This window comes from Puma concolor, chromosome D1 (assembly GCF_028749965.1).
Source record: "Puma concolor isolate L17-30 chromosome D1, mPumCon1.1.hap2, whole genome shotgun sequence".
NCBI classification, from domain to species: domain Eukaryota; kingdom Metazoa; phylum Chordata; class Mammalia; order Carnivora; family Felidae; genus Puma; species Puma concolor.
The window spans coordinates 51,943,595-52,015,683 of NC_141676.1; the positions used below are offsets into that span (position 1 = coordinate 51,943,595).

Below are 72,089 nucleotides of genomic sequence, written 5' to 3' on the forward strand. Positions count from 1 at the left end.
CATAAAGCGAGTAAAAATACAAAAACCAATAGTTTCCTGAGCTCTTGCTATAATCAGAAAATATAATGGGTGGAAAAAATATGGCTTGTAGTAACACTAAAATTTCTTTCTAAAAAAGAACAAATAATGCAATGAAAACAATGAAGAAAATAAAAGAATAGAGAAGTCTTATGATTTTTTTTTAAGAGGAAATGTTCTTAAATTAATCTATAGCTTTATTGCAAATTTCACCAAAATCCCAATGAGATTTGAAATTTAAAAAAATCTAGTCTTTTAAGAAAAACAGACATTGGAGAAGAGCAAAGATAATTTAAGATTAATGAGATTTCCCTAAAATATATTGAAGTTAAAATAATGGAGAATTTTATTGTATACTTGAAAAAAAATGTTCAGAGTGCTGTCAGTAAATCACTTAGAAACAGAGAAGTATATGGATTACATATGTATATGTAACATATTTAGTATATATGCATATATACTTTACGTATATATTATAAAGATCTATGAATAGGAGAAGGATTATTCAGTAAAGGGCGCTGAGAAAATTATTTAACTCTTTGGTGAAAAATAAAATTAGGCTTTCATCTCATGACCTACATCGTATATATATTAATCTAATATATATTAAAGCACAAATTTTCAGGCTGGATTCCACGAACCTCCATGTGGTTTCACGAAAGCTGGTTTATCAGAAACGAACTACAAATTCAACCCCATCTTTATCTGATTCATATTCAAGATTAGCGTTTCTTTTTAAAGAGGATTGTACTGCTTTAAAATAAAATGTTTAAAATTCACCAAAGTGGGTTTTTTTTATGGTTGAAAACATGCACAACACATACGTATTTTCTGAGAATTAGAAAATATACCTAGGAATTTGGCCACAAAAGTTTTTAAACTGTAGGTGAAAAACACTGAAATCAGAAAGTAGGAAAAATATTTTTCATGATTAAGACAGTTAAGAACTTTTATAAACTAATAAGGAAGATAGATACCTATCTACTAAAGATTGGCAAAGGACATCAGATTAAAGCAATGAAATGCCACTTTTATTAACAATTATAATAGCTATTTTCAGTGAGAGTACAGAGTGATGGATACTTACTACTTACGACGAAGGTAAATTGATAGACTTTGGAAAAGCTATTTGGCTAATCATAAGCCTTAAAATTGTTGATATCCTTTCCTTCAGTGATTTCATGTCTAGGCATATATTTTTTGGAAATAGATTACATATTATTAAAGCATTTCTATTTCCAAAGAAGAGACCCACTTCATTTATCTAATTCAAAAAAATAGAGCTATAGAACAAACATGTTTTAAAATCTCACAGAAAAAAATCCAAGGACATAAGCTTTCATATGGGAATTTGCTCTAGAATTAGTGGCCATTAGACAAAGCCACTGTTTCAAAACCGTGTTTCTCTTTGGGTAGCCTCTCTACTGTCTACACACTGACCTACTCTTTGCAGGTCTATAATTGCCACCACATCCATGAATATGTATTTTTTAATTCCATTGCCAACCACTAACTTGTAAACTTCCTTCTGGGTCTCCCCATTCAGATTTCTGAGTGGGAGAAGTTGACTGGCTCACTTTACTACCTCTACACAAGCCTTTGCGGCAGGCTAAACCATAGACTACTGGAAAGGCTTTGGATTGGCTAGCTTTGTTGTCAGATGTTCACTCTGGTCCCTTCAGACATGCCCAGGGATGGATAATAAGGCATAAAACATGGCCTTGAAGGGCTGATGTTCCAAAAGGTTTCCCCAGAAAGTGGTGGGTCTGAGCCAAGCATTCTGAATTACATTAGAACACAAAGATATTTATTGTTCAAGATATTTATTGCAGTATTTTTTGTTGCCCTCCCCCCCAAAATAGGGGAAAAGTTGAATAAATTATGATGCATCTATATGTGTAATGTTATGCAGCCAGTAAAACTTATATTTTCCAAGAATCTTGTAATGATGATATACTTATGGTGTTAATTGAAAGTATAAGATATAGAACTATATATGGGGTAAGATTCTATCTATCTATCTATCTATCTATCTATCTATCTATCTATCTATGTTTATACACATATTCCCATGGGGAAAAATTGGATATATACCAAAATGTTATAGTGGATAGGATGGATTGTGGCTATCTTTATGTTCTTCATACTTTTCTGTATTTTTTAAATATTTTTATTGGTGTCTTCGTAAATAAAAATGGCATTTTTACATATAACATTTAAAATGTTAATGGTTACATGATATTCCATTGTATTACTGTATCATAATGCTCAATTATATTATCAGGGATTTGGAATTTTTTTTTAAAGATTCCATTTTTAAGTAATCTCTACACCCAGTGTGGGGCTCAAACCCACAACCCCAAGATCAAGAACCATGTGCTCCACCAACTGAACCAGCTAGGTGCCCCTGGACTTTTCATTTTTATATCATGAATTTAACTGCCATAAATGTCATCATGTATGAAGTTTTTGATTATTTTTGTCAATTTTTATAATAATTTTCTATATTCAATTATTGGATTAAAATATAGGTCACAGAAGTATAATTTGTGCAAAGAAATGAAATAATTAAATTACATGATGTAGACAGTCAGCTACAAGTAGCCTAACACTGTTGGTGTATAAAGTGTAAAAGTGAAAGGAGAGGTTAGAGAATGGCCAGATCATGAAGGACTTCCTGTGTCAAGCTAAAAAAATTTCTGTTGGTCATGAAGAGATACTAAAGAATCTTTTTAAAAAAAAATGTTTATTTATTTATTTCGAGAGAAAGTGAACAGAGGAGGGGCAGAGAGAGAGGGAGAGAGAAGATCCCAAGAAGGCTTCACACTCAGCATGGAGCCAAATGCAGGGCTTGATCCCATGACCATGAGATCATGACCTAAGCCAAAACCAATGCTCAACTGAGCAACCTAGGCACCCCAGAAACATTACAGAATTTTTTTTTTTATTTATATATGAAATTTATTGTCAAATTGGTTTCCATACAACACCCAGTGCTCATCCCAAAAGGTGCCCTCCTCAGTACCCATCACCCACCCTCTCCTCCCTCCCACCCCCCATCGACCCTTAGTTTGTTCTCAGTTCTCAACAGTCTCTTATGCTTTGGCTCTCTCCCACTCTAACCTCTTTTTTTTTTTTTTTTTTTGTTCCCCTCCCCCATGGGTTTTTCTTAAGTTTCTCAGGATCCACATAAGAGTGAAACCATATGGTATCTGTCTTTCTCTGTATGGCTTATTTCACTTAGCATCACACTCTCCAGTTCCATCCACGTTGCTACAAAAGGCCATATTTCATTTTTTCTCATTGCCACGTAGTACTCCATTGTGTATATAAACCACAATTTCTTTATCCATTCATCAGTTGATGGACATTTAGGCTCTTTCCATAATTTGGCTATTGTTGAGAGTGCTGCTATGAACATTGGGGTACAAGTGCCCCTATGCATCAGTACTCCTGTGTCCCTTGGATAAATTCCTAGCAGTGCTATTGCTGGGTCATAGGGTAGGTCTATTTTTAATTTTCTGAGGAACCTCCACACTGCTTTCCAGAGCGGCTGCACCAATTTGCATTCCCACCAACAGTGCAAGAGGGTTCCCGTTTCTCCACATCCTCTCCAGCATCTATAGTCTCCTGATTTGTTCATTTTGGCCACTCTGACTGGCGTGAGGTGATATCTGAGTGTGGTTTTGATTTGTGTTTCCCTGATAAGGAGCGACGCTGAACATCTTTTCATGTGCCTGTTGGCCATCCGGATGTCTTCTTTAGAGAAGTGTCTATTCATGTTTTCTGCCCATTTCTTCACTGGGTTATTTGCTTTTCGGGTGTGGAGTTTGGTGAGCTCTTTATAGATTTTGGATACTAGCCCTTTGTCCGATATGTCATTTGCAAATATCTTTTCCCATTCCGTTGGTTGCCTTTTAGTTTTGTTGGTTGTTTCCTTTGCTGTGCAGAAGCTTTTTATCTTCATAAGGTCCCAGTAATTCACTTTTGCTTTTAATTCCCTTGCCTTTGGGGATGTGTCGAGTAAGAGATTGCTACGGCTGAGGTCAGAGAGGTCTTTTCCTGCTTTCTCCTCTAAGGTTTTGATGGTTTCCTGTCTCACATTCAGGTCCTTTATCCATTTTGAGTTTATTTTTGTGAATGGTGTGAGAAAGTGGTCTAGTTTCAACCTTCTGCATGTTGCTGTCCAGTTCTCCCAGCACCATTTGTTGAAGAGACTGTCTTTTTTCCATTGGATGTTCTTTCCTGCTTTGTCAAAGATGAGTTGGCCGTACGTTTGTGGGTCTAGTTCCGGGGTTTCTATTCTATTCCATTGGTCTATGTGTCTGTTTTGGTGCCAATACCATGCTGTCTTGATGATGACAGCTTTGTAGTAGAGGCTAAAGTCTGGGATTGTGATGCCTCCTGCTTTGGTCTTCTTCTTCAAAATTACTTTGGCTATTCGGGGCCTTTTGTGGTTCCATATGAATTTTAGGATTGCTTGTTCTAGTTTCGAGAAGAATGCTGGTGCAATTTTGATTGGGATTGCATTGAATGTGTAGATAGCTTTGGGTAGTATTGACATTTTGACAATATTTATTCTTCCAATCCATGAGCAGGGAATGTCTTTCCATTTCTTTAAATCTTCTTCAATTACCTTCATAAGCTTTCTATAGTTTTCAGCATACAGATGCTTTACATCTTTGGTTAGATTTATCCCTAGGTATTTTATGCTTCTTGGTGCAATTGTGAATGGGATCAGTTTCTTTATTTGTCTTTCTGTTGCTTCATTGTTAGTGTATAAGAATGCAACTGATTTCTGTACATTGATTTTGTATCCTGCAACTTTGCTGAATTCATGTATCAGTTCTAGCAGACTTTTGGTGGAGTCTATCGGATTTTCCATGTATAATATCATGTCATCTGCAAAGAGCGAAAGCTTGACTTCATCTTTGCCAATTTTGACGCCTTTGATTTCCTTTTGTTGTCTGATTGCTGATGCTAGAACTTCCAGCACTATGTTAAACAACAGCGGTGAGAGTGGGCATCCCTGTCGTGTTCCTGATCTCAGGGAAAAAGCTCTCAGTTTTTCCCCGTTGAGGATGATGTTAGCTGTGGGCTTTTCATAAATGGCTTTTATGATCTTTAAGTATGTTCCTTCTATCCCGACTTTCTCAAGAGTTTTTATTAAGAAAGGGTGCTGGATTTTGTCAAAGGCCTTTTCTGCATCGATTGACAGGATCATATGGTTCTTCTCTTTTTTTTTGTTAATGTGATGTATCACGTTGATTGATTTGCGAATGTTGAACCAGCCCTGCATCCCAGGAATGAATCCCACTTGATCATGGTGAATAATTCTTTTTATATGCCGTTGAATTCGATTTGCTAGTATCTTATTGAGAATTTTTGCATCCATATTCATCAGGGATATTGGCCGGTAGTTCTCTTTTTTTACTGGGTCTCTGTCTGGTTTAGGAATCAAAGTAATACTGGCTTCATAGAATGAGTCTGGAAGTTTTCCTTCCCTTTCTATTTCTTGGAATAGCTTGAGAAGGATAGGTATTATCTCTGCTTTAAACGTCTGGTAGAACTCCCCTGGGAAGCCATCTGGTCCTGGACTCTTATTTGTTGGGAGATTTTTGATAACCGATTCAATTTCTTCGCTGGTGATGGGTCTGTTCAAGCTTTCTATTTCCTCCTGATTGAGTTTTGGAAGAGTGTGGGTGTTCAGGAATTTGTCCATTTCTTCTAGGTTGTCCAATTTGTTGGCATATAATTTTTCATAGTATTCCCTGATAATTGTTTGTATCTCTGAGGGATTGGTTGTCATAATTCCATTTTCATTCATGATTTTATCTATTTGGGTCATCTCCCTTTTCTTTTTGAGAAGCCTGGCTAGAGGTTTGTCAATTTTGTTTATTTTTTCAAAAAACCAACTCTTGGTTTCATTGATCTGCTCTACAGTTTTTTTAGATTCTATATTGTTTATTTCTGCTCTGATCTTTATTATTTCTCTTCTTCTGCTGGGTTTAGGCTGCCTTTGCTGTTCTGCTTCTAGTTCCTTTAGGTGTGCTGTTAGATTTTGTATTTGGGATTTTTCTTGTTTCTTGAGATAGGCCTGGATTGCAATGTATTTTCCTCTCAGGACTGCCTTCGCTGCGTCCCAAAGCGTTTGGATTGTTGTATTTTCATTTTCGTTGGTTTCCATATATTTTTTAATTTCTTCTCTAATTGCCTGGTTGACCCACTCATTCGTTAGTAGGGTGTTCTTTAACCTCCATGCTTTTGGAGGTTTTCCAGACTTTTTTCTGTGGTTGATTTCAAGCTTCATAGCGTTGTGGTCTGAAAGTATGCATGGTATGATTTCAATTCTTGTAAACTTATGAAGGGCTGTTTTGTGACCCAGTATATGATCTATCTTGGAGAATGTTCCATGTGCACTTGAGAAGAAAGTATATTCTGTTGCTTTGGGATGCAGAGTTCTAAATATATCTGTCAAGTCCATCTGATCCAATGTCTCATTCAGGGCCCTTGTTTCTTTATTGATCGTGTGTCTAGATGATCTATCCATTTCTGTAAGTGGGGTGTTAAAGTCCCCTGCAATTACCACATTCTTATCAATAAGGTTGCTTGTGTTTATGAGTAATTGTTTTATATATTTGGGCGCTCCGGTATTCGGCGCATAGACATTTATAATTGTTAGCTCTTCCTGATGGATAGACCCTGTCACTATTATATAATGTCCTTCTTCATCTCTTGTTACAGCCTTTAATTTAAAGTCTAGTTTGTCTGATATAAGTATGGCTACTCCAGCTTTCTTTTGGCTTCCAGTAGCATGATAAATAGTTCTCCATCCCCTCACTCTCAATCTAAAGGTGTCCTCAGGTCTACAATGAGTCTCTTGTAGACAGCAAATAGATGGGTCTTGTTTTTTTATCCATTCTGATACCCTATGTCTTTTGGTTGGCGCATTTAGTCCATTTACATTCAGTGTTATTATAGAAAGATATGGGTTTAGAGTCATTGTGATGTCTGTATGTTTTATGCTTGTAGTGATGTCTCTGGTACTTTGTCTCACAGGGTCCCCCTTAGGATCTCTTGTAGGGCTGGTTTAGTGGTGACAAATTCCTTCAGTTTTTGTTTGTTTGGGAAGACCTTTATCTCTCCTTCTATTCTAAATGACAGACTTGCTGGATAAAGGATTCTCGGCTGCATATTTTTTCTGTCTAGCACACTGAAAATCTCGTGCCAATTCTTTCTGGCCTGCCAAGTTTCAAAAGAGAGATCAGTCACGAGTCTTATAGGTCTCCCTTTATATGTGAGGGCACGTTTACCCCTTGCTGCTTTCAGAATTTTCTCTTTATCCTTGTATTTTGCCAGTTTCACTATGATATGTCGTGCAGAAGATCGATTCAAGTTACGTCTGAAGGGAGTTCTCTGTGCCTCTTGGATTTCAATGCCTTTTTCCTTCCCCAGTTCAGGGAAGTTCTCAGCTATTATTTCTTCAAGTACCCCTTCAGCACCTTTCCCTCTGTCTTCCTCCTCTGGGATACCAATGATGCGTATATTATTTCTTTTTAGTGTATCACTTAGTTCTCTAATTTTCCCCTCATATTCCTGGATTTTTTTATCCCTCTTTTTCTCAGCTTCCTCTTTTTCCATAACTTTATCTTCTAGTTCACCTATTCTCTCCTCTGCCTCTTCAATCCGAGCCGTGGTGGTTTCCATTTTGTTATGCATTTCGTTTAAAGCGTTTTTCAGCTCCTCGTGACTGTTCCTTAGTCCCTTGATCTCTGTAGCAAGAGATTCTCTGCTGTCAGCTATACTGTTTTCAAGCCCAGCGATTAATTTTATGACTATTATTCTAAATTCACTTTCTGTTATATTATTTAAATCCTTTTTGATCAGCTCATTAGCTGTTGTTATTTCCTGGAGATTCTTCTGAGGGGAATTCTTCCGCTTGGTCATTTTGGATAGTCCCTGGCGTGGTGAGGACCTGCAGGGCACTTCCCCTGTGCTGTGGTGTATAACTGGAGTTGGTGGGCGGAGCCGCAGTCAGACCTGATGTCTGCCCCCAGCCCACCGCTGGGGCCACAGTCAGACTGGTGCGTGCCTTCTCTTCCCCTCTCCTAGGGGCGGGATTCACTGTGGGGTGGGGTGGTCTGTCTGGGCTACTTGCACACTGCCAGGCTTGTGATGCTGGGGATCTGGCGTCTTAGCTGGGGTGGGTAGGCAAGGTGCACAGGGGCAGGAGGGGCAGGCTTAGCTTGCTTCTCCTTAGGTGATCCACTTCAGGAGGGGCCCTGTGGCAGCAAGAGGGAGTCAGATCCGCTGCCGGAGGTTTGGCTCCGCAGAAGCACAGAGTTGGGTGTTTGCGCGGAGCGAGCAAGTTCCCTGGCAGGAACTGGTTCTCTTTGGGATTTTGGCTGGGGGATGGGCGGGGAAGATGGCGCTGGCGAGCGCCTTTGTTCCCCACCAAACTGAGCTCTGTCGTCCGGGGGCTCAGCAGCTCTCCTTCCCTTTGTCCTCCAGTCTTCCCGCTTTCTGAGCAGAGCTGTTAACTTATGACTTCCCAGACGCTAAGTCGCGCTTGCTGTCGGAACACAGTCCGTCAGGCCCCTCCGCTTTTTGCAAGCCAGACTCTGGGGCTCTGCTTGGCCGGCGAGCCGCCCCTCCGCCCCGGCTCCCTCCCACCAGTCCGTGGAGCGCGCACCGCCTCGCCGCCCTTCCTACCCTCTTCCGTGGGCCTCTCGTCTGTGCTTGGCTCCGGCGACTCCGTTCTGCTAATCCTCTGGTGGTTTTCTGGGTTATTTAGGCAGGTGTAGGTGGAATCTAAGTGATCAGCAGGACGCGCGGTGAGCCCAGCGTCCTCCTACGCCGCCATCTTCCTCAAGGTCCTCAACATTACAGAATCTTAAACAAAGGTGCAACACTATCATTTTGAAAAGATGACTTTAACAACAGTGTGGAGATTGGCTATGTTGTTAGAGTAAGAAGAGAATGAGTAAGAACGGAGGTCACAAGACCATTTAGTCAATGAGTTTTGACAGTAGGAAGCAGTTTTTTATTTTATATAAGTTTTATTTATTTTGAGAAAGAGAGACCCCACGAGCGGGGAAGGGGCAGAGAGAGAGAGAATCCCAGGCAGGCTCTGTGTCACTCACACAGAGCCCGAGGCAGGGCTCAAACCCACAAAACTTTGAGATCACGACTCAAGCCAAAACTGAGTCCAACACTTCACTGACTGAACCACCCAGGCACTCCCTTTTATGTTTTTTAAATTTATTTTCAGAGAGAGAGCATGCACGAGCACATGAGAGGGGGAGGGCAGAGGGAGAGGGAGAAGGAGAGAGAGAGAATCCCAAACAGGCTTCACGCTGGCAGCGCAGAGCCCAGATGTGTGGCTCTAAATCACAGTGAGATCATGACCTGAGCTGAAACCGAGTCTGATGCTTAACTAACTGAGCCACCCAGGCGCCCCAAGCCAATTTTCTTTGTTAATTGTTTTCATTTTTCCCTTAGTGTGCTCACCAGAGTAAATCTGGAAAACATACTCATTAAAAAAATAAGGCTAAAGATAGTGTGAAAAGCCACTGGAGGGTTTTACAGGACATGATTTAACTTTACATTTTAACAGGGTCACTCTGAAGGTTCTAAGAATTGACTGAAGGGAGGCACTGGAGCCAAAGCAAGGATTCCAAGGAGGTACTGCAGTAATGTCTACAAGAGAGAAGTGTTAACCCAGTGTTAACAGAAGTGAGAGATATAAATTTTGGATATAATTTGAATATGATGAATATGTCAGAAAGTAGTTTCAAAATTGGGGTTTAGATAGCATTTTAATACGTAAAAAGCAGGCCAAAATAGTTTACAGACAGGAGGAATTGGTTGTAAAAACTTGTAGTTGAGCACAGTGTTTTAGAAGAGTGAAATTATTCTGTCTAGATAAATGATTTCATGTTGGAGTTTGAGCTACTCCTCAAGATATAGGGTTTTTTTCATCTGGATAATATAAAGCTCAAATTGTGCCATGGGACTAGTCAAACCCAACCTTGGGGAGGAGTTAGGGTGTGATTCTAATCTTAGATTGAATAAATTGAAATAACCTGGGGAGGAGGAGTTAGGGGAAGGGAGTTGGGTAAGTGTTTCAAGCGGAGTGAGCAAAATATGGACTCTTAGGAATTAGTACAGCCTGGTGGTTAAGAGCTCGGTTGCCTGAGCTCACATCAGTTACTATGAAAACAAGATATATTTCTACCTAATTCCAAATTTATAATCATTGGATCAGTGTGAACTGGGAGTCATGCAGACTATCAACAGGCCAACTATCAGAGTCAGGCAGATCTGCTAGAAATGCCTACCAAATTAATTAAATCTTAATACCTACTGAATATTGTACTAGGCTATGCACATGGCTGAAAAAATATGCAATCCACTCCAAATGGTAATGTGCTTTGTTCATCTTCGCATGTTCTAGAACTTAGAATACAGACCACTATGAGTCAAGTGTACAGGTGTCTTCCACTAAACATTAAATTCCAAATGAATTAGAACTTTAACATTTTTTTTTGAAAAAAGCACAGTGGCTGAAAGACCTGAAGGACTCTGTGTTTAACCTAGGGTCTTTTATTGATGGCATGGCATTCAGATAATCATTTGTTTTCTCTGGGTTTAAGTATCCTTAGCTGTAAATTACAGAGATCGAAGTAGGAGTCTTAAAGCCGCCTAATGAACTTTTATCTCTAGAATAGTGCATACCATATAATAAAGTATAACTTTCACAGCACACTCATTCTGTGAAATCTTAACAGTTTGATATCATTTCAAGAAGGTCCTATTAAGTGCACACTATAGTCAAGGGAATTCCTGGCTCTAAAATGTCCATCCCAAGTGGAGAGGTCCAGCTGGAAACCTCACAAAATCTTCAGACATCAAATGACAACGGTTTTCATGGCACTGCGGACTAGAGGTCATGGTACACTTCTAATTACAAGTGTAAGAGAAGAGAAGCCCAAAAGTCAGAAGGGTTACCCAATTTTCCGAGGAAAGCTTGTGGTTTCCAGGACCACAAAGCCAACTTGGATGCAGAGGAAAAAACGACCTAGTGGGCAGAATCCCACTGCGCTCAAGCAAGAGGATGGATGAGTCTACACTTCTGGTCTCCCTGCCCCGCCAAGGCCCCACGGGGGCAGTGACTTCCGGCTGGGATAAAACCTCAAGGCTATCTTCATTTAAGAGTGCCTTAGAGGGGCGCCTGGGTGGCTCAGTCGGTTAAGTGTCTGACTTTGGCTCAGGTCATGACCTTGTGGTTCAGGAGTTCAAGCCCCGTGTCGGGCTCTGTGCTGACAGCTCAGAGCCTGGAGCCTGTTTCCAATTCTCCCTCGCTCTCTGCCCCTCCCCCACTCATGCTCGCTCTCTCTCAAAGATAAATAAACATTAAAAATTAAAAAAAAAAAAAAAAAAGAGTGCCTTAGGGATAGAGTCCAGTACTGTTTCTATAGTGGGCTGGCCCTTGGAGCCTCCCAGCCTGCCTTGCCCTCTCACACTGGAGGTGCTTCCAGGGCAAGCCTCAGAGGTTTAGGCTTGATTTCTTGTTTTTGTTGATAGGCTGAAGCTATGAATTGTAGACACACTTACTACACATTAGGTCTCAGTCAGAACTTCCAACGTGAGCTCAGAACAAATTCTGGGAATGATGGACAGGTTTGGAATCCATCTATCCCCTCAAAGGGGTGGGAGTTCAGACCACTTTATAGTGTCTCTCCTAGAGAAGTGATCTCTCAAGACTACAAATGGGGCTGTCCCTACATTCTCCTCCCTCTGCTCCCCCTCTTACACATTTTCATTCAGAAGTCAAACCCGCTGAGATGTTACCATTTTGCCTCAATGAAGATATAAAGGAAGATTCTGTAATCTCTTATGATTTTCCTTACTTGCTAGGGTGGCACATAATGTCTATGGCAATTGTGGATCTTTCTTTTAAGTTTCAGCCATTACAACATCAAAATGAAGTAATGAGAGCAAGAGAAAACAACTTGGATATCAAGTACTTGGTGAATATTGATAGAGCAGAACTAGTACTGGTAAATTACTAAATTCAAAGCTCACATCTATGAAGATGATAGCAAATAGAGCCCAGTAAAGGCCTCTAATCAAATTCAATCATAGTTCAGGGTGAACAATAGAAGTATTTTTTTTATTAAAAGAAATACAGAAACTTGAAAAAAGTACTGATGTTATAGTGGGATCCTTAGTATTCATTTAAAAGCGTCTTCAGGGGCGCCTGGGTGGCGCAGTCGGTTAAGCGTCCGACTTCAGCCAGGTCACGATCTCGCGGTCCGTGAGTTCGAGCCCCGCGTCAGGCTCTGGGCTGATGGCTCAGAGCCTGGAGCCTGTTTCCGATTCTGTGTCTCCCTCTCTCTCTGCCCCTCCCCCGTTCATGCTCTGTCTCTCTCTGTCCCAAAAATAAATAAAACGTTGAAAAAAAATTTAAAAGCGTCTTCATCATTTTACAATGAGATGTAAAAAATAAGTGGTCAGGTCTATTTCCTACTTACTCGGTACTACTATTTGTTGCTGGCAAGTATAATACTTTTTATGGAATACTTGCCTCCCTCCAAACCACACTAAGTAGTAAGGGGTACAGTCTAAAATAATTGTGAGAGGATTACTGTAATGCTATAGACGTGTAAGTATGTTGAATTTAGCACATAGATTTTCAAGTCTTCTCAGTCTTGTCAGAGGTGGCTTTCTAGAGGAAGAAACCTCTTTAGTTGAACCTGAAGGAGTGAAAAATAGCTGGATAAAGAGGTCTCCATGAATAGGAAATATCATATGGAAAATACTAGAGCTAAACATATGCAGTAGATGGGAAGCTGAAAGCTATTGCATGACTGACACATGGAGTGCAAAGGGTGCAGTGCAAGAACATTAGAACGTGAAAGGCAAGATAAGTCATTTCAGAGTTTAGATTTCACCTAAAAGTTCATGGGGAGTCTTTGAAAGGTTTAAGCATTTATGTGCAATAATCAAAATTTGTATTTCAGAAAGCTCCTCTGCCTGCATTTTACAAATTTTCAAGGCAGAAGCACAGTTGATGTAAGGGAGAGGACAGTAACCATAAATAGAAATATAGTACCAGTGTGTGTGTGTGTGTGTGTGTGTGTGTGTGTGTGTGTGTGTGTGTGTGTGTATGCAGATAGGTACAAGGAAGAGTCTAAAAGATTTAGTGAGTATATTCACTAAGGTACAGGGCAACCTGTGGTGCAAAAGAAACTAACAAACCAAAACCAGTAGCTTATATATGACTGAAGTTTATTTCTAACAATCTGGAGGGAAATGGGTGGGCCAGGATTCCATTGTCAACACTGGTTTCCACTTGTAGTCCAGTGTAGTTACTACGGTTTTCCTTGTTTCCAGCCAGCAGGGAGAGGGAAAGGATTCAGAATAGAATGATGCCTAGCTGTTTGAACGCAAGACCTGGAAGTGACACACATCACTTCTGTTCATAAATAAATACATAAAAAGTTAGGTGGCTGTGTGTCCAGCTAAAATTCTGTAGCAGTGAAAGTGGAGTGAATAAATATATTGGATAACAACTAGCAGAATGCCTTAGTTATTCATGGGTTATGGAGTATGGGCCCAGGGAGAGGAGGCAGGTTTTTGAGTCTGGACAACTGGTCCATTCTCTGCCCTGAGGCTGAATGGCCTATGGGCCATCCCTATGGAGATGTCTTATAGGTCTAGAACCTGGGGAAGATATTTTGGCTTGAGATCCCCCATGAAGAGATAATAATTGAAGACAAGAACCCTGAAGAGCAACACCACATGGACAGATTGTCAGATACCAAGGAGGAACTACTGTCAAAGATGTGAAAGGAAAATTAGGATACTGTAATGACATAAAAACCAAGGGAAGGAAATACCTCAAGAAAAAGGGAGCCATTAATAGAGTTAAACACCATACGGAGATGAAAGTGAGGGAAGATAAAGGCTGAAAAGTATGCTTTGTTCCAAAAAAGAAGCAGTTGATTACTTTGTTAGCACTCTTTCATTAAAGGTAAGAGGACTATGACCAGATTGCAGGTTGTTGAGGAGTCAGTGGGCAGTGAACCAGTATGGACAAAACTTCCTAGAAGTGTGGCTGGCATGGAGATGAAAGAGAACTGTAATTGCTATGGGTAGTGGAGCAGAGAGGTTTTTGTTTTGCTATGTTCCTTTTCTAATTCTTCAAGGTAGAGGTGATTTAAGCATTTGTATATCTTTTTTTTTTAATGTTTATTTTTGAGAGAGAGACAGAATGTGAGCGGGGGAGGGGCAAAGAGAGAGGGAGACATAGAATCTGAAGCAGGCTCCAGGTTCTGAGCTGTCAGCTCGACGTGGGGCTCGAACTCATGGGCTGAGAGATCATGACCTGAGCCAAAGCTGCACACTCAACTGACTGAGCCACCCAGGCACGCCGATTTAAGCATTTTTAAATACTGATGAGAAGATGCCAAATATAGAAGCTGAATTTAAAGACCTAAAAGGAGAGGTGATTGTGGGAGTGATTATTCTAAGAAAGTGAAAAAGGCAGGATTTAGAGGACATGGTATGGAAGGACAGTTCTTCCATGGTTACGGAGAACTGCATTCTGAAGGCTTGATGGCAGGATGTGGAGATGGTTTTGTCTGATGGTACCCAACTTCTTTAATGGAAGCAAGCTGATCGTAGGGGAGCTGGGTGTGCTGATTTAAGAAGGTGAGGAGAGCAGGAAGGGTCTAAAATAGGGTGGGAAATGGAAAGGACGGCAGTTGGGGGAAGCAGAAGGATTTCTGGTAAGCATCAATGCCCAGTAAAGAGCTGGATGACTACTTCAGACTGCGCACATGGTGAGGTACATGGTGCCAGAAATGTGTTCACTGTAAAAGCTGAAAGAAGAGTCCTATGTTTGTCTTCTACGAATTCCCTGGGCACACGGCACAGATTTCTCTCACAGCAGTGATACAAGTCTATGGCACAACATGAGCTGTTAGTCCTATCCTTACCATCTAATGTAGCTCAGTATTTTTCCCTGAGGACAGTTTACACATTTACACTTAAAAAAAAAATCAGTTGCCTTCTATACACTATCAGAAAAAGAAATTAAGACAAAAATCTCATTTCAAGGGCACTGGGTGGTTCAGTGGGTTAAGCATCTGAAATCAGAAGATTTCAGATCAGGTCATGATCTCATGGTTCTTGGGTTCAAGTCCCATGTCAGGTTCCCCGATGAGCATGAAGCCTGCTTGGGATTCTCTCACTCTCCCTCTCTCTCTCTGCCCCTCTCCGTACACATACTCTCTCTCAAAATAAACAAATAAATAAAACAAAATCCCATTTACAACTTCATGAAAAGGATAAAATACCTGTGGATAAGTTTAACCAAGGAGATGAAAGATCTATACGCTCAAAACTATCATTCATTGATTAAAGAAACTGAAGAAGGCACAAAGATCTTCCATGCTCATTGACTGAATTATTGTTAAAATTAATATTGTTAAAATTACCCAAAGAATATAAAGATTCAATGGAACCCCTCTCAAAATTCCAATGGCATTTTTCACAGAAAAAGAAAAAAATCCTAAAATTTGTATGGAACTACAAAAGATCCTGAATAGTCAAGGCAAACTTGAGAAAGAACAAAGCTGGAGGCATCACACTTCCTAATTTCAAACTATATTATGAAGCTATAGTAACCAAAACAGTATGGTACTGGCATAAACACAGACACACAGATCAATGGAAGAGAACAGCGTGCCCAGAAATAAACCCACACATGTGTATGGTCAATTAATTTACCACAAAGGAACCAAGAATATACAATGGGGAAAGGACAGTCTCTTCAATAACCAGTATTAGGAAAACTGGACAGCCACATGCAAAAAAGAAAATGGACCACTATCTTAAACCATACACATACACAAATAAAAAATGGATTGAAGACCTGAAACCATAAAACAAATGAACACAGACTAATTTCCACCTTAACTCATCATAAGTGTTCACACTCCAGTATACCTTTTCTGTTTTTGAATAAGATAGGAGTTTTACAAGCCACCATTCATTCACTGGGAATGTCTCCAATATGAACATTTTGAGGCAGATTAAGATAAGCCTCCTGGCTGAACACTGTTTGGGATCCTGAAGTAGCTTACAGAAGAAAGAGGAAGTTCTAGTATCCAGAGTATTATTTAATACAGAGCATTAACACACTTTACTGACCTCTTAATGTTTGGAATAAATGATAGACCCAAGGCTATGGATGTCTCTCTAGGCTGTATCCCAAAGAGTACTTTTAAAAATGCAGACTTGAAGACTACATGTAGATTTGTTACTCTACTTCCCATTGCAGTTGATAACCCTCCACCAATTCTAGGTCCCACTCAGCACCAGGACAGCCAAGGATATTATCAAGGATGGAGTAATTTGCTGTCACTGTGGTCTCTGTCATTAATTCAGAGTTCAGTTCTTCGTCAGTAGTCTTCCTATATTCTTGTGAGCTCGTGGTTTCTCATGACCTTCTCATAAGGACTGAAAGTTTGAGTTTTATTAAATATCAACTCTAAGGGTACTGCTTGGCTCCTCCCTACTTCAATAAATTAGGTGAATATATGGAAGCCATAGGTCCCATTTATGAAATAGAAATGATGATGGCCATGATATCAAAATCATGATAGGCAAAGACTTCATGGTGATATATATAAACTCCATACCCTTGTGGCTTCCTTTGGGAGACTGGGAAAGCTCAGACAGATATATGCCCAATAAAATATTTCCCTCTAATATAGTTCTGTCATATCAATTAAAGAATAATCCCTGACAAACGTTTTCTTGCATTTACTACATTCACAGGATTCCCTCCAGTATAAATTCATTGATGTAGGTAATCCTGGGTTTCTTCCTTCTCTTGAGTATGAAGTTTTTGGTGTTTTTTAAGGTTTGAACTCCTATTGAAGGTCTTCTCACATTCTTTACATTTGAATGGTTTCTCTCCTGTATGAATCATTTGATGTCGAATAAGGGAGGAGCTCCGGCTGAAGGATTTTCCACAGTTAACACATTCGTAGGGATTATCTCCAGAATAAAGTCTTGAATTTTTATTACTATTTTTACTCTCACTGAAAGCTTTTCCACATTTATTGCCTTCACAGACCTTTGCTTCAGTATGAATTTTTTGATGCTTAGTAAGATTTGTACGTCTGTTAAAGAATCTCCCACACTCACTACATTTATAGGGTTTCTCTCCTGTGTGAATGATCTGATGTCGAATGACGGATGAACTCCGGCTGAAGGCTTTCCCACATTGATAGCATTCATAGGAATTCACTAAGGTATGACTTTCTGGGTGCTGAATGTCTATACTCAGGCTCAAGGCATTTCCACATTTATTATATTCTAAATGTTGCCTACCTACTGAATCTAAATTAAATTTGAAGTTAGTTTTAAACTTATCACATTTTGAGAACCCCTTTTTCATAGGAATTCCCTGTTGTATATCAAAAATTGAATTAACTGACTCAACATCTAAGCTTTTCTTATTCTCACTACCTTCAAAGTTTCCCTCCTCAGTGTAGACTGTCTTGTGAACAAAAGCTTCTTCTGGCAAATTTATGTCCCAGTGTTCCTGGTTCCTGTATAGCCAATCATCACTCATCCAAGCATCTGAAGAAGGGGGTCCACTTTTGGTCAGTCTTCTCATAATTTCTCCATGAGACGATGATTCTCCAGAAATTCTCTCCTTTGTAACTGAATCTTGGTTTTCTGAAATTACCTCTCTGTCTAAAAAGAAATTAAAAATTCTATGAGCTAGCAGAAGGGAAATTGTTTAATTAGGAAAGGGATGCTAAACCACATAAGGAAATATGCAGATTTTATGGGTCTTAAATACAGAATGGAAATGTGAGGTGAGATTAGAAAAGGAGCAATATAGAAGAAATAAAAGGGACAAAAGTATTAAAAAGGAGGTTAGAAGATCATAAAATATGAGAACAGCTATTCAAGTATATTAATGAGAATACATAGAGCTTGGGTAAAATATCAGCATATGAACTGGGATAGGGTGGCATTTCATAGTTCGCATTGTTACTGGTTCATAACTAGTATGTGTGGATTACACATAGTCTTCCTTTCTCTAGCATCTTGTCTTTGTCTCTTTTAACCCATGCTGTTCATCAATAATAAATACACCCTTCTGAAACACCAATTTAATCATATCTTTAAAAACACATCTACATTGGGGCGCCTGGGTGGCGCAGTCGGTTAAGCGTCCAACTTCAGCCAGGTCACGATCTCGCGGTCCGTGAGTTCCAGCCCCGCGTCAGGCTCTGGGCTGATGGCTCAGAGCCTGGAGCCTGTTTCCGATTCTGTGTCTCCCTCTCTCTCTGCCCCTCCCCCGTTCATGCTCTGTCTCTGTCCCAAAAATAAATAAAAAACGTTGAAAAAAAAAATTAAAAAAAAAAACACATCTACATTTACAGGCTCCACACCTTAACCAGCTAAAACAAACTTGCAATCAGTGTCTCTATTTCCATACAAGCTGCAGTTATTCCCCATATTTAACAAAGGCAGGAAAAAAAAAAACAAACTATAATCAAAGGTAGCAGAGAAACCACCCTTTTTCTGGGCTCAAAATCACTCCTGATTCTAATAGTGCTATGATATTTCTCTAGGTATTTCCTAGAATGCAAAACTTCACCTGTTCTAGTTAAGATTTAATTCTCTTGTTTTCACCTGTCTTCAGTTTGTTTCATTTAATAATGTCCCACTTCCCTTCTCAAAATTGCTTTCTCACTTAGCTTCTGTATAAATACTTACATTCTAGCAACTTTTTTTTTTTTAATTTTTTTTTTTTTTCAACGTTTATTTATTTTTGGGACAGAGAGAGACAGAGCATGAACGGGGGAGGGGCAGAGAGAGAGAGGGAGACACAGAATCGGAAACAGGCTCCAGGCTCCGAGCCATCAGCCCAGAGCCTGACGCGGGGCTCGAACTCACGGACCGCGAGATCGTGACCTGGCTGAAGTCGGACGCCCAACCGACTGCCCCACCCAGGCGCCCCTCTAGCAACTTTTTAAAAACTAAATTTCACTGACTTCCCTTTATCCTCTCACATATAACTTCAGGTTTATCTAATGCATTTACTTCCATACTTCATTGGTAGCCAAAACACATCTTCCATTTGGTAGTCTCACATATATTATCGACCCCTGTTTTTATCCATCTCCAAGACAATGCCACTCAACTATCCTACTGCTCTCTTCCAACTTAACAAATGAGCCTGAGAATTTCATCTTTCATGTGGAAAGAACTTCCCTCAATGTCCTCACTTGTTTAGTGAGTCACTGTCCTTCTAATATTTACACTAGAGTCCACGAAGAGATCTTGAATAACCATTGCTCTTTAGCTTTCATATCTAATCTGCCATGAGGTACTATTTTTTTATGAAATGATGTTTACCTCAAAGCAGCTCCACTGATATATCCAACTTTGTCAAATACCTATTAATTCTGCCTGGTTTAGTCTAATTTCTAGCAGAAATTATGTCTGTGTAATACAGTGGAAACTAGACCATTAAGTCAGAATCTCCTGGGGTGGAGCCTAGGAATATAACAAGGGTATCAACTGTAGTTTCGCTGTTTCTGCATCACCAGCATAAACTGGGTATGTGGGCAGATAACCTATAGGTCTTCAGTGAGAGAGGAATCTCTTCCAAACCTGGACCTAATTTAGATGGTGAGATCCTGGACTTCAAGCTTGATGCCATAATGAGGTCTTAGGAGAGAATAAATATATTTAATAATGGGGAAAAAAATAATTTGTGGCCAGAGGACAGATTATAGAACAAAATGGCTGCACATTCATAAAAAACTCACAGCTAACATCATACTCAAAGGGCGAAAACTTAGAAGCTTTCTCCTAAGGTCAGGAACAAGACAAGGATGTCCACTCTCACCACTTTCATTCAAAATAGTACTGGAAGTCCTAGCTGCAGCAATCAGACAAGAAAGAGAAATAAGAGGCATTCATACTAGTAAATAAGAAGTAAAACTCTATTTGCAGATGACATGATACTGTACATAAAAAACCCTAAAGACTCTATCAAAAAACTACCAGAACTGATAAATTTAGTGCAGTTGCTGGATGCAAAATTAATATACAGAAATCTGCTGCATTTCTATACCTTAAAACAAAGTAGTAGAGAAATTAAGGAAACAATCCCATTTACAACTGCACTAAAAATAAAATATGTAGGAATAAATTTAACCAAAAGGGTGAAAAACCTGTACTCTGAAACCTATTAAACACTGATGAAAGAAATTGAAGTTGACACAAAATTCCATGCTCATGAACTGGGAGAACCAATATTGTTAAAAATGCCCATATTATACAAAACAATTTATAGATGTAATGCAAGCCCTATCAAAATATCAATAGCATTTTTCACAACACTAGAACAGATACCATATGTTTTCACTCTTATGTGGATCCTGAGAAACTTAACAGAAACCCATGGGGGAGGGGAAGGAAAAAAAAGAAAAAAAGAGCTTAGAGTGGGACAGAGAGCCAAAGCATAAGAGACTCTTAAAAACTGAGAACTGAGGGTTGATTTGGGGTGGGAGGGAGAGGAGGGTAGGTGATGGGCATTAAAGAGGGCATCTTTTGGGATGAGCACTGGGTGTTGTATGGAAACTAATGTGACAATAAATTTCATAAAAAAAAAAAAAAAAAAAAAGAGAGAATCCTAAAATTTGTATGGAACCATGAAAGACCCTGAATAGCCAAATCAATCTTGAAACAGAAGAACAAAACTGGAGTATCATAATCTCAGATTTCAAGATATACTACACAAAGCTGTAGTAATAAAAACAGAATGGTACTGGCATAAAAAATAGACATATAGATCAATGGAACAGAATAGAGAGCCAGAAATAAATCCATGATTTTATGATCGATTAATCTACGACAAAGAAGGCAAGAATATCCAACAGGAAAAAGACAGTCTCTTCAACAAATGGTGCTGGGAAAACTGGACAGCTACATGCAAAAGAATGAAACTGGACCATTTTCTTATTCTACACAAAAATAAACTAAAAAACGGATTAAAGGGGTGCCTGGGTGGCTCAGTCAGTTAAGCGTCTGACTTCAGGTCATGATCTCACAGTTCATGAGTTCGAGCCCTGCATCAGGCTCTGTGCTGACAGCTTGGAGCCTGGAGCCTGCTTCAGATTCTGTGTCTCCCTCTCTCTCTGCCCCTCCCCCACTTGCACTCTGTCTCTGTCTCTCTCTTTCTCCCTCTCTCTCAAAAATAAATTTAAAAAGGGATTAAAGACCTAAATGTGAGACCTGAAACCATAAAATTCCTAGAACAAAATATAGGCAGTAATTTCTCTTACATTGGCCGTAGCAACATTTTTCTAGGTAGGTCTCCTTTGGCAAGGAAAACAAAAGCAAAATTAAACTCTTGAGACTATACCAAAGAATCTTTTGCACAGTAAGGGAAACCATCAACAAAACTAAAGGATAGCCTACTGAATGGGAGAAGATATTTTCAAATAGTATATTCAATAAAGGGTTAGTATCCAAATATATATGGAAGAACTTGTACAACTCAACACTAAAAAAACAAATAATCCAATAAAAAAATGCACAGAGAACCTGAATAGACATTTTTCCAAAGCAGTCATTAGATGGCCAACAGACACATGAAATGATGTTCAATGTCACTCATCATCAGAGAAATGTAAATCAAAACTACAATGAGACATCAGCTCGCACCAGGCAGAATGGTTAAAATCAGAAACACAGAAAATAACAGTGTTGGCAAGGATGTGGAGAAAAAGGAGCACATTTTGGGGGAATACAAGCTGGTGTAGCCACTGTGGAAAACAGGATGGAGGTTCCTCAAAAAATTAAAAATAGAAATACCATATGATCCAATAATTCCACTACTGGTTATTTAGCTTAAGAAAATGAAAGCACTAATTCAGAAAGATGTATGCACCCTATGTTTACTACAGGATTATTGATAATAGCCAAGATATAGAGGCAACCAAAATGTCCATTCATAGAGGAATGGATAAAAAAGATGTGGTATGTATATATAATTGAATACCACTCAGTTATAAAAAAGAATGAAATCTTGCCATTTGCAACAACATGAATGGATCTAACAGGTATCATGGTAAGTAAAATAAGTCAAAGAAAGGCAAATACCTTTATGATTTCACTTATATGTGGGATTTAAGAAACAAAGGAAAACAGAAAAACAAACAAACAACAACAAAAAAAAGAGTCTTAAATATAATGAACTGATGGTTACCAGAAGGGAGGTGTGTGAGGGAATGGGTGAAACAGTTAAGGGGATTAAGAGTATATTATCATGACGAGCGATGAGTAATGGAAAGAATGAATGAATCATTATGTTATGCACCTACAACATAACACCATATTTTAACTATACCTCAAAAAAAAAAAAAAAAAATGGATGCACATTCTTTTACACTCTCCTATAGAGCAATGGAGTTAATTTTTCTTCCCCTTGAAAATGGGCTCCTTCTGTGACTGCTTAGCCTACAGAATGTGGTAAAAGTGATACTATGCCACTTCTGGGCCTAGCCTTTAGGAGACTGACAATTTCCAATTCCTCTCAGGATACTCCCTCTCAGAACCTGGCTGGCATGCTATGAGAAGCCCATGCCTCAAGAAGAGGCCACATGGAGGTACTCTGGTCCATGGGGCCAGCTAAGTTCTCTGTGACAACCAGCCTCAACTTCCAGCCCTGTGATGAGCCATTTTGATCATTCCATCCCAGCAGAACACTGTATCTTCAGCCAATATCGTATAGATCCTGAGAACTCCTAAGTCAACTCACAAAACTGTGAGGATTAATAAAATGATTGCTGTTTAAAGTCAGTAAGTTTGGAGGTAAGTTTTTAGAAACAATAGGTAACTGAAACAGTTAACTGTTCCAGTAGCATTTACTGAATGGCAAAATTCCTAAATGTATTTCTCTAAGCAAGTTTGTGATGTTCGCCTCATATTTCTATAACTCATTTTTCATATAACTCTATTATTCCCATTTTTAAAATAACTTTCATGTATTTTGTTATTTTCAAATCACTTAGTTCTAACACAGGAAAATTACCAATATTTTTATTTTACATCTAGCCACCTTATAAAACTCTTAACAGATATAGTAGTTTTGATAATGAGTTTCTTGGATTTCTAGGTAGAAAGTTACCATTTACAAATAATAGCATTTTTTCCCTCTTTTCTACTAATTAAATTTCTCGTTTTTTGGTCTTTTTGTTCATTAGTTACATATTTCAGGTCAACATTCAACAGGTTGAAGCAGTGGCTGCTAACTTCCAAGAGAAAGAAGTGGAGTCCTATTACAGGCTAGACCCATAACTGGCAATGTCACTTCTGCAGCATTTTATTGATTAAATAGCTCAGTGCCAGCTGAGATTCAAAGGGAAGAGAAACAGTCTGCATTTTCTTTTTTTTTTTTGGTTTAACTGAAGTATAGGTGACACACAATGTTACATTAGTTTCAGGTGTACAAAGTCTACATCTTGATGAAGAGAGTGACAAAGATTCCGTAGCCACCTTTAAGTCACTATAATCCATTAACGGTTTTGGAAAATAAATGACATTTACAGAGGCAAATTCCAGATTGACTGAAGTATTATATTTAAATGATGAAATAGATGAAGTCAGAATAAAATCAGGAAATATGTTTCTAATTTGGGGATGGAAAAATTCTAATGCATAAAACTAACAGATATAAAGCACTGGGGGAACGATATGTGATAACATAAATTTTAAAAATATGTATGGCAGACACCATAAATAAAATAATAAAAAACCTGCAAGATCTCATTTGTCGTAACTATGATCAATAGTGAGAATTTACATAAATTTTATTATATATTCTTAAAAACCTCTAAATTCTTAATAGATAATGGACATAAAACCATTTGCTGAATCACAAGTGACCAAAACAAAATAATTTTCAGCTTTTTCATAATCCAATATACATCTATCTATCCATTTTTTTCCCCTTTGGTCCTATATATGTGCAAAAGCTTGATATAAAGGTAGGGCAAAAAGGGACATGGTCCCTACCCTCAAGGAACATAAAGCCTAATGTGGGAGACAATGACCTATACAGATACAAGTAAAATATAATTGTGACAAATGATAATAAGAGAAGATTATGGTGCTATGGGAGTATATAACAGAAAAAACTAACTAGTAGGAAATGTGAAACTATCTGAGATCTGAGAGAAGACTAGGAATCAACTAGGCAAAGAACAGGGGAATGAGATGAGAGATGATGATGGACTACATGGACTACAGTAGTGGCATTACGTATGGAGAGAAGTGGAGACATTCAAGGGACATTTAGAAAGATAAACACACACACACACACACACACACACACACACACACACACACACACACCCCAAGTACTAGAGAGGTGAAGGAAGGAGAAGTTGTGTCAAGGATAATACTCTATACTTGTGTAACAGGATGAATGGCAGTGCTGTTTACTCAGGGAATAGAAAAAGATTGGAAAGGAAAAGTTATGACTTTGGTTTTATGGAACTGAAGTTATCTTTACGACAGCCGAGAGAAATGTCATGTCCTTCAGAAAAGAAGCCTGGGCTGGGGATACAAATTTGTAAGTCACCTATACACGTGTGGTAAGAGAAGGTGCAGTTGTGGATGTGATAACCTCAGGAAGAAAATACAGAGTAAGAAAACAAGACAAAATGAGACCAAATCTTGAGAAACGCTGGAATTTATTAGAGAGCTAGAGAAAGATTAATCTGCAATAGGCAGAGAGAGAATAACCAGAAAGAGAGGAGGAAAATCAGAAGTATTCCAAGAACCTACGAGTGTTTTAAGAAAGAAGAGCAGATAATACTGTCACTTGCTTTGGAGAAGTCAGTGAAACAAAGAACGAAACATATCCACTGGATTTAGCTACAAGAAAGTCATCTATGACCTCAGTAAGAACTGTTTCAGATGGATATTTGGAATAAGAGACAAGTGAAATGGACCAAGGACTAAAAGGTGAGGAAATGAGAAAAGTATAAAATATCTTGAGAAGTTTGGCTATAAAGAGGTGAGTGATAGAGAGGTTGAAAGAACAATTTTTTTAGATCAGTAATGACCTAAAAATGTTAAAAAGCTAAATGGAGAGGGGTGCCTGGGTGGCTCAGTCGGTGAGCATGTGACTCTTGATTTCACCTCAGGTCATAATCCCAAGGTCTTGAGATATCCCAAGATATCCACGTTACCCCTGTGCTGAGCATGGAGCCTGCCTAAGATTCTTTCTCTCCCCAACTCCTGTGTGCTCTCTAAAATAAAAATTTTTTAAGTTAAAAAAAACAAACATAAAAATAAATTTAAAAAAAGCTAATAGGAGGACTAGCTAATGAGAGGCAGAAATGGTGAAAATATAAGTGAAAGAAGACAGGGAGAAATGGGGTCCAAAGGAAAATGGCAGGGGGGATGGGCAAGGGAATTTACCTTAGAAAGGACGAAATTGAGTAATCTGCGTATCAAATTAATATAGATTTCAGGTAAACAATAGCGTGCTAGGGTGCTAATAGATAATTAGTGAGTATGATTGGTATAACCTTTCTGTAGACAATATGGCACAAAGTAACAAGACTTTTAAACATATTCATGTCCTTTGATGCTGAAGTTTCTCTTCTAATAAGGCATATCCTATGGAACTTATCAGACACGCTTGAAAACTGGGCAACAACCTGAATGTCCAATGGCTGGGGGGAATGGTTAAATATGTTATGATACTTGTATATGATGGACCATTACATGTGAAGCCCCATTTCCACAGACTAGTGATAACATGTAATTGCCCTTGGTATCATATTAGGTGAGAAGAACAGAATAGAAAACAACATATTCCTGATGATCCCATTTTGGGAAAAAAGAAATCTTCATAAGCCACAGAGACACGTCATTGCAAAGAAAAAAACCTAATAAATAAAAAAAAAAAATGTTAATATTGCATAGCTTGGGGTAATGAGGTCATGGGTGAGTTCTATTCTTCATACTTTTCTATATATACTAAAATTTATCATAAGCACACAATAATTGATAATCTCCCACAAATAAAATGTTAATAAGAATAAAGAGATTATGATGAAGGTAGAAAGGGCACAAGAAGTTCTATAGTAAAAGAAGGAAAACTGGAAGATTACTAAAGTCACTCTTGCATAAAGCAGAGCTTTTTGTTTTCTTTGAAAGAATACTACTTAATGTTAGGTTGTCTAATGTTTGTTTACCTAGCACTTCCCATGCTCCAGGCACTGCTCTAAGTGTGCCACACATATCAACTCATGTAGTCCTCACAGGAACGTGGAGATAAATACTGTTATTAACTCAGTGTTACAGATGAGGAAACTGGCAGATGGGTTGCTCCAGGCCACAGAGCGTTAAGTGTCTGCGTTCCTCACCTGCAACATTCCTCCAATTACCCACTTAAGAAATCGAATCTGTGAATGAAAAGCAATGATGACTTTTTTCCTTCAAAGCTTCTGCTGTTTTATCATCACCTCCCCAACTCTTAACTCAAAGGCTCTTAACCTCACTGTGTGTTTAACAAACAGAAGATTCTTACAAATGCCTCATATCTGCCTGGTTCTCACCAAAAAAAGATGTGTTTGGGATTTCTTGCTCTATTATCCATCTTCTGTCCTTTCCAACATGAAAAAACCACAAACAAACAAACAAACATGACACTTCAGACATTTTTATAGGGAAGAGAATTCCATCCCTATGTAGTAGTCTAAGAGCTGCTGAAAGATAAGGCCAGGGGTCACCACAGACTTGTGTATTTCTAGCTCTATATTAGAAAAGACTCTCCCTCAGATACAGCAGGAAAATCTCCTATTGTGCCCATAGGACATTAGGAAACCTGAACCCAAACCCAAGTGTCCCTACCTACTGTAGTAGTCCTATAGCTTTTTAGCAGCAGATAAAGAAACTACTGATGGGCAGCACAGGTAAATACATAGAAGTCACCTTGATGCAATGAATTCAGGTTCCTATAGTTCTCCAGCATCACGTCCCTGTACAGGTTCTTTACAGCAGGGTCCAGTTGTCCCCACTCTTCCTTGCTGAATTCCACAATCACATCTTTGAATGATACTGGTTCCTAAAATATTAAGTTTCTTTTTAATCAAAGGTCAGCCCCAAAAATATTACTAGACAAGAAATGAATTTGGAAAGAATAGTGTAGGTGCCTAGAATATGTAAGAAATTGATGAAAATGTTTGGGGTTCTAAGTTTTGACAAACAGGTTACATTAGAGGCCTATCAACTTGGTACTTGCAAAAGGAAAATCAAGAGCAGTTTTAACCTGAAATTAACTTTCATTTTGGTTGAGGAGAAAAAGACAGTTGGAATAACTATGGAACAAAAAAATTACTAAAGAGTAAAAATACTTGACATAAAAGGAATTCAGAAGAGAAAGAAAGAGTTTCAGATAGATTGACAGGAATTGTAATGAAGACGGAGGCTCTGCTAGCAGAAAAGTTAGGGCATTTCCTCTCAAGAAATATAGCCTGCTAACTCCTTACCATTCAGGTCTCCCAGTCCAGCCCTTTCCTGATTACCCAAAGTAGCCACCCTCCTAGTCAGTGTCTACTGCATTATGCTTCTTTCTTTTCTTTGTAATTATTACTATCTGCAATTATCTGATTTGCTTGTGTTTGCCTGTCTACCGCTACTGTCATTTCTGCAAAGGCAGGGATCTCCTTTCGTTTACCATCACATAACCAGCCCTTGGACAAGTGGCATGTTAGGCACTGTGTCAATATTTGTTACAAGGGCCTTCACACCATCAACTGCTGCATTTCCCTCTCCAGCATTCTCAACCTTGTCATGATGGGCACATTTAATCACAATGAGATACACAAATCTTTTCCCTTCCTCTACCTCAAAGCCAGATGTCTCTAAGATATCAGAAGACCTTGTGAGTAAATTATCTAGGTTAGTTTTGCCTACTTCCTCACCTTCTTTCCTCAACCCTCCGCAACCTGGTTTCTATTCCCATGCCTGGTACCTCCGTGATGGTAAGTGAACGGGCACTACTCAAGCTGAATTTTCCCGAAATTTTAAAGGATTTATCCTTGAAATTTTCTCATCCTTGGCTTTCACTGACATCATATCTTCTTGGTTTTTCTCTACCACTCTGGTTCTTTCATTTCAGCATCGTTTGAGGTTTCTTCTGCTCCTGCCTATTAAATGACATTACTCAGCATTCTGCCCTTGGCTCCCTTCACTTTCAATTCTAAACATTCTATGGGTAGGCTCTATTTCTCTGGTTTAAATTATCATCTACAATCCTGAGGGAACACATGCACAGAAAAATACAAAGATTCAATATTTTCCAAAGAGTGTATCACCAACGGAAATAAAATAGATCCAATGTCCTATGGAAGAAGTAATAGTCTTATGTCCTTAGATGGACCTATGTTTGGCAAAAGTTCAAAAACCAAAAAGAAAATGCAGGTCATTTCAGTAGAGAGCAGAATTCTAATTCACCTGGGAATTGCTAGTCAGTGAGTCAGCTTCCATTTTCTCCTTGATGCTCCCCTTCTGGAGCGGGACAGAATCCTTGCAGGGTGTCTCTGAGGAAGATGAAGGAAAACATTATGGAGACAGATTTCCCCCGGAGAAACATTTATTGATTTACAGTAGTAGTTTTAACATGCTATTCATAAAAATCATTTTTAAAACTTTGGAAAAATAATGACATCAGGCACTATAAGCAATCAGAATCTCTAAAGGTAAGAGCTCAGGTGTTATATTTTTTATTTTTTTATTTAAAAAAATTTTTTTAACGTTTGTTTTGAGATTGAGTGCTAGTTGGGGAGGGGCAGAGAGAGAGGGAGACTGTAGAATTCAAAGCAGGCTCTATGCTGTCAGCGCAAAGCCCGACATGGGGCACGAACCCATGAACTGCAAGATCCTGACCTGAGCCAAAGTCAGATGTTCAACCAACTGAGCCACCCAGGTGCCCCTATTTTTTATTTTTTTTATTTTTATTTTTTAAATTTTTTTTTTTCAACGTTTTTATTTTTGGGACAGAGAGAGACAGAGCATGAACGGGGGAGGGGCAGAGAGAGAGGGAAACACAGAATCGGAAACAGGCTCCAGGCTCCGAGCCATCAGCCCAGAGCCTGACGCGGGGCTCGAACTCACGGACCGTGAGATCGTGACCTGGCTGAAGTCGGACGCTTAACTGACTGCGCCACCCAGGCGCCCCTATTTTTTATTTTTTAAATGTATTTTATTTTTTTAAGTTTATTTACTTTTTTAAGAGAGATAGAGAATGAGCAGGGAGGGGCAGAAAGTAAGCGAGAAAGAGAATCCCAAGCAGGATCTGTACTGTCAGCGTGGAGCCTAATGCAGGGCTTAATTTCACAAACTGTGAGATCATGATCTGAGCCAAAATAAAAAAACAGCTGCTTAACTGACTGAGCCACCCAGGCACCCCTAAAATTATTTTTTAATGAAAAAATTTGACAGGTAATCCAGTCCTGGGGATCCCAAGGGCTGCTGACAGGCTCTGAAGACATCTCTGGGTACTTGGAGGATAGTAGGTGTGACCTCTGAACTATCTGTCTTCCATTTGACCTGTGGAGACTAGTGTGGACAGTTGTAAATAAATGCCTTATGGCGTTAGCTGTGAAATCTTAAAAAAAAAAAGTCACATATAAGTAGACTCGTGCAGTTCAAACCTGTGCTGTTCAAGGGTCAACTGCATAAGAACAGATCAACTGACAGTAAAGATAGTTTTACTTCTTTTCCAATTAGGATGCCTTTTATTCCTTTTTCTTGTTTAGTTGCACTGGCTAGTACCTCCAGTATAATGTTGAAAAGAACTGGCAAGAGTGGGCATCCTTGTCTTGTTCCTTATCCCAGGGCAAAGCTTTAAGTCTTTAACCATTAAGTGTGATGTTTGCTGTAGTTTTCCACAGATGTCCTTTATCAGGTAGAAGGAATTCCCTTCTATTCCGAGTCTGTTGAATACTTTTATCATGAAAAGGCATTGGATTTTGTCAAATGCTTTTTCTGTGTCGAGATGATCTTGTGAGTTTTCCTCTTAATTCTATTGTTTTTTGTTGTTGTTGTTTCAGAATTTAAAGATTCATCAGTTACATATAACACCCAGTGCTCATCACAAGTGCCCGCCTTAATGCCCATCACCCATTTAGCCCATCCCTCCACCCACTGCCCCTCCAGCAGCTCTCAGTTTGTTCTCTATAGTTAAGATCTCTTATGGTTTACCTCCCTCTGTTTTTACCTTGTTTTCCTTCCCTTCCCTTATGTTCATCTGTTTTGTTTCTTAAATTCCATGAGTGACATTATATGGTATTTGTCTTTCTCTGACTTATTTCACTTAGCACAATACACTCTATTTCCATTCACATCGTTGCAAATGGCAAGATTTCATTCTTTTTGATAGCCAAGTAATACTGTATTGTGTATATAGGTGTGTGTATGTATGTATTTATAGAAGTAATGTATAAATATATATGTATATAAATATATACACACAATACATATACCACCTCTTCTTTAGCCATTCATCAGTCCATGGACATTTGGGCTCTTTCCACTTGTCTATTGCTGATTGTGCTGCTATAAACATTGGGCTGCATGTGCACCTTCGAATCAGCATTTTTATATCCTTTGGATAAATACTTAATGGTGCAATTGCTTCCCCTTAATTCTGTATGGTGTATAATGTTGATTTTCATATGTTGAACCATCCTATATTCCTGGGATAAATACCACTTGGTCATGGTGTATAATCTTCTTAATATGATGCTGGGTTTCTTTTGCTAGTTTTGTGATAGCTTTGTCTTTGGCATCAAGTTAAACTCATCATAGAATAAGGTAGGAAATATTCCTTCCTCCCCTATTTTTTTAAAAAGTGTGAGAAACGGGTTCTGTGCTGACAGGTCAGAGCCTGGAGCCTGCTTCAGATTCATTCTCTCTCTCCCCCTCTCTCTGTCTGTCTCTCTGTCTCTCTCTCTCTCTCTGCCCCGCCCCCACTTGCACTCATTCTCTGTCTCAAAAATAAACATTAAAAAAAAATTTTTTTTAAGTGTGAGAAAGATTGGTGTTAATTCCTTAAATTTTTGATAGAATTCACCAGTGAAGCCATCTAGTCCTTGGGTTTTGTTGAAATTTTTTTGATTACTGATTCTATCTTTTCTGTTGTTAAAGAGGAGTTCAGATTTTCTATTTCTTCTTGAATCAGTTTTGGCAGTTTGTGTGTTTTTGGAATTTTTCTACTTAATCTAAATTAATTTTTTGGTATATAATTGTTCATAGTATTCTCTTATAATCCTTTTGATTTATGCAAGGTCAGTGGAGATGTGCCTACTTTTATTCCTGATTTTAGTTATCTCATTCTTCATACTTTTCTTGTGTAGCTAAGCCTTTGTCAATTTTGCTATTCTTTTCAAATGACCCACTTATGGTTTCATTGGTTCTATCGTTTTTCTGTTCTCTAGTTCATTTATCTCTTTTTAATCTTTCTTATTTTAATTTCTACATACTTGTGAATTTTCCAGATATCCTTCTGTTATTGATTTCTAATTCCATCCTACTGTGGTCAGAAAAGATACTTTTTAGGATTTAAATGTTTCTATTAATTGTGACTTGTTTTGACCTAACATGTGGTCTATCTTGGAGAATGTTCCATGTGGACTTGAGAAGAATGTACATACTGCCACTATTAGGTAGAGTGCTACTTTAGTTTATAGCATTGTTCAAGTCTTCTATTTCCTTTTTTGTCTTTTTTCTAGTTGTTCTATCCACTAATGAAAGTGGGGTGCTAAAGTCTCCAACTAGTATTCTTGATCTCTTTCTCCCTTCCTTTCTGTCAGTTTTTGCTTCATATATTTGGGGGCCTGATTGTTGCAGTTCTTGCTCACTTAATTACTTTTTTGAACTGATTTGTAAAGTCTATATTCTTTGTTGTGTGTGCCCACTTAAGTCTGTTCCCTTAGCTTAGTGGTCAGCTAGTGATTCCACATAGATTTCCTTAAATACCTGGAACCAAACCAAACAAAAACCCATTTCCTAGTCTTTGCAGATGTGCTGCATATGTTGAGGCATGCCTTCACCACTTAGCCAGATAATTTTTTTCAACTTTACCTTCACCTTTAGTTCCTGCTTATGCAAAGCCTGAAGGCCAGTCAGAGGTGAGAGTTAAGGCCATATCAGGTGTTTCTGATCATGTGCCCAGCCTTCTAAATCTCTAGGGATACACAGAAACTTTTCAAATCCTTTATTCCCCAAAGCATCTCATACCCCAGCTTTCCCATTAAATGCTTTGACAAATGACCCCTAGGTGGCCACCTCAGCCCCGGGACAGTTCTGAGTCAGATAAAATAAGGGCAATAAAATAAGGGCAATTGGGTGGCTTCTTCAGAGAGCCAAGACAGAAACTAAAAACCTTTCTCAGTCCTCTATTACCCAGCAACCTCTCCTTTCCTTCTCAATTAAACTTCAAGAATTTTCTAGGGGCACCTGGGTGGCTCAGTTGGTTGAGCAATTGACCAGCTCAGGTCACGATCTTGTGGTTTGTGAGTTCAAGCCCTAAACTGGGCTCTGTGCTGAAACCCTTGAGCCTGCTTTGGATTCTGTGTCTCTGTCTCTCTCTGCCCCTTCCATACTCATGCTCTGTCTCTCTCTCTCTCAAAAATAAATGAACATTAAAAAAGATTTAAAAAGAAAGAATTGCCTACAGTCATTTTGACATTCATACCTCATCCATCCATTCTTTTTTTTTTTTTTTTTGGTGGGGGTTGGGGGGGCATGTGATAGGGAGAATAACAGACGCCAGAGATACCTACATCCCTAATCCTTGAATACACTGGCAAAAGGGACTCAGCAGATATGATCAAAGTTAAGGACCCTGAGATGAGGAATCATCCTGGATTATTTGGGTGATCATAATCTAATCACATGAATCCTAAAAAACAGAGAAGAGAAGGTTTCCCAGCTATGGTCAGTGAAAATGGGAGAGAGTGCAAACATGCATAATCAAGCAAGTGCACATACTGTGACAACAGAATGGAGGGTAAGAGAAGGCAGTTGGAAAGGACATGGCTCAGGGGAGCCTGAGTGGCTCCGTCCGTTGAGCATCTGACTTCAGCCCGGGTCATGGTTTTGCGGTTCGTGCGTTTGAGCCCTGTGTTGGGCTTTGTGCTGACAGTGTGAAGCCTGCTTTGGATTCTCTGCCTCCCTTTCTCTCTGACCCTCCCTTGCTTATGCACACTCTGTCTCAAAAATAAATATTTAAAAAAATTAAAAATAAAAAAAGGGACATGACTCTCCACTGACAGCTTTCAAGATGGGGGTAGAAAATCACGAGGCCCAGAAAGGAATGCAGTCCTACCAATGCCTTGATTTTAACCCAGGGAGACCCATGTTATTAGACTACTCATCTATAGACCTGTAGGATAATACATTTTGCATTGTTTTAAGTCACTAAGTTTGTGGTCATTTGTTATGGCAGTAGTAGAAAACTAATAAAACTAACTACAAATAAGTACCACCTCAACTCCTTCTCTGAAACTGTTCTAAAGCTTAACAATAACTTCATAATCAACAATTTCAGTAAATTACTTTCAACACTCACTTAAAAAAATTTTTTTAATGTTTATTTTTATTTTTGAGGGACAGAGAGAGACAGCATGAGTGGCAGAGGGGCAGAGGAGAGAGACCCAGAATATGAAGTAGGCTCCAGGCTCTGAGCTGTCAGCACAGAGCCTGACGCGGGGCTCAAACTCACGAGCTGTGAGATCATGGTCTGAGCTGAAGTCAGACGCTCAACTGACTGAGCCACCCAGGTGCCCCTCAAAACTCATCTTAATAGGACTTTTTTGCTGCACCATTATTAACACTCACTTCCTGAAGATTTCTCCTTTCTTAGCTCAAGATACTAATATTTCCTGGGTCTCTGATGTCCTAGATTACTGTTTTCTAGCCTGCTTACCTGGCTTTTCTTCTTCTGTTTAATCCGTTATTTCTTTTTCAAATAAGGACTACTGGATACCAACAATAATGATATCATCACTGTCCCCACTCAATAATTCTTTATCAAATATCTAATCAATTACCTCATGACTTATAAGGTCCACACATTCATATGACTGGTTATACATCTTTTACATTTCTTTTAATTTCTAAATCCCTCTTCCATACCCCTACTTCTCCCTTAAAATTATTTTGTACTAGAAACTAGATTGCCTTGTAGTTTCTCAGAGTTTAGATTTTACTAATGGCATTCCCCTGGTATAATTTAAAATGTTCCCCTCTCCTTTGTATTTCCTGTAATGGGTAGTTAGATCTATGGTAACTATTAAATATTGATGTTCCCCAAGGAAATGTATTTCTCCTACTTCAATTCATACCTGTAAGTTTCCAAATCTTCTCTTTCTGAACACCAAAGCCACACTGTTAACTATGTATTCGTTTATTCATTGTGTATGGCCCATAGAGACCTCAAATTCAACATGCCACATAATTACTGTATAAATCCCCTCCCATAAAATCTGCTACTTATGCTCCATTCATGTAAGGCTGAGCACGGACATTTACATCAAATCTTATCTCATTCACCCCTTATATTCAGCCCATAATTCCTTTAGGTTCAAACTCCTGTTTTCCCAATGCTCCCTCATTCTTTTCTTTTTTTTTTTTTAATGTTTATTTATTTTTGAGAGAGAAAGAGCGTGAGTGAGGGAGGGGCACAGAGCGAGGGAGACACAGAATCTGAAGCAGGATCCAGGCCCCGAGCTGTCAGCACAGAGCCTGATGAGGGGCTTGAACTCACGAACCATGAGGTCATGACCTGAGCCGAAGTCAGACGCTTAACCAACTGAGCCACCCAGGTGCCCCTCAATGCTCCCTCATTCTTTAACACTTCATCTATCTTAACAGATTTTCCAGTTTTCAGAGCCCTCATGTCCTTTACAGAAAAAGTTTATCAACATCTTGTTTAAAGAGCCAGATAGTAAATATTTTGGGTTTTGCAGGCAATAGTTTCTCTGCTATACCTAATCAACCCTGGTCATAGTATGAAAACAACTGTGGCCAAAATGTAAATAAGTGGGCGTGGCTGTGTTCCAAAAAAACTGCCTCCAAAAATATTGGCCTTTGGGCCATAGTTTGCCAACCACTCCCTCAATACTGATATCAAAATTTTTAAGTTTATTTATTTTGAGAGAGAGAGAGAGAGAGGAAATTCCAAGCAGGCTCTATACTCTCAATGTGAAGCCTGACGCTGAGCTTGATCCCACAAACAGTGAGATCATAACCTGAGCCGAAATCAAGAGCTGGATGCTTAAACAACTGAGCCACCCAGGCGCCTGGATATCAAAATATTTTAAAAGGCAAATCGAATCGATTTCCCTACCCAATCTGTGAGATCTCATTCTCTAAAAGCCACGTAAGCAGGCTAGAAAGCTTTCTATTTCCTACAGAATAAAATCCATGCCTCCGGATAAAGTCCTTCATGATCTGGCCCTTGATACCCTCTAGCTTCAGAAAAAAGGAATTTCTTTTCAAATGGAAAGACTCCATTACTTTTCTTTTTAAGGTTCATTTTTTTTTCTTTTTAATTGAGGTATAATTGACACATAATGTCATACAGTTGACCCTTGAACAACACAGGCACCAACCTCCTGAGCAGTTGGAAATCTGTGTATAACTTTTAATTCTCCCAAATTTTAACTACTAACAGCTTACCACTGACAGAGCCATAACAATAAGCCCTGTAACGCATATTTTATGAATGTATTACATTCTGTATTCTTATAATAAAGTAAGCTAGAGAAAAAAAGTTCAAAAAAATCATAAGAAAAATACATTTACAATACTGTCTGTATTTATTAAAAAAAAATCCATGTATAATTGGACCCACACAGTTCAAACCCATGTTGTTCAAGGGTCAACTGTATTAGCTTCAGGTATACAACATCATGATTCAATTATATATATCGCAAAATGATGATAAGAAGTCAGGTCAACATCAGTCACCATATATAAATTTTTTTTCTTATAATGAGAACTCTTAAGATCTAATCTCTTAACAACTTCCAAATATGCAATACAGTATTATCAACTAGTCACTATGCTGTACATTATATCCCCATGACTTATTTATTTTGTACTTGGGAGTTATATTTTATACCTTGTGACCCTCCACCCACTTGGCCCATACCCCACCTCTGGCAACCACCAATCTGTTCTCTGTATCTATGAGCTAATTTTCCTTTTTTTTTTAGATTCCAAGTAAGGGTCAACTATTCTACCACCAACTCTTTACATTCTTACCTTCATCTTTAAGCATTCCAATCACATCCTCTATGAGGGTCACCACTTCCTTGCTGTTCTTTGGATGTTGTAAATTCACCCAAGTCCTAATGTCTTCAGGGAGAATTGTCAGAAATTGTTCCAGCACCAACAGCTCTAGGATTTGTTGCTTTGTATGAACTTCTGGTTTCAGCCACTGAAGACAGAGCTTCCAGAGTTGGCACAGGGCTTCATGAGGCCCAGACACATCCAAATACTGGAAATGTCTGAACTTTTGACGAGAGGCCTCAGAGTCACATGTTTCCATGACTGGGATGGATTCCTGCTGCCAAGACACATGTGCTTTCAGGGCCTCACTTTGTTCATGTAGAGTCAGGCTTTGAGGTTTTGCCATAGCCATCAACTTGTTCAGAGGCTGCATCTTCCCAGACAGAACTCCCACTATAGTTCCAATTTGTTTTACTAGAGGATTCTAATAATTCTTGGGTGAAGCACATGTGTACTATATTTATGCAATGTTTTGAACCAAGTTCTATCTCAATAAGAGAAAAGTTCCAGGAGCTTCAGATACAAAGCCAACATTCTGGTACCTGAGGAAATGAAAAAAAGATACCAATATGACCTATATTTAACGAACATGTTTTAGCATATTGCCAAAAGATAAAATACAAGTAATATTCTTATAATTGTCCAATAAGATAAATATTATGGATTATACTTCCATTCTTGTTTCTTTCTTATAACGAGAAAATATACTGTCCCTTCCCAATCACCCACCAAAAAGAACATAAACACAGACATCACACAAAAAGTGATAAATGAGACAGTCCTTAAAAAAAAAAAAAAAACCTCACAATTTAATTGCAATTAGGTTTCTCCTGTATCAGGTGACAACACATTTTTGCTTTAAAATTAAGCAAAACAAATATTCAGAAGGATATTTAGGTTATTAAGGCTTTATACTAGAAAAGCCTAAAAAATCTCTTTCTAAATTCTCAATAAATATCAGTAAGGTTATATAAAATGAGTAGAACAGAACACACCACTAGAACTTAAGAAACAATTATTTAAAAAATAAGAGAATAGGGGCGCCTGGGTGGCTCAGTTGGTTAAGAGTCCGACTTCGGCTCAGGTCATGATCTCATGGTTTGTGGGTTCGAGCCCCACATCAGGCTCCGTGCTGACAGCTCAAAGCCCGGAGCCTACTTCAGATTCTGCGTCTCCTTCTCTCTGCCCCTCCCCCACTCCTGCTCTCTCTCAATCTTTCAAAAAAAAAATTAATTAATTTTAAAAAAAGGAGAATAAATAGGAGTCATTCATTGTTGGGGGTAAGTCAAAAAGTACATTCCAATAATACAAATACAGACACACAGATCAATGGATAGAGAGCCAAGGAACAAATCTACACCTCTATGTTCAATTCACCTATGAGAAAGCAGGCAAGAATACACAATGGGGAAAGGATAGTCTTTTCAATAAGTGGTGTTGGAAAACTGGACAGCTACATGCAAAAGAATGAAACTGGACAACTTTCTTACATCATATAAAAAAATAAACTCAACATGGATTAAAGATCTAAATATGAGACCTGAAGCCATAAAACTCCCAAAAGAAACATAGGTAGTTAATCTTTTGGACATCAGTGTTAGCAATGTATTTATGAATATGTCTCCTTAGGCAAGAGAAACAAAAACAAAAATAAGCTACTGGGACTATAACAAAATAAAAAAGCTTTTGTACAGTAAAGGAAACCATCAACAAAATAAAAAAGCAACCTACTGAATGAGAGAACATATTTGAAAATGACATCACTGATAAAGGGTTAATATCCAAAATATATAAAGAAATTATACAATTCAACATACACATATACACACAAACACACAAATAATTCAATTAAAAAATAGGCAGAGAACCTAAACAGACATTTTCCCAGAAAAGATACACAGATGGCCAACAGGTACATGAAAAGATGCTCATCAGGAAATGCAAATTAAAACCACAAGGGGGTATCATTTCACACCTGTCAGAAAATGGCTAATATCAAAAAAACAAGAAATAACAAGTGTTGGTATGAATGTAGAGAAAAGGGAACCTTATGCACTGCTGGTGGGAATGTCAATTGGTGCAATCACTGTGGAAAACAGTAAGGAGGTTCCTCAAAAAATTAAAAATAGAAATACCATATGATCCAGTAATTTCACTACTGGGTATTTAGCCAAAGAAAATGAAAACACTAATTTGAAAAGATATATGCACCCCTATGTTTACCGAATTATTTACAATAGCCAAGATATGGAAGCAACCCAAGTGTCCATCCATAGATGAATGGATAAAGAAGATGTAGTGTGTGTGTACATATGTGTGTATGTGTCTATATATGTATATACACATACACATATATATAAATGGAATATTACTTAGCCATAAAAGGAGGTGATTTTGCTATTTGCAACAACATGGATGGATCTAGAGGGTATTATGCTAAGTGAAATAAGTCAAACAAAAATGAATTCCTTATGACTTCACTTATATGTGGAATCTAAAAACCAAAACAAATGAACAAATAAACAAATCAAACAGACTCTTAAATATAGAGAACTGGTGGTTGCCAGAGTGGAGGTGGGTGGTGGGGGGGGGGGGGGGATCAGCAAAATAAAGGGGATTAGGAAGTACAAACTTCCATTTTGAAATAAATAAGTCACGGAGATGAAAAGTACAGCACAGGGAATATAGGCAATAATATTGTAATAATGTATGGTGACAAACAGTGACTACACTTATTGTAGTGAGCATTTTAAGTACTATATGGAACTGTGGAATCAATATGTTATCCACCTGAAACTAATACAACATTGTAGGCCAATTTTACTTCAATTAAAAAAAGAGTGCATTCCCAGACTAAAATGATTAGAAGTTTTCACTTGTTAGGACTCATTATCGGCCAGTCTGCAATGTCCACCAGGGAAGTAATAGGCTCAGCTAAATATTTAGACTCACATGACTACCGTGGGCCATATTTGGCACTAGTTGTTCAGAAGGTCTCTGGACAGAAAACACAGCTTGCTAGCCGAGTAACTGGCATTGTTCTTCAGTGGGAGTCCTCACAGAGTATAGCTCAAGTCAAGAGATCTACATAGGTTGTGCAGAAAGCACATTGACTTAAAGCCTTCCCACAAGAGCCAGAGTCTTTTGTAACAACTCTATGAGCACAGCACTCAGGGTTCCCCAAAGAACTTCCCCCATTATGAGAATCATCACATTCAGGGAAGTTCAGATACAGCTTTCTACCTGATTTACAATTCTCCCAGTCTGAATGCAATTGAACTTTCAGGGTTCATTTTTTTTTTAATATAATTTATTGTCAAATTGGTTTCCATACAACACCCAGTGCTCATCCCAACAAGTGCCCTCCTCCATGTCAGGGTTCATTTTTTACTATATACCTCTAAGCCAGTGGTTTTCAGGGGCAATTTGGTACCAGGGGAAATCTGACAATTCTGGAGACAGTTTTGGTTATCACAATTGGGGGCTCTTACTGGCATCGGGTCAGAGAAGCCCAGGGATCCTGCTAAACATCCTACAATGCGTAAGATGGTGCTCAATAACAAAGAATTATCCAGCCTAAAAGGTCACTAATTCCAAGGTAAAGAAATCCCTGCTATAGAAAATATATAGTGACAAAGAGTACATACTTTGGAGTCATACTGACAGGAGGTTAAATAGCAGCTGTACTAGTAACTACACGTATTAAGCAAATTAGTTAACCAAAACCTGAATTTTCTCAATTGTAACATGGATATAATAATATCTATCTGACTGAATTACAGTGATTAAAAGAACTCTCATCCACTTCTTGGAAGATAATAAACACTCGATACCCATTTTGTTGAGAGTTTTTATCATAAATGGATGTTGAATTTTGTCAAATGCTTTTTCTGCATCCACTGAAATCATATGATTTTTATTATTCATTTTCTCAATGTGATGTATCACACTGACTGATTTGCAGACATTGCAAATCATTTATCTGGTAAGAGATTAATATCCAAAGTATATCAGGAATTCATACAACTTTATAACAAAAGAAAATTAGACTTGAAAATAGGCAGAAGATTTGAACATTTTTCCAGAGAAGACACTTGAACATTTTTCCAAAGAAGACATACAGATGGCCAGCAGATACATGAAAAACGCTCAGCAGCATTAATCATCAGGTAAATGCAAATCAAAAGCACACTGAAGTATCACCCCACACATTTTGAAGGATTATTTCCAAAAAGAGAAGACATACCAAGTGTTAGTGAGGATGTGAAGAAAAGGAAACCCTTGTTCATTGTTGGTGGCAGTGTCAATCAGTGAATCCACTGTGGAAAACAGTATGGACATTCCTTAAAAAGTTAAAATAGAACTATTGTATGATCCAGCAATTCCATTTCTGGATATTTATCCAATAAAAATGAAAACACTAACTGGGAAAGATATATGCACCCTCATATTCATTGCAGTACTGTTTACAATAGCCAGGACATGAAAATTACCTAAGTGTCCATCAACAGATCAATGGATAATGAAATTGTGTGCATGCATGGGCATGTGTGTGTATATACATATAGGAATATTATTCAGCCATAAAAAGAATTAAAATCTTACCATTTGAAACAAATGGATGTACCTTGAGGGCAATATGCTAAGTGAAATAAAGTCAGACAAAATACCGTATGATCTCTCTCATGTGTGTAACCTTAAAAACAACAACAAAAAACAAAATTGGTAGTTGCCAGAGGAGAAGGGTGGTAGGTGGGAGAAATGGGTATAAGGGGCCAAAGATTAAATTTAAAAAAGCCTGAAGCAATGGGCAAAATATCAATGTTCAATACTTTCCATTGTGTTTTTAAAAAAAATATTTAGAGAAAGAGAGTGCGCGCACACACGCAACCCCAGGAGTAGCAGAGAGAGGAGGACAGAAGATCCAAAGCGGACTCCATGCTGACAGCAGCCAGCTGCGAGCCCAATGTGGGGCTTGAACTCATGAACCACAAGATCATGACCTGAGCTGAAGTTGCACACTCAACCAACTGAGCCACGCAGGCGCCCCTCCATGTGTCTTATTGCAACCATATAATAACCACTTAAAAAAAAAACAAAACACAACACTCAGTAGATTTTCATATATACGTGTGTACGTCTGCTTGTTAGCAGATCTTACAGACTGGCCAAAAGTTAGTTCACAAAAGTATTTCCTGACCTCATCTATTGGCAATGTCTACCTGAAAGATTATTCAACATTCAAATAAAGATTAGTATATGGAGCAAAAGAACAATATAGAGAGGCCTATGAAAAGAGAGTGCAGAAGGAAAAATGCACAATGCTCAAAAAAGTCAAGGCAAGAAAACATTTTAGAACACGTACTGACTTTCTGAAGAAAAAAAACAAGTTTGGAAATGAGTGGAATCTGTAAGACTGAAGGCAAAAGAAAATACACAATAGCACTGTACTCTAGTTGATAAAGTTCTTTCCTATGGAGATATACATTAACAATTCTGATACATTATGCATGTATATCGGAATTGAACAATAAGTACATGCACTGCAGATTGTGAGAAGCAGCTTTCTTAATGTTTGAGTAGGAGTTTTCAGATGATCAAAGGAAAGAAGCTAGAATGGCTCAAGTGGTAATGAATTAGAGTTGGAGATATCAATATGAACTTCTATGTAGCTTAATATAAAGGTGGTTACATGCAGAAATATTTATAGATATTTGTATATACAGGGATTAGTATGCATGCATATATTTCCTAGCTCTGTCAGCTGAGTTGGCCTAGAAGCAAGGACATCCCAGGACCAACAATAACACTTAGCTCCCAGGTCTCAGTTTCTAATACCATACTTCAATAAAAGGAACCAGGGCTCCACGGAAAAATGGCTGATTTTAAAACTGGAGAAAAAAAATATACAAGAGGTGGAGCATCTTGAAGTACGAGAAACTAAACAAAAGCTCAAAAACAAAAACACATTTACTGGGGCACATCAAAAGCACACTGGAGCCAAGCGAAAGAGCTCCCAATGGCCAAAGCTGGAACAATATTAGTAATAAATAATCTAACTATAAAATTAATGCCCATAGGCTATATTAATACAGATGACTGACTCAATCAATAAATGGGGTAGAACAGACAAATCTCCCAAATAATTTGTGTAGATATTCAGCCCTCTAGGAGGTACAGAACTCTCTATCCCTGGAGTTTGGACTCTGCATAGTGAATTTCTCACAAAAAAGTATATATAGGAAAAAGGAAAAAGAGTAAATTTATAATGGAGAAACCTAAAATATATACCTAAACAAGTGACCTAAGTTAACACCAATAATGACAGGTCATGTTGACAGTATGTACCTTTGAGATGATGTGGTAGAAATAGCACTTTGTCTCTGATTTTCCTTCTCTAAACCCATAACACCAGTCTAATCATGAGAAGGATTCTAACAGACAAATTCTACTAGATGGTCTTCCTATAAAATACCTGACCAGTACTCCTCAAATCTGTAAAGGTCATTAAAAACAAATCTCAGAAACTGTCCCAGCCAAGAGGAGCCTCAGGAGATATGATGACTAAATGTACTGTGGCATCCCAGATGGGATCCTGATCAGAAGGACATTAGGTAAAAATTAAAGAAGTATGAATAAAGTATGGACTTCAGTTAACATATATATTTCACTGACTGTAACAAATGTACCATATTAATTTGTTACTAATAGGGGATATGGGTATGGGGTGTATGGGAACTCTCTGTACTATATTCTCAAATTCAGTTAAGTAAGGTTTTACTTTGAAAAGTCAACACCCACATTAAAAGCCTTAGTTCTCCTCAGACGGTTTATTCAATTTATTTAGGAAAGAACTTTTTGTGGGAGGAAGGCACTGAAGCTGAACTGCCTCTTTATATAAGTGGGAAGGGAAATGGGAAGTTAGGGAGATGACTGAAATAGATGTTACACTTGATTCCTATGTTCTATTTGATTCTCACTCCCACACTGTTGGAACTGCTTATGAAACAAATAGGCAGTTTCCACCTCCACTGTGGTTACCTCATAGTACATTCTAAGTTGTGGCCTTTTCTACATTGTTTCTTAAAACTATGTTTCTCTCCACTCCCCATCTTGTAAATTTTTTTTTTTTTACATTTTTATTTATTTTTGAGACACAGAGCACAAGTGGGGGAGGGGCAGAGAGAGAATGAGACACAGAATACGAAGCAGGCTCCAGGCTCTGAGCTGTCAGCACAGAGCCCGATGTGGGGCTTGAACTCACAAACTGTGAGATCGTGACCTGAGCCGAAGTCGAACGCTTAACCGACTGAGCCACCCAGAACCCCCTCCACTCTCCACCTGGTAAGGATGTACTGACACCATTTATATGCTCCTTAGTACCCCTTTCCATGTCTGCCAGACACAGGGCAAAGTGGATCAACTGAAGGAAGAATATTTGAGACCCAACACAAACCTTCTCTAAAGCTTAAGGAAAGCACAGGTTCATTAAAAAACAAAAGAAAGTTTCAAAGTGCTTAAGAGGTATCACGGAGTCCCAGCAAAAGACTAAACTATATGCCCAGATACTTTTTTAATTAACATAAAGGGAGAAAGCAAGGGTGAGGGTTGGAGGTGAGGGAGGTGAGCAGTTCACAGGCAAAATGTTAAAAAATAAAACGAAACACCAAGGAAGCACTAAATTAAAAAATTAAAGGTGGAAAGAATGACAAGGATATCCACTATAATGGTAAATGTACTGGGTAAAAATTTTCACTATATAAACACTCAAGAGACATGGAAAACAAAAGAACTGCAAAGTTACAAATAAAGGGATTAAAAACCTAACAAGCAAATGTAAACAGTACACAGGGATAAAATGAATTAAAAAGCCCACAGGGCACCTGGATGGCTCAGTTGGTTAAGCCTCTGACTCGGTTCCAGCTCAGATCATGATCTCACAGTTCGTGAGTTCAATCCCTGCATCAGGGACCACACCCATGGTGCGGGGCCTGCTTGGGATTTTCTGTCTCTCTCCCTCTCTGCCCCTCCATGGAGCACTCCCATGTGTGTCCTCTCACTCTCTCTCAAAATAAATAATTAAAAACTTAAAAAAAAAAAGCACAAGTGTATTAAAGTAGACAAAAAGGAAACTTTAAATGAAGGTACAACTTATAATGAAATACGACTTATTAAATGTACCAAATAATGTAACTGGAATATGTTTATGGCAAAATCCTCAGAAAACAAAAGATGAAATCAACAAGGACACAACAAATAAATCCTTAGCAAATAAGCTATATCCTTAACAGATAAACTAAACCCTTAATCCTTAACTAAAATTAAGTAATAATATAGTAGATATGAAAAATGTGCTTAGTGTGATGTAATGTAGTTTCTATTCAAGCACTTATGAAAATGTTTACAAAAGCTACTATGTATGAGGCTACAAAAAAACTCAAATAAAAAGTATCTACCAGTGAACAGACTACATTTATCATCAGAATGAAAACTACAATTTGACACAAAAAACATTCTCAACTAATTTGAAATTTAAACTTTGTTTCTAAAATACACCTCAAAAGACAAAAACAATGGACATCAAAATCTATAGAGCACGGGTTCAAGCTCCACTGTTAGGCAATGTCAAAGACTTACATATGTAATTAAACAATAATGAGATAAACATTCAACTCTGAGAAAAAGCAACAAAATATACTGGGAATTTATAGGTTAAGTATATAAATTAATAAATTACTCGGTATCAATAATTATAGAGCTAGAAGGACAGAGATGTTCAGGACGACATGCTTGCATTTAAGATTTCAAAAAGGGAACAGTTTGGGTGACAGAACGTCCAAGGTATGACTGTGACTGCGAGAAGCTTAAGTGGTCTGTAAGCGATGAACACGGGAATAAACAAAGTCAAGAACTGAAGTTTAAGCTCTAGTACTAACAGACGTCTTTCAGGACGATGGTGGCAGTCAGAATGAAGCGTTAACTGTGAGCCACTACCACTGGAAGGGAGGGCTCAATAAGGCGCAGGTGACAGGAATCTGGGGCGTTAAACAAGCAGGTGACACAGGTTCAAAGGATTTTATAGCATTGAGGAAAAATGGAACAGGGGCCAATTATGTGGGCAAGGTAGCATCTGTCGGTGAAGAGGGTTGTTTTAAACCTCATAGGTAGAGCAGAAGCTTGAGTTGAAAACAGCCTTGGAGATTAGCGCAGGTAGAGGAGCAGAAAGCAGTTTGCAAATGAAGCGTCTGAAATTTGAAAGACGCCTTGAAGTTTAACTGTTTGGAGGAGTAACAAGGAATGACTGGGAAAAAAGGCAAGTTGCAATGAATGTTTCCCTATTTTCTTTTCCAGCTGATGGATCCAGTCACACTTGGTATTTCCACGAGGAATCAATACCAGTCATTCCCGAACCCACTAATGAAGATACTTTCCCCAGGTCAAGTGCCTGCAGATTGCCCCCGTTACAGAGTGGAAGAGAGGGCTGCACTAAACGCTGCTCAGGCTTGCTCTCCCACGCACCGATTTCCTTCCGCAGCCCGCGCCTTCCCCGCCACTGGTGACCCCTCCAGGTGGTCCCGCAGAGACTGCGGGGCGCGGCGCCGGAATCCTCTTAACTGCGCACAAGCCGACGCCCTCCAGCGGGATTCCCAATTCCGCGCACCCGCGTCCTCGTCGCCCGCTGACCCCGGCGATACCTGCGGGCACACCTCCCAGCCGGCACTCTGTTCACTCACACCCAGGCGCCAGTTCCGACAGGAGCCACGGAGGTCTCTGGCCTCGCGGGCGGAAAGAGGCGGTGTGGGTAATCACGCCGGAACTAAGAAGCCGTGACCACACCCGCCTATTAAACGCCAACGCCGCCGCCCCTCTGGGTCTCCTAAAGGCCAAGGCGAGCCTCGGGCGCACGCACGCGCACAGGCCCTAGGAGGAGCCCCCAGCGGCCCCTGCGTCCTCAGTCTGCGGAGTAGACTGGGGGCTTCTCCCAGTCCCGCCCCCTTCCTCAGCCCCGCCCCCTCAGTAGACTTTCGTCCAACCCCAGGGCCACGAACGAATGGATGCGGGCTTCCGGTAGGGTGGAGGCGAGGGTAAGGCGCAGGGAGAATGGCATCTCAAACATTCTTTGCTTCCCCCATCCCATCCCGGAAAAGTGTCCAAAATCTTCCTCACCTTTTCCGTGCCCCCCCCCACCCCACTTGAGTGGAACCAAAAAATGTGACAGAATTTTGAAAGGATACCAATTTGTATATAACATGATTTTCACTGATTTTATTGATTCACTCATTCATTCATTCTGTTTTGCAACCAAGTAAAAAGTCTCGTGGAAGATCATGAGTTCAGTTTTGGCTGAGTTGAGTTTGAGATACTTTGTGACATCCAAGAAGCAATGTCAAATAGGCATACGGATCAAGGAGTCTGGAGACCTTAGAGGTGTCTGGGGCCAGCGGTGTAAAATTTGTGTCAATTCTGGGTAGATGATAGTTGATACTATGAGTGAGGATGACATTGTAGAAAGAACAAAAAAGAGAAAATACTAAAATGAAAGGGCCCAGGATTGAGCCCCAAAGGAAGAACTCAAAATAGTAAATCAGGGAGAGCCTCCCAGAAAAGGAGCTTTACATCTAGAGCACGAATTGACCAAAATAAAACAAAAGGGGAATTAGATATTTTTTTTGCCAACCTCCTCTGTGCTCACTACTATCATAAGCAAATTATAAATATCATCTCACTCATCACCATGACACTATAAGGTAGACATTATCATTCCCCAATCTGTTGAAACTAAAATCTGGCAAAGCTAAGCTCCAAGCTCAGAACACTTCATATTTGCATCACTGCTATTCACTCAATGTTTCAATACTTAGAGAGCCATTAGTAAGTTTTGACAGAATTGTGGAATGACATTTTCCAAGATTGGGGGTATGGTGTGTGTTATGAATTGTTTGCAATGAGGCTGATCTTTATGAAAGTCACATTAAATTAGCTAGGCAAAATCAAAATTTTAACTTGTAAGTGTTGCCAGTAAATAGGCTCGAATATGATCTATAGCTGATTAAAGAGCAGAGAAATGGAAAAAGCACAAAGTAGGAAGAAGAAGGACCAGCCTTTCTCCTCTCATACCTTTCATAGATATGAGGTTTCTGGCCACTTACCTTCAGAGGTCCACAGAAACACTGACACTGCTCTCTAATTGAATAGGGTAATTTTCAGGTTGCAGTCACCTCACTAAAGGTTTTTTTTTAGTTTATTTTTTAAAGTTTATTTATTTTGAGAGAGAGAGAGACGGGGGGGGGGTGGAGGGGGAGGGGTAGAGATGGAGAGGGAGAGAGAATCCCAAGCAGGCTCTGCATTGCCAGTGCAGAGTCTGACACGGCTCGAGCCCACCAACAGTGAGATCATGACCTGAGCCAAAATCAAGAGTTGGTTGCTTAACTGACTGAGCCACCCAGGTGCCCCAGGTCCAGATATTTTTTAATGGAACAATCTTATGATTGTTCTTGCAATATATGACTTTTATTGTGAAGGTAAAACTAACTGGGACTTGATCCTTAAGATTCATACAGTTGTCTGCTACAGACTCCATTTCCTTCTAGCATCATGAAATCTAGGTCTTCTGAATTAGAACCTAATTCAGCATACAGAGAAAACTTAAATCAACACTTTTCCTAGGCCACACATTCATTCAGCAAATTTTTATTGAGAATATGTGACTAGTACAGACATTGTACTAGCAGTAGGGAACACATTAGTAAACACAATCAGGGGTGCCTGGGTGCCTCAGTCAGTTAAGCGCCTGACTTCAGCTCAGGTCATGATCTCACAATTCGTGGGTTCAGGCCCCTCGTCAGGCTCTGTGCTGACAGCTCGAAGCCTGGATCCTGCTTCAGATTCTGTGTCTCCCTCTCTCTCTGTCCCTCCCCCACTCACGCCCTGTCTCTCAAAAATGAATACACATTAAAAAAAATTTTTAAACACAATCAGATTAGGACTGTCTTAATGCCCAACAGAAGCATTCCCTATGCTAAGCTCACTCAAGTCTTCTGTGTTCTTCACTCAACATTCTGTATTCTACATATTCTCATAATGTTGTGTTATGTACATTATGAGTTATACTGGTCAGTTTGGAATGTATAGGTTGTCAAGACATTAGTGGGGGTGATTTGGTTTCATAGGCCATGGGTAATGGACATTTGTCAATTTTTGGCTTCTGATCATTTGAGTACCTTTTCCATATTTATGGCCTTCTGTGAATCATGGGCTAGTAACAGCCTATCTGCCTCCACAGAAGCTGAATACACCTGAAATTCACTTTCTTTGCCTTCATTGCAGCTATTGTATAGCATGTAACTTGGACTCAATCAATTAGATACACTCAGTCTAGACTGAATTAAGAGCTAGTGACATGAAAAAGCAAGGACAGCAAACCATTTCTTTTCTTTTTTTAGAAATAGACTTTACTTTTCAAATCAGTTTTAGACTTGCAGAAAAACTGAGAAGTACCCTTAGTTCCTATATACCCACTTATCTTCCATTATTATTGTGGTATCTTTGTTGCAATTAAGAAAATCAACATTGATATCTTATTAACAAAAATTCATACTTCATTTGGATTTTCTTTGTTGTTCTTTTCTTTCCCCTTATATCCTTTTTCTGATTCAGGATCTCATCCAGGATGCCACATTACATTTAGTTGTCATGTCTCCTTAAGGCTTCCTTGGCTGTGACAGTTTCTCGGACTTGTTTTTGATGACCTTCACAGTTTTGAGGACTACTGGCCATATATTTTATAGGAAGCTCATGTATTAGAATTTGTCTGATGTTTTTCTCATGATTAGACTGAAGTTATGGGTTTAGGGAAGGACAATCACAAAGATAAAGCGCTATTTCCATCACATCATCTCAAGGGTATATATATATCAACGTGACTTATCACCATTGCTGTTAACCTTGATCACCTGACTGATGTAGTGCTTGTCAGCAGATAACTTCTTTTTTCTTTTTCTGTCAGTGGCAGAGGAAGCACCAACGTCCCAATTTCCAGCCTCAGCGAATCAGCAGCTTCCTCTGCAGGGCCTGGGCTGATGGTGTTGGCAGAGTAAAGTGCGCCATCTAGTGCTAAACGGCAGTGATGTTCTCATGACACCCATTCTGTGACAGGATTTTGGCCTGTAGTTCTGGCTGCAGGACCAGAATTACCATTGTTTCAGTATTTTTCCTTTTAGCTTAAATCACACATAGTCAGTCTCTATTACTTACAACTAAGAACCCTAATCATATATTATCCTTATTATTATTTTGGGGTGTATGCACTAAATTTTTTTCTTTAGAAGCATTCTGACAATTTATTCCCTCTCACTATAGCAGGAGATATATCATATTTTTTGTTGGTTTGTTCGTTGTGAGAGAGAAAGAGAGAGGGAAGCTTCTATTAGTAATGTGAAAAATTCCCACTGGCATCTATTTTGATGGAATGAATGGGAGCATAATTCTCTCAGCATTTGAGTTATCCATTCCTGTGTAACAAACCATCTCAAAACTTAGTGCCTTAAAACAGTAACCATTTTATTTTGCTCAGGAGTCTGTGGTTTCAGAATTTGGAGTGGGAATGGAAAGTGTTGGTAATGGCAATATTAAAGATATGACCATGGAGTGAATGGCTGAGATCATTGGAGGAATGAAGATCAGGGAATTCTGAGAATACAGATATTTGAATATTTGATTTTATGGGAAAATTAGATAACTAAGATCTATAACAGGAGTAGTGTCTTGGGAAAGTGACAGTGATCCAGAGCTTAAAGTCTTCAAGGAAAAGGGGAAAGTGACTTAGGAATCTAAAATAAAGTAAAAATCTCACAATCCCACTTTCTCAGCCACCCCTATTTCTTCCTTCTTCCCCATGGTGAGACTTCTCCAAATTAGTGTTCATATATTCTGTTCACATTGTCTTACTTTTCCTCCTGTTACTGATTTCATTTAGATCATCACAGGCAGCCAAGTCACCAACTTCACATATTAGTGTTTTGTCCTTGTCTATATCACTTCAACTAGCACATTCTGTTTGAATGAGTTTCCTCTGATCCTCACGCCCAGATTGGCATTTGTCTATTGTAGTGCACCTCCAGTAATTTTAAAAGAATAGTAACAAATGCAAAAATGTGTATTAAAACACATTATGTGTCAGTCATTGTTCTGGATGTATTGGATCCAATCAGAGTTGGATATGATAAAATAAGAGCTCAATAAGTTATTTTAAAATGAATGCATGGATGCGTGAATGAAAGAAATAAGAAATATAGCTACTAGATTTTATTACTTCACTGGGGAGGTCTTCTACTGAAGAGTCAGTAGTTCCTGACTCATATCCATGGTAACTGTAGAATGGTTATCATGGAATCCCCTCTAGACATGTGATTGGCTAAAAGTTGGGGAAAAATATGCAAAGGGCTGTCAGCCAGATTGTTTGGACTAAGGGTTTATTAAACCTGAAGTAGACCCCAGAATTGACCATTGTAGAGAAGTTGAGACACAGTCAGATGTGGTTATAGGCATCTAAGCCTATGAAGGGGTCAGCCTAGGATTAGTAAACTCCAATTCCTCAAATTCTAATTTCTCTTTTGCTTTTGGAAGAGATATTCATTGGGTAAATAGGGCCCTTTCAAAAGAGGCTGACCAGAATGGTTAGAGGGTGCCAAAGCACATTACATGAAGGAAATTTAAAGAAACAACTGGGTGTTTGGCTGTGAGGATTGAATTTGGGCAAGTATAGAAACTGACTTCAGTGAATTGTGGTATAGTATAATGAAAGTTGTTCTAGGACTAAAACTAAGGAAAGTGGGTTCAACATAAAGGAAAATTGATTTTGACTTACCATAAGGAAGATCTTTGTAATAGCTAAGAACTATCTATAACTGACCCTTGAACAACACAGGTTTGAATTGCATGGGTCCACTTATATATGGAGTTTTTTCAATACAGTACAGTGATGTAAAGGTATTTTCTCTTATGCTCTTCTTAATATTTTCTTTTCTCTAGCTTACTTTTTGTAAGAATAGAGTATGTAATAAATATAACATAGAAAATATGTGTTGATTGACTGTTTATGTTATTAGTAAGACTTCCAGTCAATAGTGGGCTATTAGAAGTTAAGTTTTGGGGGAGTCAAAAAGTTACATGCAGATTTTCAAATATGTGAGGGTTGGCACAATCTAGTTCAAGGGTAGCTGTATAAATGAAAGAGAATAATCCAAGAGAGTAGGGAGCTATATATTCTTGTTTCGGCAAATGCTGGACAGTTACTCAATAGAAATATTATAAACTAGTTTAAGTCTCAGGCCTATGTTTGGAATAAATGACTGTGAAATTCCCTTCTTACTCTGATAGTCTATGTTAATATGAAATTTGGGATGATGAGATTAAAAAACTCATTTTTTTTGAGCTTTCAAGAGAAAACATCATGAACTAGGAAATATTTTGCTTTTGGTACCATTTTACAAGCTGAAATGCTGAGCCATGAATGATCCCAGTATTAAAGACTCTTCCAAATATATTGGTTGTTTCTATCAGAGCCTATTCCTGGAGATTTATATGACTGGGACATCTAAATCTGAAATGTCTTCGATGTTAGGGTCATGTATGCAACTCATATTAGATGTTACTTCAAATAATCCAGTTTAAACCTCTTAGATTCAATTGTGACCATGCTTAAAACATATCCATATTAGCTGAATTAACCACAAACACAAACTCCAAAATAGTACTTGATGTGTTTCATAATCAAGAAAACCTAACTTTTTATCATTTTATTTCTCCTCTGTGTTCTAGTTTAGCATGGAGTATTCATGGATTTTAGAACATGTCCTTCACTTTTATGCTTCTTGAAATGATCTAATTCATAACTGCCTACCAAAAGCCTGCACCTTTTTTAAGGATGTTACCATAGTTCTAAAAGTCAAACCCAGAGATCACTGCCTCTGAAAAAAGGACTTTCTTCCAGCTAGTTTCCTGAGAGCCCCTTTGACATCCTTGTTTCTCAGGCTATAAATTATGGGGTTCAACATTGGCGTCACCACTGTATAGAACACAGATATCATTTTATCCCGCTCTTTTGTGGTCTTGGAGTTTGGCCGCATGTAGGTGAATATTCCTGACCCATAGAAGAGGATGACAACAATGAGATGGGAGCCACAGGTAGAGAAAGCCTTGAGCCTCCCCTCCCCAGACTGCATCTGGATCACAGTGGAGATAATATTCCAGTAGGAGACAAGGATCAGGCAGACAGGAGCTAAGAGGATGACCACGCCCATTGCAAAGATGGCCATTTCTGTGCTATAAGTATCTGCTGAAGCCAGCTTCAGGAGGGCAGGAGGTTCACAAAAGTAGTGATTAATAATGTTCTGTCCTTGATAGGGTAGTTGGAAAGTAAAGGTGGTATCCACCAGAGACACTAGTGCCCCACTGGCCCAGGATCCTATGGCCAACTGGAGACACAGCTGGTGGGTCATGATAGTAGAGTAGTGCAGGGGCTTGCAGACAGCCACATACCGGTCATAAGACATCACCGCCAGCAGTGCGCACTCTGTACACCCAACCAGAAGGAAGACAATTATCTGTGTCATACATCCAAAAAAAGAAATAGTTTTCCTCTTTACAAGGAAGTGGACCAACACTTGGGGGACAATGCTAGTAGAGAAACAGAGATCTGCGAAAGAGAGGTTTCTAAGAAAAAAGTACATGGGAGTGTGAAGTCGAGAATCCATGAAGATGAGAATGATGATGAGCAGGTTTCCAAATACAGTCAAAAGATAAATGATGAGAAAGAGAGTAAATAGCAGGATTTGGGTCTTCAAGTCCTGTGAAAGGCCAAAGAAAATAAACTCAGCCACAGAGGTTTGGTTTTCCTCTCCCATGAGATTTATGTCTGTTTACCTGTTGGTACAAATAAAAAGAACAAACTTTGGGTTTGTGACATCAAGTCCTATAGAAGAGTATCATTTAAGGCTTAGTTTAAAACCAAATTGGAGGGGCGCCTGGGTGGCTCAGTGGGTTAATTAACCCTCCAACTTCGGCTCAGGCCATGATCTTGCAGTTCACAAATTGGAGCTCTGGCGTCCTTGGGCTCTATGCTGACAGCTCAGAGCCTTGAGCCTGCTTCAGATTCTGTCTCCCTCTCTCTGCCCCTCCCCCGCTCACACTGTCTCTCTCTCTCTCTCTCTCTCTCTCAAAAATAAATAAATATTTTAAAATAAATAAATAAATAAATAAATAAATAAAGCCAAATTGGATATTTCTAGACTTTTGCTATCCAAGTTGTTCTAATTAATGTTAAATAGAATATTGTAATTCTTATCAGGTGGTTGTAATTTAAATCTGCTTCATTTTCTTCCAAAACTCTTCTTCACAGTGCCACTTATTTATAGATAACTATGACAGTGTTAAAGCCTTCTTGGCTAATTCTGATATGAAGATATTAGACTTCATGTGGACTTTACTAAATGGCTTTACACATATTGTTACAAAATGACTGTGTATACTGTTAGCTCTGTTATCATGCATAAAATTGCACCACTAACTGTTCAAAATACTCCATCTTTAATTATAACATAGGCTTGAAAGATGAGAAACAGCTTTCAGGCATCAAACTCAATTTGACCTCTTAAAAAACAACAAACTTTTCTTGGTTTAAAAATAAAGCCTTAGCATTTCATACACTAAGGATTGTTCTATTTTAATTAAAGAGTAAAATACTAAAAGTAAAACAATTAAAAAAAACAGGAAAAATAAATTAAAATTCTTGTGATATCTAGATAGGATCAGACTGACACAAGAGCTGTCTAGGAAAATGTGAAGTTTACAACATAAACTGAAAGACTTCTGTGAGAGGATAATATCATGAATAAGATTAAAAGATAAACTATAAACTGAGGAAAATATTTGAAGGAGACATTATGTCAGACAAAAGTTAAAATACTTTATCACAGGGACATCTGGGTGGTTCAGTCAGTTAAACGTCAGACTCTTGATTTTGGCTCAGGTCATGATCTCATGGTTTGTGGGATCGAGCTGCATCAGGCAGTGCGGAGCCTGCCTGGAATTCACTCTCTCTTCCTCTCCCCTGTTCAGGTGCTCTCTCTCTCTCAAAATAAATAAACATTAAAAAATACCTTATTACATTAACATTACATATAAAACATTATGAAAATTGTTCAGTCCAAGAAATAATGGGCCAAAGACATGAACAGACTACTTACAAAGAAGAAATACAAAGCTGTGAAATTTAAGAAAAATACTCTATATTATATATTATTATAACTAAATAAGTACAACTACAACAATGAGGGATATATTTTTCACTTGGGAAATTAGCTAAGATTTCAACAAAACAATCACATCACAAAATAGTAACTAGTAGTTTATTGAAAATTTAACACATGACAGGCATTTAACACATGACAGACACTATTAATCTTACTTTGCAGATGAGAAAACTGAGGCACAGAAAAGTTCAGCTACATTCCCCAAATTAAACAATTAATAAATGGCAGAATTCATTAACCATATAATGAGGGTGCAGAAAAAAAAAGACATTTATGTACAATGCAAGTGGGTAGGAAAATTAGTCCAATCTTTCTAGAAAAAAATTTTGTCAAATATATTTTAAAACTTAAATATTCATATACTTTGACCCAGTTCTCAATAGTATGGGGGAGGAAGATATTCTTTTTTTACTAGTCTTTTCTTCCTTGTGAGGAATAATCTGACTTGTGATACTCTAGTGTGTTGCTTGGTCCATATTTACTATTGGTTAGGGTTATTGTGCTTTAAAAGGTCATGCATGTTCTATTTTCTCACTTCTTCATGGTACTGAACTGATAAAATGGACAAAGTCCCCCTCAAGTTGTAAGGGAGGTTGAAGATTTTGAAAGACTTTAGAGGAGACTGAGTACCCCAATCCAGGCTAATCAGAGTTCTGAATTTGAGTGACATTAGGCAATTAACAAAAAGCACTGTCTTATTTTTCATGTTTCTTGTTTCTTTTCTAGAACTCTAAGGAGAGGGGGGACCTGGGTGGCTCAGTCAGTTGAGTGTCTGACTCCTGATTTTGGTTCAGGTCATGATCCTGGGGTTATGGGATCAAGTCCTGGGTGGAGTTTGTGCTGAGCATGGAGCTTGCTTAAGATTCTTTCTCTCTTTCTCTCTCTCTCTCCCCCTCAGCCTCTCCCCCCCCCGCTAGCACTCTCTCTCTTAAAAAAAAAAAAAAAAAAAAAAAAAAGAACTCTAAGGAAGAATGACCAGGACTAGAATATTAGTATTAGTATTAGTAGTATATTAATATTAGGAGTTCCTGAGTTCCCTAGGCCTAATATCATCTAATACCCCCAAATATTATCCCAATTTCTAAATACATTTCTAGGAATCCATTCTAAATAAATATTCTAAATTTCAGAAAAATGTTCACAAGAAAATATGTTTATTATGTTAGATAATAATGGTTAAAAACAGACATATAGACAAATGGAATAAAATAAAGAATGTAGAAATAAACCTACACATGTACAGTCAACTGATCTTTGACAAGGGTGCCAAGAATACACAGTGAGCAAATGACAGTCTTTCCAATAAATGGTGTTGGGAAAACTTGATATCCACATGCAAAAGAATGAAATTGGACCTTATTTCATATCACATACAAAAATCAACTGAAAATACTTAAGACCTGACACTAAAAAACTCTACAAAGACAATATAGGGAAAATTTTCTAGGCATTAGACTTGGCAATAATCTTGGATTTGACACCAAAAGCACAAGCAATAAAAGCAAAAGATAGACAAGTGAGATTAAAAACAAAACAAAAATGGGGCGCCTGGGTGGCGCAGTGGGTTAAGCGTCCGACTTCAGCCAGGTCACGATCTCGCGGTCTGTGAGTTCGAGCCCCGCGTCAGGCTCTGGGCTGATGGCTCAGAACCTGGAGCCTGTTTCCGATTCTGTGTCTCCCTCTCTCTGCCCCTCCCCCGTTCATGCTCTGTCTCTCTCTGTCCCAAAAATAAATAAACGTTGAAAAAAAAAATTAAAAAAAAATAAAAACAAAACAAAAGTAAACTAACTAAAACCTTCTGCACAGCAAAGGAAAAAAATCAACAAAATGAAAAGGCAACCTATCAAATGGGAGAAAATATTTGCAAACCATATATCTGATAAAGGGTTAATATCTGAAATGTATAAGGAACTCATACAACTCATGACAAAAAAGCAAATAATCCAATTTTTAAAATGGACAAGAAAACTGAATAAACATTTCTCCACAGAAGATATACAAATGGCCAACAGGTACATGGAAAGTTGTACATCACCACTAATCATCAAGAAAGTGTAAATCAAAACCACAATGAAATATTACATTACCCCTATTAGGATGGTTATTATAAAAGGGTTGGGAAAAAAACCCCCAGAAGTTAACTGGTGTTGACAAGGATGTGGAGAAAAGAAAATCCTTGTATGTTGTTGGTGGGAGTGTAAATTTGTACAACCACTAAGGAAAACAGTTTGGAGGTTTCTCAAAAAATTAAAAATAGAACTGTCATATGATCCAGCAATTTCACTTCTGGGTTTATGTCAGAAGAAATTGAAATCAAGAACTATCTGAACTCCCATGTTAATTACAGCATTATTCATAATAGTCAAGACATAGAAGCAATTTAAATGTCCACTGACAAATAGATAAAGAAAATGTTGAATATACATACAATAGAGTATTATTCAGCCTTAAAAAAGAAGGAAATCATGCCATTTGTGACAACATGGATGAACCTGGAGGACATTATCCTAGGTGAAGTAAGCCAGATACATAAGGACAAAGAGTTAAAAAACAAATGAAAAAAGGACAAATGCTACACGATATCACCTGTGTAAATTAGTCAAACTCATAGAAGCAGAGTGGTGTGATCATTGCCAGGGGCTTGGGGAAGGAGGTAATTATTAGTCAAATTAGGTATTAGTCAAAGGATACTAAGTTTCAGTTATGTAAAATGAGTAAGTCCTAGAAATGTACTGTACAGCAGAGTGCCTATAGTTATTCAAAGAATAACTATTCCTCTCCCTCAATTATTTCTGAAATTCCACAGGTAATATAATAACTTTTCTCATCACTATCAATAATGTAGTGTTTGTTATTTTCTTTTTTCCTTGACTTTATTGTCTAGCTGTTATTGAGTACTACTATTTCTTCTCTTCCCAACAGAGAATGATTAATTTCATTAATAATAATAATGCCAGTCATCTTCCACTGGTACTTACAAAAAGTGGTTTTGCTAATGCCTTAGGGACCAATGTTAATATATGTTTTCAAAATGCACAGAAAGAAAGAACTTTCAAAAATTTATTTTTAAAAGTTTATTTATTTTTTATTTTCTTGAGGGGAAAAGGGAGAGAGAGAGGGAAAAAGAGAATCTTAAGAAGGCTCTATGCCCAGCGCAGAGCCGAACATGGGGCTCAATCTCACAAATGTGAGATCATGACCTGAGCCAAAATCAAGATTCAGACACTTAACCAACTGAGCCACCAAGGCGCCCCATTTTTTTCTTTTTTAATGTTTTTGTTCTTTAATAGGCTATCTATTACCAATATAAGAAAAATATAAAAATGGGTAAATCTATATAGCACTTAATTGAGGATGTTCTAAACTAAAGTCACTTTATTGCATCTGCTTTCAGTCTTGATAAAGTAACTGCTATAGGACTAGCTCTCTTGCTAGAAGCAAATATAAAACAAAATATGGAACAACTATATTCAGACATTGGATAATAGCCAGTTCAGAATGTAATCCTGTATAGCAAGGAAGCAGATAAGGTGAGTTCCATGGTCACATTAACTTTATGCTTAGAGGCACTCTCAGAACCACAGTCCATGGAGCCAGAGCCTAAGCAGAGCATGATGGCCTTACTGAGCTGAGGAGACAGAGACCCATAAATGATAGTGCCAAAGCATTTGGAAATTGTGAAAGAGCATCAGAAAGGAAGTAGTTGTACAGTAAAGGCACTTTAGGAATCTGAACAAGTCTTGGCTGCATATTAAGCAAAGCAAAGGCATAGGATAAGACAGGGAAAGCCCCTGAAAAAACAACTATTAGAGGTCAGGTAAAGCAGCAAGATTTTGGAATTCCAGCCATCCAAAATTGAGGGGCTTCATGGAAAACTCTTGGCAATGAGTTGCTCAGTGAGTTGCTTCTGGCAATGAGACCTCTCAGAGGACAGGTCTTAGGAATAAGCTATGATAAGTTAAGAATGCATTTTACAAACCCCAACATATAAAACAATAGTTATAGCAAAAAATCAAACAGAATATATAAAATGGAATAGCAAAAATACTCAATTAAACAGAAGGCAAAAAAAGATGAAAAGAACAAGGAATACATGGGAAAAATAGAAAGCAAATACAAGATAATAGACTTAAACCTAATTGTATTCATAATACATGAAAAGTAAATGGATAAAACATTCTTATTAAAAGGGAGAGATTGATAGCTTGGGAAGATGGCAAAGTAAGAGGACCCTAAGCTCACCTTATGCCATGGATACAACTAGATAACATTCACATCAATGTAAATAACCCAGACAATGACCTGAAGACCAGAAGAAACCCCACAACTGAAGACAGAAAAAGGGCCAAATTGAAGGAGGTAGGAAAGGTGAAGACATACTTTGAGAATGAAATAGACCATGGCAGTCTGCAGTGGGTAGGTAGCCAATGGCATGGAGAAGGGCAAAAAACAGACGTCACATCTGGGAGCCTGCACCGAGGAAGATGAATCCCTATAACATTTGGCTCTGAAAGTGAGAGGGACCAAACCTTGTGAGTTCTTATAACCAGCAAGACTTAAAGCCTTATATTTAAAAAAAATCAGAAGACTCAGCTCTGGGAGAGCCCAGAGTGTGTTAGGAAGTGGAGTCCTGCCCTTAAAGAGATAGCACAACAAACAGCCAGGGAAGATACAGCATGGAAGCAGTAGTTTGAAAAATGCTGGGGGAAGATGGGAGGGAGAGTAATTTACTCATCTCAGATGGCACAGATAGGCAGGGATAACAGGGAGACCCCTCCAGGAACAAAGGAGCTGGCAGGCACCATTTCCCTCCTTTGCCCTCCCCAGCATAAACAAAGGGCCACCTGCAAGAACCAGCACAGTGCTGACACTTACTAACTTTTATACAAAGCCTCACCCCTACTCCCACTTTGGCAGATCCATTCTTCCCAGTCACGCTTGCCTTAGTCCTGGCTCTATGGGTTCCCTCCCCCAAAAAACCAGCACAAACCCCACCAATGCCACATCTCTGGACCTACGTATTTTGCAGGATTTCATTTCTGGCAGCAGCAGCAGCAGATCTCATTTTGCAAGTAGACCAGTGCACACCTTGTTAAAAATGTGCCCCACTTGTCTAGGGACAAAATACTGCATATAACAGACAAAGATAGCCTCTGCAGACAACTGGACTGAAGGAAAATGTGGCCAGGACTCAATAGCAGGTCATATGCAACACACATAGGAGACACTTCCTGAAGCACCAGGAAGAACAGGTCTGTCTGGAAGAACAGGAGACACTGCATTGCAGGACACTATAGGATCTAGTTGACTTTCCTAACACACAGAAACAGACACAGAGAGTTAGACAAAATGAAGAGACATCAGAATACGTCCCAAAGAAACAAATAAACAAACAAACAGGACAAAATCACAGCAAAAGACTTCAGCAAAATGGATATAAGTAATAGGCCAGAGAGAGAATTTAAAGTAATGATTATAAAGATACTCACTGGACCTGGGGCGCCTGGGTGGCGCAGTCGGTTAAGCGTCCGACTTCAGCCAGGTCACGATCTTGCGGTCTGTGGGTTCAAGCCCCGCATCAGGCTCTGGGCTGATGGCTCAGAGCCTGGAGCCTGTTTCCGATTCTCTGTCTCCCTCTCTCTCTGACCCTCCCCCATTCATGCTCTGTCTCTCCCTGTCCCAAAAATAAATAAACGTTGAAAAAAAAATTTTTTTTTAAAAATAAAAAAAAAAAAGATACTCACTGGACTTGAGAAAGGAGTGGAGGACATCAGTGAGACCCTTAAGAAACAGATAAAAAAGAACCAATCAGATATGAAGAACACAATAAATGAGATTTAAAATATAATTAATGGAATAAATAGCAGTCTAGGGGAGAAGAGAAACAAATTAATGACCCATAAGACAGAGTAATGGAAAGTAATCAAACAGAGCAAATGAGAGAAAAAAGAGAACAGACATAGGAAATCAGTGACTCCATGAAGCCTAATAACATTTACATCATATGGATTACAGAAGGAGGAAAGAGAGAAAAGGGGGCAGAGCATTAATTGAAAAAGTAATAGCTGAAAACTTCCCATTTCTGGGGAAGGAAACAGAAATCTAGATCCAGGAGGCACAGAGTTTCCCCCAACAAAATCAACCAAAAGAGGTCTGCAATAAGACACATAGTAATTAAAATGACAAAAAGTAGTAGTAAAGAGAAAAATTTTAAAGCAGCAAAAGAAAAGAAGACAGTTACATACCAGGGAAACCCCATTAAGCTATCAGCAGATTTTTCAGCAGAAACTTTACAGGCGAGAAGGGAGTGGCTAATATATTCAAAGTGCTGAAAGGAAAAAATCTGCAGCCAAGAATATTCTATCCAGCAAGGTTATCATTCAAAATAGAAGGAGAGATAGAGTTTCTCAGACAAACAAAAATTAAGAGTTCATAACCACTAAACTACCCCTGCAAGAAACATTAAAAGGTACTCCTTGAGTGGAAAGGAAAGGCCATAAGTGAGAATATAAAAAGCAGGAAGCACAAAAGCAGTAAAAATAAGTATGTCTGTAAAAATCAGTCAAGGGATTCACAAAATAAAAGGTTGTAAACTGTGACATCATATACCCAAAACGTGGTGGAGAGAGAACTAAAGAATGAATTCAAACTTAAGCAAACATCAAGTTAATATAAACTGCTCTATGCAGAAGATGTTATATACAAACCAAATTGTAACCACAAAGCAAAAAATAAAGAGAAAGGAATCTGAGTACATCACTAAAGAGAGCAAACAAACCATGAAAGAGAACAAGAGAAGAAATATCAGAGAGAAACTACAAAAACAACCACAAAACAAGTAACAAAGTTAAATAAATACATATCTATTAATAATTACTTTTAATGTAAATGGACTACATGCTCCAATCAAAAGACATAGGATGACAGAGTAGATAAAAAACCAAGACCCATCCCTATGTTGCCTATAAGAAACTCATTTCAGACCTAAAGACACATGCAGATTGAAAGTGAATAGATACAGGGTGCCCGGGGGGCTCAGTTGGTTAAGCATCCAACTTCAGCTCAGGTCATGATCTCATAGTTGGTGATTTCAAGCCCCGTGTTGGGCTCTGTGCTGACAGCCCAGAGCCTGGAGCCTGGAGCCTGCTAAGAATTTTGTGTCTCCCTCTCTCTCTGCCCCTCCCCTGCTCATGCTCTGTTTCTCTCTCTTTCAAAATGTTTTATTTAAAACATTTTATTGTTTTTAAGTTTATTTCTTTATTTTCAGAGAGAGAGAGAAAGAGAGCAAGTAGTGGAGGGGCAGAGAGAAAGAGAGAGAGAGAGAGAGAGAGAGAGAATCTCAAGAAGGCTCTGACTGTCAGCATAGGCCTGACATGGGGCTCGATTCCAAGACCCTGGGATCATGACTGGAGACAAAATCAAGAGTCAGACACTTAACTGAATGAGCCACCAAGGTGCCCCAAAAATAAATAAAACATTTTTTTAAAAATTAAAAATAAAAAAGAAAGTGAATAGATGGAAAAGCATTTATCATGCAAATTAAAGTGCAAAGAAAGACAGAGTAGCAGTACTTGTATCATACAAAATAGACTTAAAAACAAAGACTTTAACTAGAGACCAAGAAAGATAGATCATTGGATAGATGATCCAAACCTAAAATCAACAAGGTAACAGTGGCTTTCAATGTCACAGTGGACCAGATGGATCTAAAAGATATATTCAGAACATTCTATCCTAAAACAGAATAATACACATCATTTTAAAGTGCACATGAAACATTTTCCAGGATAGGTCACTCACCTATTAGGCTACAAAATAAGTCAATAAATTCAAAAACACTGAAGTCATACTATACATCTTCCCAACCACAATACTTTGAAACTAGAAATCAAACAAAATGAAATATTTAGAAAGAGCACAAATACATGGAGGATAAACAGCACATTACTAAACAATGAATGGGTCAACCAAGAAATCAAAGAGGAAATAAAAAAAAATACATGGAGACAAAAGAAAATGAAAACACAAATGTCAGAAATCTTTGGGACGCAGTAAAAGCTTTTCTAAGAGGGAAGTTTATAGCAATACAGGTCTACCTCAAAAAGCAAGAAAAATATCAAATAAACAACATAATCTTACACCTAAAGGAGCTAGCAAATGAACAACAAGTGAGCTTAAAGCAAGCAGAAGAGGTGAAATAATAAAGATTAGAGCAGAAATAAATGATATAGAAACTAAAAAAAAAAAAACCAATAGAACAGATCAATGAAACCAGGAGCTGGTTCTTTGAAAAAATTAATAAAATTGACAAATATCTAGCCAGACTTATCAAAAAGAAAAAACAAAGGACTCAAATAAATAAAATAACAAATGAGAGAGGAGAAATAACAAATGACACCACAGAAATACAAACAATTAGGAGAATGTTATGAAAAATTATATGCCAACAAGTTAGACAACCTAGAAGAAACAGAAAAATTCCTAGAAACATATAACCTCCCAAAACTAAATCAGGAAGAAATAGAAAATTTGAACAGATTATCAGCAATGAAATTGAATCAATAATCAAAATACTCCCAACCTCATCAACTGATGAATGGATAAAGAAATTGTGGTTTATATACACAATGGAGTACTACGTGGCACTGAGAAAGAATGAAATATGGCCCTTTGTAGCAACATGGATGGAATTGGAGAGTGTTATGCTAAGTGAAATAAGCCATACAGAGAAAGACAGATACCATATGTTTTCACTCTTATATGGATCCTGAGAAACTTAACAGAAACCCATGGGGGAGGGGAAGGAAAAAAAAGAAAAAAAAGAGGTTAGAGTGGGAGAGAGAGCCAAAGCATAAGAGACTCTTAAAAACTGAGAACAAACTGAGGGTTGATGGGGGGTGGGAGGGAGGATAGGGTAGGTAATGGGCATTGAAGAGGGCATCTTTTGGGATGAGCACTGGGTGTTGTATGGAAACTAATTTGACAATAAATTTCATATAATACAAAATAAAAAAATAAAAAATAAAAAAAAATAAAAATAAAAACAGCAAAAAAAAAAAAAAAAATACTCCTGACAAACAAAAGTCCAAGACCAGACGCTTTCACAGATGAATTCTACCCAAATATTTAAAGAAGAGTTAATGCCCATTCTTCTCAAACTATTCTGAAAACTAAAGGAGGAAGGAAAGCTTCCAAATTCATTCTATGAAGGCAACATTACCCTGATACCAAAACCAGATAAAGACACTACAAAGAAAGCAACCTATATAGGGCCAATACATCTGATGCACATAGATGCACAAATCCTCAAAATACTAGAAATTGTATCCAACAGTACATTTAAAAAATCTTTCACTACAATCAAATGGCATTTATTCCTGGGATGCAAGGATGGTTCAGTATTCACAACTCAACCAACGTGACACATCACATCAACAAGAGAAATAATAAAAACCATATGATCATTTCAGTAGATGCAGAAAAAGTATTCGACAAAGTACAACATCCATTCATGATACAATCCCTCAACAAAGTAGGTTTAGAGGGACTCTACCTCAAAATAATAAGGGCCATGTATGAAAAACTCATAGCTAACATCGTACTCAATGGAGAAAAACTGACTTTCCCCCCAAGATCTCTTGACAAGGATGTCCACTCTCACCACTTTTACTCAACATAGTACTGAAAGTCTTAGACACAGTAATCAGACAAGATAAAGAAATATAAGGCATCCGAATTGGTAAGGAAAATAAAACTTTCACTAATTGCAGATGACATAATACTAAGTATAGAAAACCTTAAACACTCCACCAAAAAAATATTAGAACTGATGAATGAATTCAGTGAGGTCAAAGGATACAAAATCAATATACAGAAATCTTTTGCATTTCTATACACTAATAATTGAAGCAGCAGAAAGAGAAATTAAGAAAACAATCCCATTTACAATCGGAACAAAAAGAACAAGATATCTAGGAATAAACTTAACTATGCAGGTGAAAGACGTACTCTGAAAGCTATAAAATACTGATGAAAGAAATTGAAGACTACACAAATGGAAAGATATTCTATCCTTATGGATTGGAAGAACAAATATTGTTGAAATATCCATACTACCCAAAGCAATCTACAGGTTTAATGCAATCCCTATCAAAATACCAACAGCATTTTTCACAGAAGTAGAATAAATAATCCTGAAATTCAGTGGAACCACAAAATAACCCAAATAGCCAAAGCAATCCTGAGAAAACTGTAGATACCACAATCCTAGATTTCTAGATATATCGCAAAGCTGTAGTAATCAAAACAATACGGTACTGGCACAACAATCGACACATAAATGTATGGAAAAGAACAGAAAGCCCAGAAACAAACCCATGATTATATGGTAGATTAATCCTCAACAAAGGAGGCAAAATATGAATGAGAAACACACATTCCTTTCGCAAATGGTGTTGGGAAAATTGAACAACTATATCCAAAAGAATGAAACCAGAACACTTTCTCATACCATACACAAAAATAAACTCAAAATGGGTTAAGGACCTAAATGTGATACCTGAAAACCATACAAATCTTAGAAAAGAGCACAGGCAGTAAGTTTTCTGACAGTGGTCATAGCAACATCTTTCTAGATATGTCTTCTGAGGCAAGGGAAACAAAAGCAAAAATAAACTGTTGGGACTACTTCAAAATAAAAATCTTCTGCACAGCAAAGGAAACAATCAACAAAACTAAAGGGCAACATACTGAATGGGAGAAGATATTTACAAATGACATATCCAATAAAGGATTAGTATCCAAACATATAAAGAATTTATGCAACTCAACACTGTAAACCCAAATAATACAATAAAAATGAACAGAAAACATAAACAGTCATTTTTCCAAAGAAGACATCTAGATGGCGAACAGACACAATAAAAGATTCTCAACATCACTCATCATTAGGAAAATACAAATCAAAACCATGATGAGATACCACTTCACACCTGTAAGAATAGCTAAAATCAAAAACACAAGAAACAAATGTTGGCAAGGGTGTGGGGACAAAGAAACCCTTGCACACTGTTGGTGGGAATGCAAACTGGTGTAACCACTGTGGAAAATAGTATGTAAGTTTTTCAAAAAATTAAAAATAGAACTACTAGGGGCACCTGGGTGGCTCAGTCAGCTAAGTGCCCAATTTGGCTCAGGTCATGATCTCACAGCTCCTGAGTTTGAGCCCTACATTGGACTCTCTGCTGTCAGTGTGGAGCCCACTTTGATTACTGTCTCCCTCTGTCTCTGCCCCTCTCCCGCTCATACTTTCTCTCTGTCTCAAAAATAAGGAAAAATATTTTAAAAATTAAAAAAAAAGAATTACCATATGATCCAGTAATTCCACTACCAGGTATTTACCCAAAGAATACAAAAAGACTAACTTGGAAAGATATATGCACCACTAAGTTTATTGCGCAACATTATTTACAATAGCCAAATCTTGGAAGCATCCTAAATGCCCATCAATAGATGAATGGATAAATAAGAAGTGGAATATATATACTCAAACATTAATCATCCATGAAAAAGAATGAACACTTGCCATTTGCAACAACCCAGATGGGCCTAAAGAGTATAATACTAAGTGAAATAAATCAGAGAAAGACAAATACCATGTAATGTTACTCATCAGTGGAATTTAAGAAACAAAATAAAGGGACAAAGAAAAAAAGAAACCGAAAAATAGACTCGTAACTACAGAGAACAAACTGATGGTTACCAGAGGGTAGGTGTGTAGGAGGATGGGTGACATAGGTGAAGGGATTAACAGTACACTTACTGGATCACTATATTGTACACCTGAAGCCAAATCACATTGTATGTTAACTATACTGGAATTAAAATTAAAAATAAATAAAAGCGTATAAGGTACCACAGTATTCCAAAAGAATAAAGCATCATGAACAAGTGACTTTTTTCCATGAATGCTCAGATAGACCAAAAATATTTCTTCATATTAACAGATAAAAATGAAAATAGGGGCGCCTGGGTGGCGCAGTCGGTTGAGCGTCCGACTTCAGCCAGGTCACGATCTCGCGGTCCGTGAGTTCGAGCCCCGCGTCAGGCTCTGGGCTGATGGCTCGGAGCCTGGAGCCTGTTTCCGATTCTGTGTCTCCCTCTCTCTCTGCCCCTCCCCCGTTCATGCTCTGTCTCTCTCTGTCCCAAAAAAATAAATAAACGTTGAAAAAAAAATTTAAAAAAAAATGAAAATAAAAAAATCTCAGTACATGGTACAAAAGGCATTTGATAAAGTTCATCTTTCATTTCAAATGAGTATTTTTAGTAAAATAGGACCTTAGGTATACTTCATTTTAGAAGGAATTCAAGTATACTTCTTTTAATGATAATATGTATTATTTGAAATCAAAAGCTAGCACCATGCTCAACAAGGAAATATTAGAAACTTTCACATTAATTTCTGGGTTTGGAAAAGGTGTCTTTGCAATAGTTATTGCAAATAACTATTATGCAATAGTTATTGTATAACTATTAGTTAATACAATAGAAATTAGAAATAGAAACTAGAATTAAGATGTATAATTATTGGGGAACCTGGGTGGCTCAGTCGGTTAAGCCTCCGACTTCAGCTCAGGTCATGATCTCACGGTTTGTGAGTTCGAGCCCCACACTGGCTCTGTGCTGGAGCCTGTTTCAGATTCTGTGTCTCTGCCCCTCCCCCCGCTCATGCTCTGTCTCTCTCTCCTTCAAAAATAAACAAACATTTAAAAAAAATTTTTTTAAGATGTATAATTATTTGAAAGGAAATAGTAAATCTATCATCATTTGTAAATGAATTTTATTTTCTGTCTAAAATCTTTTTTTTTTTTTTAAACATTTATTTATTTTTGGGACACAGAGAGACAGAGCATGAACGGGGGAGGGGCAGAGAGAGAGGGAGACACAGAATCGGAAACAGGCTCCAGGCTCTGAGCCATCAGCCCAGAGCCCGACGCGGGGCTCAAACTCCCGGACCGCGAGATCATGACCTGGCTGAAGTCGGACGCTCAACCGACTCCGCCACCCAGGCGCCCCTTTTCTGTCTAAAATCTTAATAAAATCTACTGAAAACTGATTAGAAACATAAGAAATCTGCAAACTAGTTATATATATAAATATGTGTGTGTATGTGTGTGTGTGTATGCTTTTCTTATATATTAATGAGAATTATAAAATTAATTAAATGTAGATACAATTCATAACAGCAACGTCTCCCAAACATTCAACTGTAAATTTAACAGAAGGTGATCAAAACCAATACAAGGGGAAAATTCTTTATACTCTAGTGAGGAACACAGACATCAACATGAATAAATGGAGAAATACACCTAATTCCTAGGTGGGAAATTTAAATATTATAAGGGTATCATTTCTTCCTAAATCATTGATTCTCATATATTAATATTCCTAATAAATCTTTCTGTGAGAGTTTGTCAAAAATAAATATTTCTGAGCTCTGGAGATTTTCAGTAAGTTTGTGGTTGAACAAAGAAATCTGCCTTTTTAACAAGTATTTTTGGTGCTTTTGATATGATTATTCTATGGACCATATTTTGAGAAACTCTGCCCAGAAATAGTCTAAGAATCACATGCAATTATAATCAAAATCCATAAGCAATTTCTGATGGAATATTTCACAAGATAATTCTGAAATTTATCCAGAAGAATGCATGTGAAAATATTTGGGGAAAACATCTGAAAAGATGAAAATGAAAAGAGCTGTGGTGTTGGGGAGAGTAGGAGATTTAATCTGATATTAATACATACTATTAAATTTTATTATATATATTGTATTAGTTCAGAAATCAACATTTCAATGAATAAAGGGGACAATTAACAATCAAATTCAAGAATATAAGGGAAAAGGTGTGCCTAGGTGGTTCAGTCGGTTAAACATCTAACTCTTGATTTTGGCTCAGGTCATGATCTCAAGGTTCATGAGATTGAGCCCCACGTCTGTGCTGTCACTGCAGAGCCTGCTTGGGATTCTCTGTCTCCCTTGTCTCTCTGCCCCTCTTCCCCCTCAAAAAATAATACAAAAAAAAAAAAAAAAAGAATATAAGAGAATGAATGATAAAAGATAATAGAAAAAGGCATATTATTTAAAAATAGTGTTAGGCTATCTGGCTGTTTGGACAAAACATTCTCACATCAATTTTTATTCTCCCTCAAATCCAGATGGATTAAAATTCTCAACGTAAAACAAAACAAAACAAAAAGACACCATAACATTACTAGTACCAAATGTAGGTGAATACTTTCTGTCATCTTTCTTTGAGAAAGGACCCTCTAAGAGTGCCGTGAAAACCACAACCATTGTTATATTTTATTATAAAACAATTTTAAAATAATTGGTTAACTAAAGAACATATATGTTTAAAATATAAGTAACAAATAGGAAACTATGACATCTGAGAGCTTTCAAGAATCAAGAATAAGATGAATTCCAATGAAAATAATGCAAAAGGGATGTTAAATAGGAAATTCACAGAAAAAATGCAAATGCCCAAAAACTGACTTAGAGAAATATAAAAAAAATAATAGTTATTGTTTCTCTCACATTAGTTTAGCAAAGGTGGAATAGATTGAATAAAATAAATAAACTATTTTTGAGATTGGGGCAAACAGATATGAAAAATGTAGGTATATACATTTATAAAATCTCTCTGGAAAGCAATATGAAAAATTTACAAAATGGACTTGATTTTTTTTTCTGAACAATGTTATTTTTAGGGCTTTATATTTTGGAAATAATTACAGGTATGTATAAAACTTTGTTTCAAAGAATATTCACATATAGGATTGCTTCCAGAATAAAACAACTTGCAGTCTAACAATAGGTGGTGTGTTAAATAAATCATTGTTTTCTGGGGCACCTGGGTGTCTCAGTCAGTTAAATGTCCAACTCATGATTTCCACTCAGGTCATGATCCCACGGTTTTGTGAGTTTGAGCCTCGCATCAGACTCTGTGCTGACCACATGGAGCCTGCTTGGGATTCTCCCTCTCTCCTGTCCTTCCCCCAACTTGTTCTCTCTGTCTCTCTCAAAATAAATAAATAAACTTTAAAAAGTATTGTTTTCCTATATAATACAATACTGTAGAGAGAAATGGGTAACAGTAAAGATGTGTGAATCATACAGACATAGGTTAAATACTTGTTCCCCAATTTTTAGCTCTGTGGCCTTGGCCAATTGATTTAGTTCCTTTATGCCTCAGTTTCCTAATGTGAAATGGATATAACACCACAAATTCATAGTATGGATGTAAAGATTAACTTGAGAGCTTAATGGAAAGTAGTTTACACAATGTCTGACAACTACATTTTAAAAAATGACTTTTATGATGTTGATGCCTTAACCTTAAGCCATTAAAAGGTAAGTAGATCTTTATTTTCCATAGAAAGATGTTGCTCACACTGTTGAGTTAAAAAAGTGGGCTGTGAAATAACATAGATGGGTATGATTCATACATATGGAGTGTGTGTGTGTGTGTGTGTGTGTGTGTGTTGTGTATCTTTCTATCTCTCTAGAGATAATTCTATTAAATAATACCCTTACCTCATTGATAAACTCTTAACACAAAACAAAAGCTTAGCATCCAGGTAGAGACTGTAGAGTATATTTAAAGAATGATGATCTCTCTATCCCTTAAAGGCAGGATTTGTACATTTATATACATATATGTATATGTGGATTGGAGAACGTATAGTTCTACCTCCAAATAGGAGAGTAATAAATGAATAATAAAAAAAAAGAGGTAAATAAGATGAAATGTAGTGTTGTTTATATTCCAAAGAAGGCCAGGGATAAATATTCTTTTACATTCTAAATATTTCAAATAACTTTGTAAACTTTACTAATTAATTAAACAATAATGTCTCATTATCTAATTTGGAGAAAAAATGAGGAAGAAAAGCTCAGAGTACGAAAATACAATAAAGAGAATAGAAGTTAGAAGAAATCAGGGAATGAAAGCTGAACATAGAGGACAGGAATCTAGAGATGTGGAGGAAAAGCAAAAGAAGGAAGAAATACAAGAAGAGATCTGTAATTCTGGCTGTGTCCCCAAGTCAAAGGGACAGGCAATGCATCTTTTATCCTCTGAGACCCTAATAACATTGTAACCAATACGGCCTTTCCAGATACCTTCTCTTAGTGACTGTATCTCACACATACACAGTTGTGTACATGGCATTACGCCTTGTCATATATACACACCACATGCTACATGTACTTGCTCACTCTCAGCTTCACAATATCTTACATAAACACGCAGACATCCACACACTGCAGATATAGTCACTGAAGTATTTAATATTCTTATTTATGTACTCTCATGGCCACCAAATCTTTGACAGTAACAAAAGATGTCACAGAGTAGGTACTGAGCCAACTGGATACTGACCAAGGCTGGATCTTTTGGGAACCCACCATGTATGACTTGTATGTGAAGGATACCGCAGTATGGAGTGTATGTGCGATGGCACCAGCAGTGGGAGCTAGTATCCTCTTCAGGACTAGAAGAAGCACAACACTGATTATAATTGGCCCCACTCTCTGCCTTCTTGCCCTAACTCACCAGTGGGTTGGAGGCAGCACTTGCTGGCATTCCTAGAACAGTGTACCATATGGTCCTGATTCCTTTACATCTCTTAGACCCACAGAACATTTTAGAGAACATTGATGGGATACCTCAAAGCAAGATTCTTGTTTTCCTTCCAGACCCTTGCCTATTCAGTGGGGGATGGTGGAACAAAAGCAAGCTGAGAGAAACAATGAAGACTGACAAATGAAAAATGGAGGCTGACAAAGGAGGGAAAGAGAGAATCAGGCAGTTACTTTTCAACAGCAAGAGGCACAGCCTCTGTGATCTCTTTGGAAAGAGCCCCATCCCTGAAGAAGAAAGTCTGGAAAAAGATTTGGAAGCTGGGATTCTGGAGAATAGTGGGAATAGAATTGTTGTCTCTGGGAGTCTAGCAAGGAAGAACATTGATGTGTAAGACAGTAAATGACAAAATTTACCTTTCTCAACACCATGCCCACCTCCCAGTCCCCAGTTGGTACTGAAGCTTCCTACAGACTGAGGCCCATCAGCAGTTTTCCCACTCTCACCTTAGGGCAGAAAGGAGGCAGCAACTGGGCTGCAGGGTCATGGGTGAAGGAATCACGGGTCAACTGTGCGAAGGAATGATTTCTGTAGCCTGAAGGTCCAGTCTTGAAGGACAGCACCAGTTGTGGGTTCGCTCCTTAGCAGTGCCTCCCAAGACCTGCACTAGAGTCATCCTAAGAGT

The 72,089-nt window shown here is 38.1% G+C and overlaps 2 protein-coding genes across 2 annotated transcripts; both read right to left on the reverse strand.

Moving 5' to 3' along the window:
* Positions 1 to 15,671: 15,671 nt before the first annotated feature.
* On the reverse strand, positions 15,672 to 46,406 carry ZNF215 (zinc finger protein 215). The gene is made up of 5 exons (XM_025929027.2): positions 46,143 to 46,406; positions 36,421 to 36,989; positions 28,603 to 28,688; positions 27,079 to 27,211; positions 15,672 to 17,796 (listed from the first exon to the last, which is right to left on the reverse strand). Exons 2-5 carry the CDS (start codon positions 36,818 to 36,820, stop codon positions 16,889 to 16,891), a joined length of 1,527 nt encoding a protein of 508 aa, XP_025784812.1. The 5' UTR covers positions 36,821 to 36,989; positions 46,143 to 46,406; the 3' UTR covers positions 15,672 to 16,888.
* Positions 46,407 to 52,406: 6,000 nt separating this feature from the next.
* OR2D3 (olfactory receptor family 2 subfamily D member 3) lies at positions 52,407 to 53,366 on the reverse strand. The gene has a single exon (XM_025928362.2). The coding sequence runs from the start codon at positions 53,349 to 53,351 to the stop codon at positions 52,407 to 52,409; it is 945 nt and encodes a 314-aa protein (XP_025784147.2). The 5' UTR covers positions 53,352 to 53,366.
* Positions 53,367 to 72,089: the final 18,723 nt, after the last annotated feature.

Coding starts and splice junctions, on each gene's coding strand:
- OR2D3 (XM_025928362.2), bottom strand. CDS start 53,351: ATGGGAGAGGAAAACCAAACCTCTGTGGCTGAGTTTATTTTCTTTGGC.
- ZNF215 (XM_025929027.2), bottom strand. CDS start 36,820: ATGCAGCCTCTGAACAAGTTGATGGCTATGGCAAAACCTCAAAGCCTG. Junction 27,212..28,602: donor CACTGACTAGCAATTCCCAG/GTGAATTAGAAT, acceptor TTAATATTTTAG/GAACCAGTATCATTCAAAGA. Junction 17,797..27,078: donor CCTGAATTCATTGCATCAAG/GTGACTTCTATG, acceptor ATTTCTTTTTAG/ACAGAGAGGTAATTTCAGAA.